General features: G+C 36.9%; 2 protein-coding genes across 2 annotated transcripts; both read left to right on the top strand.

Moving 5' to 3' along the window:
* The first annotated feature begins 16,688 nt into the window (after window positions 1–16,688).
* LOC146729503 (uncharacterized) lies at window positions 16,689–18,203 on the top strand. Its single transcript, XM_085495375.1, has one exon. It carries the CDS (start codon window positions 16,689–16,691, stop codon window positions 18,201–18,203), a length of 1,515 nt encoding a protein of 504 aa, XP_085351501.1.
* Window positions 18,204–20,953: 2,750 nt separating this feature from the next.
* LOC100375007 (uncharacterized) lies at window positions 20,954–60,407 on the top strand. The gene is made up of 5 exons (XM_085495374.1): window positions 20,954–21,085; window positions 38,972–39,090; window positions 39,596–39,759; window positions 58,273–58,455; window positions 60,282–60,407. Exons 1-5 carry the CDS (start codon window positions 21,003–21,005, stop codon window positions 60,405–60,407), a joined length of 675 nt encoding a protein of 224 aa, XP_085351500.1. The 5' UTR covers window positions 20,954–21,002.
* Window positions 60,408–72,089: the final 11,682 nt, after the last annotated feature.

Here is a 72,089-nt window from a genome sequence, read left to right as displayed (position 1 = left end):
AACTCAACATTGTGCTCTATCACTTTGCGAAGTGGTTCACATATCTCTGACAGCTTTGATAAAAATCTAGATAGATAGTTAACACAACCCAACATGCGCTGAACTCCTTTCTTGTCAGTCGGTGTGGGCATATTGACAATGGGGATCAGGTTTCAACCCTTCACTCGTGACAAGTTGTCCCATATATGTAACTTGTTCTCTTCTCAGCCTGAATTTCTTCTTATTCAGCTTCAGATTTACTTCTCGTGCTCGCTCAAGCAATTGTATCAAATTCTTGTCATGGTCTTCTAGTGCTTCATCCATGGTTTCTCCACAATCAAAACACAGAATATCATCTACTATAGCTTCAGTACCTTCAAGTCCTGCAAGAACCTCATTCTGACGCTGTTGATATTCTTCAGGGGCACTGCTAATTCCCTGAGGCAACCTTAGATAGCGATATCTGCCAAATGGTGTCCAAATGTGGTGAGATGTGAGCTCTCTTCGTCCAATTTGACTTGGAAGAACCCATCCTTAGCATCTAACACTGTGAAAATCTTTGCATTTGTTAGTTTGGGTAGCAACTCATCTACTGTTGGCAACTGATATTTTGCTCTCTTTATAGCTTTGTTTAAGTCCCTTGGGTCTAAGCACACCCTCAGCTTGTCAGCTTTCTGCACTGCTACAAGGCTACTGATCCAATCTGTTGATTGTGTGACTTTAGCGATGATACCTTGCCTTTCCATATGATCAATTTTTGCTTTCAGTTTACCCTTTAGCGGAACTGGTACACGTCGTGGTACATGCTGTACTGGTTTGACTGTTGGGTCAATCTCTATACTGTATTCACCCTGTAAGCACCCCAATCCAGTGAAAACATCACTGTAATCGCTTAATATTTTCTCCATTGAAATTGGCTCATAATGCTTACTCTGCACCATATTTATTGATTTGTTTACACCAAGTGATAACCAACCCTTCTCAATGCATGTACTTCCATCTATGATGGGCCATGGTGCATTCTCAAGTATATCAAACTGTATGTTACATTTAGGGCTATTCCCTTGACTGACAGTTAATGTGTATGTACCCAATGGATTTACAATTCTACCATCATAAAGCTTAATTTTACCTTTAGGAGGATCTAATTTTACACTCCCAACTTGCACAATACCTAATAAATCTGAATGTGACATAGCGCTGCAAGTTGCACCTGAATCTAATTGTACAGACATTTTGCAAGGATAATCTGTATGAAATGTCATAGGAATCATAAATGCTGTATTGTTCACTTTGCTATTCACTGTACCTATACGATGAAATGTGAATACAGAATTGTCAGATTCTTCATCTTGACTATCAGGAACTGCTGTGTGATGTACAAATTTCTTACTGGGTTTCTGTTTTCCCCTGCAAGCTGATGCGAAGTGGTTCAATTTGCCACATTTGTTGCAAGTTTTCCCAAACGCTGGACATTTTGTCTTATCTCTCAAATGGCTCAAACTGCAATACCTGCATTTATCAATATTGCCTTGCTTCTTGACATTAGCTGATTTGCTATACATTCGTGATTTGCTCTTTTGTGTTGCATGCACTGTGTTGTCTTGTGTTTCACCCATTGCACCTTTTATTTGTTCTCTGTGCACTTTGGACAATTCATTAGCTCTCATGGCTTCGATACACCTTTTCAAATCTGGGACTGGACGTTCACGTAGTAGTCTGTCTCTTGTATTTGAATCGTGAGTACCCATGACTAGTCTGTCTCTTATCAAACTTTCATTTAGGTTATCAAACTCACACGATTCTGATAGTTGACGTAGCCGCATGACATACTGATCAACTGTTTCATGTTCAGTCTGGTTTGCCTATCCAAATTTCACACGCTCGAACAATAAATGTATTTGTGGCATGAAATGATCCCCTAACTCTTTTAGAATTTATGTTGGATCTTTCTTATCTTCATTGGATAATGTCGTGAGACTATTCATAATTTTGACACAATCCATACCCATAACACTGCATAGTGCACCAGCCTGTATTGGTTTGGACTTATCTCCCAATTCTGTGGCAACAACATAGTATTCCCATGCCGATTTAAAATGCTTCCAATTAGTTGACACATCACCCTTTACGTTCATGGGCTGTGGCGCTGGTATCTGGTATGTCGCCATTGCTATAAATAGATCGACTGCTTGTAAACACGCAAGTTGATCTATCTGTCGGAAAATGATTTACTAACTGGCCTTGCAGTTGACAATAATGTTCAGTATCGTATTACTTGTACTCACTCAGAATTGAGTTTAATCGATGTACATGTGTTCCCGACTATCCGACTTGACTTGGTTTCAAATATGACGACTTGCTGTCAGACTCGTGGTATGGCGCGAATTCTAGAAACCTCTACGGAAGATCTACTTCATTCATCAATCTGTCACGTTCTGGTGCTTCACTGCTCTCAGATCCTGTCAGTGCTGAGATGAATACTTGTCGCTGGCTTCTTGTACTTCTGACACCATGTTATGCCTGATAGGCACAGTAGACTAAGAAATGACTCAGACTCACACAGTGAGTGTTACTTGGAGCATGGAGCTTGGAGAACGCCATGTTTATTACAAGTGCCCTAAAGCATTGTGGGTTACATCAGGTGACCTTTGACATTAACAATGATGTAATCTAAAAGTATCCTACTAACAATAGTCATTAACAAGACAGTGGCTCGCTTGCAGCGTGTGACTCAGTACAAAACCAGTTTAATGTTTATTCAATTTGGTGAACATTTGTGAAGACCTGTAGAAATGTACTCACTCATTTATTAGCAAATATAAGCCAGGGGATGGTTAATATGTTTAAAATTCCTGAATAACAATGAATGAGACACTAAATACCACAAATTCAAACTATTCTGTATCACAAAGGCGGCCATGTTAGTTTTTCAATCGCAATGCATTATGGGGCGTTCACTATGACGAATTCTTGAAATCAGGGCATGTCAAATGTAACAACCAGATTTATCATACTAGTTTCATTTTCAAATGATTTGTACTTTTTAGGACTGTTATGTAAATTAACATATGTTCGTTATCTGACTGTATTTGTAAGCTGGCATACATCAAATTGCCAAATTAACGTTATGTAGGTCAATCCGGGGGTGTCTAGCTCGATAACCTGCTGTTTGCGTTCACAGGCTGTGAGCAGCTATCAATCCTCGGACGTCACTGAAATCTGGTAACACCATAGATTTATTTTTCTGTAATGAGTCTTTTTTCAGCAATGGAGTTGTTTCAGTGTTGAATTTATGAATGATTGGCAGCTTTGGAAGTATTAAACATGAATAAACGTAAATTATTCTTACAACAAAGCTAAAAAATCAGTCTAAAAGCCTTTTGAAAATAGTGTGTGTATTCAACAAAAAATGTTGGTTGGTGGCGCTCCCACCTACATGTAATTAGTGATAATTAATACCAGCACTTTGGTATATGATAACAGTTCTAGTAGATATTTGTTATTAAATTCAGTGATAATGTTAAACACTGAGGTTATTGATAACATTTACCAACAAGCAACCTTGTGATCAATAGAGCTCTGCTGTAATTGACAGTTGCAGAGGAGTGGCAGTTACTAGGTGGATAGGAGAAGTTGAATCTATGACACTTTAGTAATTGTGTCAATTTTTGGGAGGTGTTTTAGTCCCTCCCACCCTCACTGTTCAGTATCACCAATATATAAAGCAATATATAAATCTTGAAATGAACTTGAACTGAACTTGAGCATTTCTTGAAAGCATTGGCCCATCCAGTTCATTTTCCAAGACAATGTGTACTGAGAAAATGTACTGATGCAGTTGTCTACTGGAGTCCATGAGTTATACATAGCCCATTTATAACGTATGATAAGTGAAAAAAATCCCCCAAAAGAATAACAAAAGAATAATATTTTTACCAAATGAACAAACTTGAGACAGGATCAGTTCATGTGTCTACATAATGAATTTCAAAGCAATGTTGCAGGCAGTTTCGGAAAAGAAGCCAGAAATGCGCAAAAATTAGCTAAAAAAACAAATTTAAAAAATGCACTAAAAATAGACACTTTCCTATTGTGCCATAAAAATAACAAGTCTGAGTGTAATCCATGTTCACAACATTCATGCCTAATTTCAAAGGAATCTGACAAGTGGTTGTAGAAAAAATCATTTTTAATCATTAAATGACAAAAATACTCCCAAACAAGCAGTTTCTGCCTGAGATAGCTCTGCTGTAAGCATTGCACAGTTAAATTTGGGAATTGAAGATATCATCAGAAAATGAACAAATCTGAGACCATTTCACATGAGGTACCTATATGTATAATATCAAAGCAATCTGACTTGCTGTTTTTAACAAGAAGTCAAAAATATTCCTTTTTACAAAACATGACAAAAATATTCATTTAAATTAAAGAAATCATCACCAATTGGACAAATTTGATAACTCTCCACCTGTAGTACTTATATGTATAATATCAAAGTAATCGGCCTTGCGGTTTTTAACAAGAAAAAGTAACAAGCAGCAAGTCGGCTGAGATCCACTGTTAGCAATGCACATTTCAATTAACAGAAGATATCATTAGAAAATGAACAATATGTAGACTTGCTGTTTTCAACAAGAATTCAAAAATATCACTTTTCACCAAAAATGACAAAAATAATCATCAAAATTAGAGAATTACAGATATGATCATAAAATGAGCAAATCTGAGAGAGGTCTACACAGGGTACATATACACCAAGTATCAAAGCATTCAGGCTTACAGTTTTCAAGAAGAAGTCAAAAAAGTAAAACATTGACACGGATGACGAACGACGACGGACAATCACTCATATGATAAGCTGAAGAATAAAACACATGAAAAATCCACATTAAAAAAATAAATTAAAATAAAATTCTAAATTCTAGAGCAGGATCATTTGATCTTTCACTTGCAAGGTAAAAAACTTAATCACTAAAATATGAAGTTTCCCAATCAACACTGTAGACGCTAAAAAAACCTAAATATTTCTGAATTTGTTGTCAAACCAAAAGATTATGGTAATAACAACAATCAAAACTTGAAACTGCATTTACATCATGAATGAATAATGTGTTATTAGATTTTGATTTGAGTTCACACAAACTTGCATTGTCAAATTAATTACTTTAAAATTGTGAATACTTCCCAAATAAAATAAAGAGAATAAGCACATCACTCACCTCTACCTTATTATCTTCTCCATTCTGGTTCATTCGTAATAAATTTTCAGGTTTTTCTCCTTCATCCTTTTTCATGACATTGCCACCTCCACCTTCCTCCAAAATGTTATCACCTACAGCTTCTTTTACAACTTCACCAATCAGAACTTCTTCCAAATCCTTACCATCTCCAACTACTTTCAACATTTTACCACCTTCAGCTTCTTTTACAACTTCTCCTTCAACTTCTTTTACAACTTTACCATCTCCAACTCCTTTCATAACGTTTTTTTTCAATTTCTTTCAAGACTTTACCTCCTTTCACAGCTTTCCCACTTCTAAATACTTTTACAACTTTTCCTTCAACTTCTTTCACAACTTCTCCTTCAACGTCTTTTACAGCTTTTTCTTCAATTTCTTTCCCAACTTTTCCGTCAACTTCTCTTAGGATTTTACCACCTCTAACTTCTTTCACAGCTTTACCACTTCTACCTTCTTTCACAGCTTTACCACCTCTAACTTCTTTCACAGCTTTACCACCTCTAACTTCTTTCACAGCTTTACCACTTCTACCTTCTTTTACAGCTTTACCAACTCTAACTTCTTTTAAGACTTTTCTTTCAACTTTTTTTTACAGCTTTACCACCTTCAACTTCTTTCACAATTTCACCAATTTCAACTTCTTTCATAACCTTTCTTTCAACTTTGTTTTCCATTCGCTCATTCAATTTTTTCTCAATCTCTTATTTTATTTTATTTTTCTTCAAGCTCTTTCTCTTTCTTACTTAGCCGTTCTTCTCTCTCTTCTGTAGACTGAAGGATTAAGTAAATGTAGAAAATGTCACTTATTCATAATGAGTGACTCAATATATGAATTAGCTGCAATCCAGTTGAAAAATTATGATGTATGTATAAACTTATTAGTTATCAGTAAACATTGAATAAGTAAGGATATTATCAGTTTCTTACTGGCTACTCGATTAGTACATGTATTGCAAAACCATTTCAGCATATGTTGCTTTAGTACAGGTTATGTCAAAATATTTCAATATTAATAAACATTAAAGATGTTTTTAATAAGTTTTTCTTTATGCCAAATAGATAGATGCAATGTAATTGACATTCGGTATGATCAATGTTCAAAATTATTTTTGAGCCTTTCAACTTTCATATTGTTTACAAATAGATCAAATTTTGACTATATGGTATGTATGAAGTTTTGGTTTACAATCTTACTACAGGGTGCTCACATAGACTGTTTACTATATAAATATAGTATTAATTTTCCTGCATTATGTTTCAAATTAATACATCATCGGAAGGTAATTGATAATAAATAAATTAAGATCTACCTCTATGTCGCAAATAATTCCACTGTCATTTTGTTCATCAGTGACATCAACTGCAGTTGGCTGTCCTGGCATGCCTGAGGATAAATATTTATGAACTTTCATTCAGTTTCATTTAAATCACATCGTCTGAATCACACAGTTTCGCCCCACAAACCTGTGCGTGATCGTGTGAGAAAAAGCTGTAATTCACTGCAGCTAAATTGAGTCATTTGATTGGGCGCGCCAAGAACCTGGCACCACCAATCAGAGTTGATGTAACATAAATGTGAAGATGGGGAGCTAAATCAACACAGATTAAAATAATGGCGACATGTAGGCTTTGCTGATTCACCTGGAGTCTATATTGACATGTTTAAAAAATATCTTATTCCAACTTTGAAAATTGTTTGTGGGCAAGTGAATGAGAACGATTGAGTGTCTAAATATTTGTGCAAACTGTGTATTATAAAACTGACAAAACCGTTGAAACTAATAACATATTGACTTGCCCGATATGGTCTTCGTTGCAACACATTTGAGGGACTGTGTTTGCAACACACATTGCATTTTTTTACCTAAAATCAATCCTTAAAGTCTTACATATCACAACCAAATTTGAAATACAGGAGCATGTGACCAGATGCACAGAACCTAATTCAATGCTACCATGATCTACATTGTAAAGGCTTGCTGGGGCTAATACAAACGTAATAAATAAGAAATTTACAACTCATTAGATTAATCATCTAATGCAACATTAAAATAAATACTGCTGAATTTGATAACCAGCTTTATACTTACCGATTTTAACATTAATGTTGACATCAGCGAGTCAAGTGCAGTTCTTACAGGAGTGCCATTCTTCATACAATTTCTGACATGGACAAATATTTCTAGAGACACTATCATTTTATTGGCTATATTGATAAGGCCTATAAAGTTGGAAAAAAAAATATATAAAATCAGTTGACTGCTTTTCACACATATGCTAGTTGCACACCAGCATACTAGCATTTAAAAAAAAAATCATATAAAATGTAAATAAACATTTTTAAAACATATATATTCAATGGGGTAAATGAGTTGAAAGCTTAGAAAGGGCTACCATGTAATATGACCAAAAGTTGAATAGTTGAAAATTGATTTGTCATCAAGAAATATCATCCACAATAGTAATATGGCATGCACATTAACATCAACGTATATCAGTACCTGGAAAATTTGGTCCAAATCTGTTGTCTTGTTAATGAGATAATCCCAATTTGGCAAGAAAAATATCCAGTTATGTTCATCTATTTACTAATAATATTGGCTCAACACCTTGAACATCAAAAACATAACTGGTATCTTTAAAGCGTGAAAATTGAGTCCCAAGCTAGGCTCATGGGTAGACGCTTGTTTGTGAACAATGACACGCTATGGCCATCTGACACATGCGCAGGTGATGACTCTCCCGTTTTAATTGTATATTGTGCAAGAATTCAACATATTTTGATCAGACACACACCTCTGCCAAATACATTATCTGGTGTTCACACTATTAGATTTTAACAAACATTGCTGAACAAATTATGATGTGCTGCACAGTGCAGCCATGACCTAGTGCATCAGCTGGACAAGTAAATAATCTAAGATGTGTTACCCATAGTACAATGCAATGTTGTAACCAGCCAATGATGAGAATGGGCAAAACATGAACGTGGCTACATATATATTATATAACACACAATCAAGGATTAAAGTTGGCCAGCATGTTTCCAGGATAGCCCATGAACAGCTATTGTCATGTTTTTTGCCACCTTGGTCTTGCACTAGTTCATAGGTGTACAAAGCCAAGAAATAAAATTTTTCTACTGATAAATTTACCTTGATTGATAGGCATGACCATATTCATTGCTCCACACTCTTTACTTGGGCAGTATCTGACCTTCACTGATACTTGCTTGAAATGAAGAAAGGTAATGAGGTACGACATATCATCCAGACTCTTTCCCTTTCTCTGTGTTGGCAACTCTAGCTCGTGCGAACAATTCTCACACACTGCATTTTCTGGCTCAAAAACAACAGGCCAGGTATTTCGAACGTCATTTTCTTTTATTTTGCAGAGAATAGATTTAATGTATTCTTCATCATAAGGTATGGTCTTGTCTAGTAGTAACTTTACAGTTGATTGACAACATATTTCGGATAATGTTGGTGTTGCTGATGTTGCTGTTGATGATGTTGTTGCTGTTGATAATGCTGCTGTTGCTGACGTTGTAGCTGATGTTGATGGCAGTTCTTCTATTAAACATGAATGAAGCATATAGAAATGTATACATCTATATTTAAATGAAGATTTCTTTGTTTTCACTAGTAATTTCCTACAGTCAGAACTAGGACATACAAATCCTTTAGTCAATGATACATGGCAATATCCAAGTGTACAACTAGTGGTTGGAGGACCATATACAATATATGTATTGTCAGATATCTTGACTGCGGCTGGTTTTGTTGACAGTTGACTTAAAACACCATGCATTTCACCTTTGACACTTTCAGAATAGGGCATTTGAGAAATGTCTTCAGCAGTCAGGTAATACTTTTTAACATTACCGGTATCTAAAGTTGCACCAAGAACTTTCTCAATATGGACACAAGTAAATTTTGACAAATCAGATGTGCTAGCAAGATTACGTTTATCTAGACACGAACTGTGCAAACATACACATTCCCCACCACTCTTAATCATGACAATACATCTGTAATCTGGACCAGTCAAAGAGATTTTGACGGAATAAATTTCTTCTGTCACTTGAACAACAGCAGGGGTTCCTATTTTAAGTTTTTTTAAATGTTCCACCAAGGTAATTATCACACTTGGGACAATTTGCTGGCTTGTACCGACAAAAATATGTCTCTGAACATAAACGACAAGACCCCATTCCTCTCTTTATACCAGTCTGCAAATAAACAAAAAAAACATTTGTGTTGATTAGGCAGTAAGGAATGCTCACAACAGTTTGAACTAAACTGTTCTAGCAATTTACATATAGAACTTTCATACTATTTACCGAAACATAATTTTTAACACACATGTATATTACTCCAAGGCAAAATATTATAAAAATGTGATAATTAGTTTTTGAGAGTTTTTGCACCCAGATAGTCACACAGATAAACAAGGTAATACTATTAATGTGAAAGCAATCTAACAAATGGTTCCAGGGAAGACAACAATATAATGCAAGTGCATAAAACATATTAGAATTTACTTCAAATAATTTAGCTACATGTATGTTAAAATGTTCTTTATTCAAACACGATTGATAGTGACGCATGTACTTTAATCGATAATATGTTTTGGCGACTTCATTAAAATCAATGAAATCAATCATACAGAAAACACATTAACATATAGAATTCACAAAAAGTCAATCATAAAAGTTAAATTTCAAGTAGGATACATTCAATATAACTATCTGAAGTCAATACTATTAGCATATGTCAAAATAAAAATTTGCAATATTTTTGGCTTTGAGCTGAACAAACTTGATCGAGGTTCACAAAAAAACATACCGGTACATTTAACAGTAGATCAATTATAACAAGAAAGCCATCAAAGATGGCAGATCACCCCCCCCCCCCCCCGGCAGTGTTGTTTTAAAACCAAGTAGAGCCATAGAATCCAAGTGTATAACTAGTGTGCACTATAATTACTGCCTGAGTTTGAGCGTAATCGTTCAAAGTCTTTTGTAGAAAACAAGTTATTGAAAATGACAACAGTCCCGTTAAATTTTTGTAACAAGGTCTTTTTGCGCTCAGCATGAGACATAGCAAAAAAACATAGATCACACATGAAAGTATAGAACAACTTGAGGTGCATGTTTATGTCATTGAACTGGCTAACAATGTTTAAAAGGTGTGGTATGTTTGTGAAAATTACGAACTCTTCGTAATTTTTTTTGCCAGAATATCAATAGTAATGACATACATGTAAGCATCGTTGTATTGCATCAAGCTTTAACTTTTTTCAACACTGAACCAAAACAATCAAATAATCAATCAAAATGTATTGCTACAAGTGACTGTATCCCTATTTTGAATAAAAATGCCAACAAAACTGACATGCATCAGTAAACAGACAAGTACAATCAACATACCAAGTTTGAATGCAATGAACCAAATCATGCCAAAAAATGTGAAAAGTCATGAACATCTTAACATGTATGATGTAAATATCAAATTTGAATGATAACTGACTAAGCATGTCTAAGATACCACACTAAAACAAAAAAAAAACGGTCACCAGTTGGCTATCTTTGGTAAGATTGTGAAAAGTAATTGTCATGGACAAGTATCCTAACATGTATAATGTATGTACCAAATTTCAATGAAAACTGACAAAACTTTTCTAAAAACAAGATGGCTGCCAGTCGGCCATCTTGAACCAAATCACTTAACTATTGTAGGTGCATGTGTATCACATAAAGTACTAGGGACATGCAAAGAATGAACAGATTCCGTCAAATGGTTTCTGAGATATGACTCTGGAAGGACGGACAGACAGAGACCTAATTATAAGTCCCTGTTTCCGAACTTCGTTCAAACGGGGACTAAAAACAAAAGTGTAGGAATGCTTGTGTGAGTTTGAACACATTCGATCAAATAATTGCGTAGACACAGCATGTAGAAAAAAGCAAAATGATCAGCCATCTTGGACTTAATCTTGTAGATAATTGATATAGTCCAAATGTAGGACTGGTGTGTACAAAATGATGTCTGAGTTGTAGAAAATATTAATTCAGACCAAAAATGACAAAAAATATTTATTTTTAGATTTAGACACAAAATAAACAAATCTGAGAGAGATTCACCTAGGGTACTTACATATCAAAATACATACACACAGACAGAGGGTGCAACCTCAAAGTTTCAAATATAGTTGCATTACTCTTCAAGGTATTTTTTTGAACGAAACAGGGACTAATTAATTTAGCAATAACAACTGTTTACCTGTTTTAGAGACTGTCCAGGCTGCATGGAGGACATGACAGGAATCTTAATTCTCGCTTCAGGGATAGTCGTTACTGTAACTGTCAAAGAATGGGATCAATATTAAACATACAAAAATGAAAAGATAAATAAATATAGGCAAAAGCACATGTCGCTTAACGGGTACAAGATCAGTTTCACATTCTAAATTAATGTAGAGGTATAAATCGCACAATATGAACTATTAATAGAAAATATTACTATATACAAAATATCGCAAGGAGCTTCGGTAATACGTATATTATTTGGAGTTGATCCAATCCGAGAAAAAAATTACATCAAAGAAAACTTAGAAAGAACTCCCGTGTGCTGAGAGTATTGGAGACACATTAAAAATTAATTCAAAATTACTTGAACTTGAGATGTTGATGGAAACGCAGAAAATTAATTATGCAAATAAGGTAATGAACAGATTTAAGTGTAAAACTAATAAGGTCTGCACAATGTACCAAGTTTCATTGAAATGTGATTAGAACCATAAAAATATTAATTATTATGCTAATTAGAGAATTAATATGAACAGATTTTAACCCAAAATTAATCAGGCTGTCTATTGTCTACATTATTTATGTACCAAGTTTTATTCAAATGTGATGATCAATACTTGAGATATACAGTATTAATTAATTATGTTAATTAGGTGATTAAGAAGCATAATTATTTAGCAAAAACTAATATGGTGTATAGTCCTAGGTTCATTGAAATGTGACAGGTACTCTTGAAAAGTTTCGTTGAAATCCAATGAGTGGTTTTTAGACATCAGTGCAACAGCCATAGAACAGCAAAAAATTAGCTAATTACGCAAATTAGGTAATTAATAGACACAATTATTTATCCCAAAATTAATCAGGTCTCTGCATAGTCATAGAATATCTATGTCGCAAGTCTCATTGAAATGTGATGATTAGAACTTGAGATATCAGGTGAAAAGCTGAAAATTAACTAATTATGCTAATATTAAAGGTGATTAATATGCACAAATATTTACCCAAAACTATTTAGGTCTCTGCACAGTCCTCAAGTAACTATGTACCAAGTTTCATTGAAACGTGATCATTATTACTCAAAATATCAAAACTTGAAAATTAATTAATTATGCAAATTAGGTAATTAATATGTACTGATATTACCCTAAAAACTATCAGGTCTGTGCAGTGTCATATGCCATCTATGTACCAAGTTTTATTGAAATGTTATGATTAGTACTTGAGATATCAGTGGAAAAGCCGAAAATTGATTAATCATTATGTAAATTAGGTAATTAATAATATTAACAGATTTTTACCCAAAACTAATCAAATCTGTGCATTAGTTCAGAGCATCCATGTGCCAAGTTTCATTGAAATCCAATGAGTGGTTCTTCAAACATCAGTGGAACAGTCATAGAACAGCTTAAAATCAGTTAATTATCATTCAAATTAGGTAATTAATATTCATAGATTTTTACCCAAAACTAATCAGCTCTGCGCATTATCCCAGAGCATCTGTGTACCAAGTGTCACCAAAATTTTATTAGTGGTTCTTGAGATAACGGTGGAACAAAAAAAGTGACATACATACATACAGACAGACAGACAGACAGACAGGGTAACTGCAAAGACTCCCTTTTGTGCTTCGCACACGGGAGTCAATAATACTGGTACACCCTAAAAAGTATCTATAACCTGAATATGTGAGCAATTGGGTCAAAGTAGCCATTTCTCAATGCGTTATTTGGTTAACTTCATAATTTTGGGGATATCTGTCATGATGAGCAAAGATCAAGCTATCTACATCTCAAATATCTAAGCAATTGGGCCAAAACAGCAAGTTCTTAAGGGGCACAGTCGCTATCTTTTATCTTGGATGGCCAATGAGAAGCCGAGCTTCCTAAGTGCTAGAGTTGCCTCACAAGATATGTTGAATAAATGTTATTTGGGGTGATCTTATTACAGCTCTTTCAGGAAAAGCATCGGCATTGCAACCAATTCAGGTGTTACCACTGTGGCACCAAGAGAGATTTGTTTTGTCTAAGGAGACTTAACTTACATAAACATACTGTACAGTATACAGTTATACAGTATATTGATATATATTATATTGATGTATAGTCAATGGGCATTATGAATACTGGTAGTCGCTGAATGTTGAGGTGTGAAATGGAATGGCTCACATTAAAGGTATGATTAAATGGCATGAGTCAAATGTTGAGGTGTGATATGGCATTATGATTAGTCAAATGCTGGCCTGCAAAATGGAATCGCCCTAATAGGCATGCATTCAATCCCATAAAGAATTTAAATAATCTAAACATTGTTGAGGTATTGGTGTCCTTGTGGTTACTGCAATAGCTTGTGTCAAGTAACCCTTGCCCATGAACCTGTCATAGCACAAATTAATCAGAATTTTTGTTAGTTATGCAAACCAGCTATGGCCTGTCTTGTAGATTATTTTGAAAAAAACATTAATCATATCATAAAGTCCACACACACCAAGACATTATTTATGACATCACAAAACAAAAGATAAGAAACTCTCTACCCCAGGGATGAACCTGTAACTGTGTCATACTAGAATCACAGGACACAATATCCAGTATTTTTTTCAATCCCACTTCCTGTGTAGTGTTTGCCATATATTTACATTACAGAGCAAACTCTTCCCTGCTTTCTTAGTTACAATCTTGTTGTCAAGAGGTTATGTAACACCCAAGGTATCACTGAGACATTGGGCCATTCCAGTTTATATCTGCACCCCCCATGTTGATGAGTTTGTGTGTTTACTTTATACAGGGTATAATTTCTATGGGTGTATAAGTCATACAAAGTTTTATTTCTAAATCACCATTCACCATACAGTAATGGAAATCCAAAACTATAGGTCCTACTTACAGTGTTGATGAGTTCCTTTGTGACACCATACAGAGTAGGATTTCCAAATATAACTCTCATCCACAGTCGACTGTGTCTCATCATATGCTAATTTACCAAGTTCAAAATTTTATATCTGATAATGGAAATCCAAACTAGTCCTGATTCACAGTGTTGATGAGCTCATTTGTCCCATCATTATCTATTTCATACTGGCCCAATACAGTCAGAATTCCAAGTTTCTTTAGTCATACAGTGTTGGAAATCCAACCTCATCAACCGGTATGTGGTGAGATAAGCTAGGCCACATTTAATTTTGCAGCCATAACTGCCTGGATTTCCAGAATTTTTTTTTCCATACTCGTCTGGATTTCTGGATTCTATTTTTCCATTTTTCCATATACAGTTGGAAATCCGGGGTATTTTCCCCATCATACAGTGCTGGAAATCCGACCTCATCAACAGGGGGGTGCAGATTTAAACTGGAATGGCCCATTCTGGTTTCAAGCTATGCGGACATCTCTTGTTGTCAAGGGGTTATGTAATAAAGTCAATCACTTGCCTATGTTATTAGACAGAAGAAATTACAACTCGACCAATGTACCTTCATAATACTATTTATTTATTTATTTATTTTATTTATTTATTTATTTATTAACACACAACATCCCTCGGAGGGGATGAAAAGGGTTACAAATCAGATATTAGTAAAAGAAAAATAACCACATAAAGAGTAAGGGAACAAAAAGGCATAAAAAAAAAAAAAAGATAATAAGTTGAATACAAGGAATGTATTACTGGCTTAGTTTATGTAGGTGCTGCTGTCTTGTATTAAAACAGTTTTTTAAATATTGCGCTAAAGGAATTGACATTTTCTCGTCACTTAGTAATGATATGAATTTATTTTCATTACTAAATTTGTCAAAATTTGGTATACGTTTATTAGCTACAATGTAAAGTTTTGATCTTATTTCATTGTAATGAGGACAATTTGTGACAAAATGTTGTTCATCTTCAACATGGTCATTGTCGCACATATTGCAGACTCTGTCTTTAAAATCCAATCCTGTATGCCGGCCTGTTTCAATTTTCAGACAGTGGTTGCCAAGTCTAAATTTTGTTAAGGATTTGCGAAGTTCACTGTTTTTCATAATTGTTAAGTAGTTTTCTTGTTCTATTTTGGTTTTAAAAAGTTTGTAGGTTCTTAGTTTATTTTTAGAATTTGATTTTTTCCTATTGTCATTATTTATTTCATTTTTCCACTCAGTTGTAAACTCTTCTTTTAATTTCTCATCAATTGTTTTTAATTTTGATAATGAGATAATATTTGTTTCATTTAAAAGATAAGAATGGTTAATATTATTTAATATCAGATCAAGTTTTTTAAACCATTTACTTTTAATAATTTTATTGACATAGTATGCTTCTTGAAGTAGAGTATTTGTGGAATTTGCAATACGATTGGCATATTTTATCATTTGTTTCTTAATAAAAGAGTCAAGAGGTAATTTTCCCAATTCACTATATATTGCCATGATTGGTGTATTTTTTGAGATACCAAGAATGTACCGATAGTATGTAAGCTGAACATCCTCTACAATTGATTTTGTAGAGCTTTCTTCTCCCCAAATGTCACTCCCATACACAATAACTGGTCTGATAAGTTTATCAAATAGTGACAGTAGTATGGACATGTCCAGATTACCAGATCCAATTTTGGTCTTTAATGAGAATAAGGCTTTTTTTCCTTTTCTTTTTAGGTTTTTCATTGCATCTTTAAATTTTAAATCTTTAAACTAAGATATTAACAGATAGTATTAAATCATAGGTGTTGATTAGTGCGGTACAGTCGTGGCGATTTCATGTAAATAATAAACGATTTGTTTTGCATGCTCAGTGGCTTTGGATCACTCATTTATTTTAACACTACAAAAATTAATTGATATCCAGACGATTACGATTTGTAGGCCCCCATAAATATTATGTAGCTATCCATGGTCGCACTATAAACACAGAACTAAAAAAACATGACAGCATAATTTGTTACCGTTTGATGACAGGGGTCACATTAACGACACACATATCATAAAGAATTCTTTGGTTTAGATAAAGATTTATATTTATGTAGTGTATATATCCCACCATTGGGATCATCATATTATCTCAACAGTAATATTTCTGGTGAAGATATATTCGATATCATCACGGATGAAACTCTGCAATTTTCAAATTATGGAAATGTGTGCATTCTGGGTGACTTGAATTCCAGAACAGCAGGACAAAAAGATACTATGCAAGAAGAAAAAGATGCAGCTATACCATACATAGAACTCAATAATGACATTAGACAAACTATGGACAAGGTGAATAATAAATATGGCCAGTATTTATGTAGTCACTGTATAACAACAGATATGATAATTGGCAATGGTAGAATAGTAGGAGATTTATCTGGTAAAGTTACATGTTACCAGTACAATGGTGTAAGCCAGGTAGACTATTTTATTGTTCAAAAGATCTTCTTATCACAGATTAGATATTTTAGAGTTAACCAGTTAAACCACCTATCAGATCATTGTTCAATAACAGTTTCAATTAATGCCAATTATGTTACTAACAAGGACATTGACATCTCATTGTTTCCTTACAAAAAATATATCTGGAACAATTCTTCAAAATCAAGCTTCATTTCGCAACTAAATTCTCAAGAAACTACTAGTAAAATTAAACATTTTCTGGGAACTAACTTTCAACACAAAGACAGTGATAGCTTGGTATTAGAGTTCAATGACATAATTCATTCTGCTGCAGACAAATCTATGAAATTTGTCAAAATTAAGAATTCTAATAAAAATACAAAAAGAAATACTAAGCATAAATGGTTTGACAGTGACTTGGAAACTATCCGAAAGAACCTGAAAAACATTTCAAAGAAAGTTGACAAATTTCCATTTGATGTAACACTGAGAATGGAAAGACAAAAACTGAACAAGCTTTATAGAAAGCAAATCAAATTCAAAAAATGTAAATTCAAACAGAAACTGTTGAACAATTTATTAAGTATGGAGAAATATAATCCGGCACATTTTTGGCAAACCTTTAAACAAATTAAAGAATTTAACAACTGTGATGGTAAACAAAGTTCACCTTCAGTTTCTGCAGCAGAATGGATTAATCATTTCTCTTCCCTCTATAACTTAAAGTCTGAAACTTCTGACAAAGCTACTGAGTTAGAAGTACAGACAGCACTAGAGGAGAGCATCACTAAACTAAGTGGTAACCCTGATCTTGATAAAAAGATTACCATTAAAGAAATTAATGGTGCTATTCACAAACTAAAAACTGGAAAATCATCTGGTCCTGATGCTATAACCAACGAGATGTTCAAATACTCCACGCCATCACTTATACTTTGTATTAACAAACTTTTCAATCAAATCTTATCAAGTGGAAGATTTCCAACTGAGTGGAACACTAGTTATCTAGTACCACTGCATAAAGCTGGGGATATTACAGATGTTAACAACTATAGAGGAATTGCCTTATCAAATTCCATTTCAAAACTTTTTAATATTATTCTTAACAATAGGCTACAATTATATTTGGACAACCAAAACTATATTCAAAATGAGCAATTCGGTTTTCGAAAGAACCACCGTACAACTGACAGTATTTTCATATTAAAATCACTCATTAATAAATATACCAATAAGAGGAATAAAGCATATCTATATGCTTGTTTTGTTGACCTGCGAAAAGCTTTTGACAGTGTTTGGCGGGAAGGCATGTTGTTGTTAAATTACTGAAAGCAGGAGTCGGGGGTAAATTTTTCCACTTGATAAGATCAATGTACTCTACCACAAAATATGCAATCAAAACAACACATGGTTGCACTGATAGATTTCTATCATCAACTGGTGTAAAACAGGGGTGCAATCTAAGCCCACTCCTGTTTAACATTTTTATTAATGATCTTTCTAAAAATATTTATTCAAATCCTGTGAATCTGGAAGGTGTATCAATCAATTCATTACTCTTTGCTGATGATGTTGTGATACTCTCAGATACAAGTGCAGGAATGCAAAATAGTCTTGATAAACTTGAACAGTACTGCAAAAAGTGGAAACTTCAAGTCAATATCAATAAAACAAAATTATTATATTTAATAAATTAGGTAGGCTAATTGAAATGGATTTCTACCTAAATGATAACAAAATCCAAGTTGTTACATCATATAACTATCTTGGTATCATTTTTCAAAGTAATGGTAATTTTAAACTTGCCATTGAAAATCTGGTGATGAAAGCACAACGTGCATTAGGTATTCTTAGGCAAACTATCACTTTACATAACCAAACTCTTTCTATTAGTAATGCTTTACAGCTTTTTAAAAGTACAGTCTTACCGATCTTAATGTATGGCTCAGAAATTTGGGGGGCTTTTACCTTCAAGATTTACAAATCTAAACAGGATGATCAAATTGATACAAAAAGATTTGTTAATAATCTCTTTAATGACGGATCACAATTTGAGCAACTTCACATTAAGTTCTGTAAGAGTGTATTAGGAGTGCACAGACGTTCAAGTAATATTGCTTCTAGAGCTGAACTTGGAAGTTATCCTGTTATTACTGAAATATGTGCACAATTATTTAAATACAAGAAAAGAATTGAAAACAACACCAGCAATTGCAGTCACTTAGTACATTGTGCTTACATCTCAGAAACCAAAATCAAAGGTAATACATAGGCAACATTTGTAAATAAATTACAGGAGATAACTAAAACTGGTGATGCTGATGACAATACTCTGCTTAAGTCAAAATTAAAAGAAATCTATGTTGAAAAAGTTTGGCTACCAACAGTCCAGACAACCCAAAACAATAAAGTACGTACATACACTCAGTTCAAACCTACATATAAATTTGAACCATATTTGAATCAAGTAAAAAATGCACAACATAGAACCAGCTTCACCAAATTTAGGATATCTGCACATACCCTACCAATTGAAAAACTTAGATATCAAGGGATACCTCCAGAGGAAAGAAAGTGCCAACTTTGTAACAATGGGGCTATTGGCAATGAAATCCATGCACTTTTAGACTGTAACCATACTGGAATAACAAATGCTCGTACTGAATTTCTGAATGTAGTTAGCATTTATAATGAAAGTATCCTTAAACTATCAAAACAACAAATGTTTACAAAAATTTTAAGTTCGAGAGATGGGTTCATTGCCAATAGTGCTAGCAAATTTATTGACCACATACTATTTTACTATAAGTAATTTTACTTAGACTTTAGTTATTTAATGTATTTTCTTTGTCTCGTGTGTGTACTTGTGTTTTATTATATTTAATGTCTTTTGACCACAGATAATGTAACAAAATATATTATTTAGTGTCAAATAAAATATACTATACTATACTATACTATCATACAGTACTACACTCTTTGGGACATAGAGAAATGTGCGATACAGAAAAAAACGTGCGATGCGTACAGTAGGAAAATACAGTTGATCTTTGCAAATTACAAAACTCTCGTTGACATCGACAAATACATAATTAACCGGACTGAAAATGACGATCTCGAAACGTCACTGAATCTGATGACTACCTCAACGCGGTCTACGGAGAAAACAGATCAGCGAGGCAAATAGTTACCTAGGACTTTGAAAACTAGAAAACAAAGGTACGACAACTTGTATATCAGCTGCTTCAGTTCAGCAACGATTTGTGTATCGAAACGCAGCTACATGAAGAATGAACGTGCATTCAACGCCACAAGTTTTTTGTTGTCCTATGACCTGACCAATCACATACATTCTTACTGGGTGCAAACGATTGTAACTGTAATGCGCCAATCAACACCGCTCTTATGGCAGTGTTACCCTGGAAAAAACGTTGATATTAAGTGATATATTGAAGATAATATTTGGTAATCGTAGTCCTAAATAACTATTAAAAATAGCTATTAATTGATATTAAGTGGGCGTGTAGTTTGTCAATCAATATTGCTTAGCCAATCAGAATTCATCTTCTGAGCCAGTGCAGATCCATTGACGTGCAGGTCGGCGTCTTCTACACCGTTTGTGCTGGGACAGCGCTTCCGGTGACAACACAACGAGTGCAGATCAACAGGGGCCCGGCATGGGACGAAAAGGTGACCACCGAACTCGGCCAGTGACCGTACTCGGCCAGTATATACGGACGAAAAGCGACGACGCCGACTAGACACAGTCCCTCGACGAAACAATACTGAGACGAAAAGCACTGGGGCGAAATAATACTGGGTAATAAACATGAAATATCACAGCCCCTTAATAATATTACGAAATATATAAAACCGAAAAAGATCTTTAAAATGAATGTGACGACTTTGATGTGACTAATCACAGTCCATTCATAGCCCTGAGTACAGTCCTGTAGGTTGGCCTTCTTCCGCTGATCATTCGGTCCCCTTGCCGTTTATTCGGTGTTATTTGCTTACAGTGTTAGCGGGGTCTATTTGAATTAAGTTAAAAGGTCCGTAACAATTTTTGGCTCATCTAGCTGGTACGGGAAATTACTTCCGGGTCTGGAGAACAATTGTTTGCCGAGTATGTCATTTTCATCGAACCCATCGTTTGTTAGAAAGTTCATTAAATTCACGAGTTACACAGATGGACGAGATAAGCTTTACAGGTAATGTAATATATGTATCACGTGTAGTTAGTGCGTATTATTATATGCACAGATAGTGGGTGACTTTATTTAGTGTGTGATGAGCGCCAAGGTCGGATCATGGAGCTACTGATTTACTATTGTTGGAGCATGGATGTACTAAGAAGTACATCCATGGTTGGAGCTACTGGGTACTGATTTGTCAACATGATATTTATTCTGTCAAATTATCGTTCAGTCCACAAACAAATTGAATAAGTACAATTAATTCACTCATTCATTCACAATTATTCATATTGTCATATTAGTTGTTTTTTACCAATGTCGTCGTCCACGATTCGTGCAGAGTTTGTTGACCCATGGTGGGCCATGGTGGACCCTGGACCTGTGTGATGGCAGAATTTTATTTGGACCGTACCAGAAGAACCACGAGTAATGTTCAATAATAACAACAACAAAACAAAATAACATTCGGGACAAAAAACTTACAGAACTAAAACATATCAAGAATACAGAAAATAAATTTGGCAAAAATGCTGAGAATGAAAAAAATCAATCATGCTAAAATCTTCCGACTTTGGGGCATATATGTACAAGGCTGGAAGGAAACTACATCTATGTTTTTTTTTATTATTATTGCAAATTTTTAACATCATCACATATTTACTACATTTTTTTGTACCTTATACTAAAATATGTTTGGATACTTAGATTACTAACAAAATCTCACGTCCAGTCCGGTTAGAGGTAAAATACACCACGAATATTCCCCTTTGAGATAATTTTTTTGTATGTGTTGGTTCTTGGATATCTAAGCTTCGTTGTCCTGTACTTCGTTTAGTAATTCGAACTTCCCAGTTTGCGTAAAAAGGACAAGTTTTGCGATTTAGACATCGAAAATTTCTTTGCTTCATTATTTGCTGAGGGACGGCCACTCTGGTATGTGCTCTGTAACTTGCAGCACATGAACTTAAAAACTTTAGGTAATCAAACAAAAATGACGTAGTACTAAAGTCCAAAAAGTAGGTTCAAGGTCCGCTTTGGTATGTGCTCTGTAACTTGCAGCAAATGAACCTAAAAACGTTAGGTAATCAAACAAAAATGACGTACTACTAAAGTCCAAAAAGTACGTTCAAGGTCTGCATTTTTTCGTAGCATAAAATTTTCATTCCCCTCAAGCATCAAAATGGTATGTCCCTTACCAAAATTCATTAAACAAAATGTATAATTTTTGTGTGCAAAAAGTATACAAATTCTGAATAAATTTGTATAATTTTTTTGTATACAAGAAGTACCCTATATTTGAAACAGATTTGTAAACAACAAGTATGCAAATACTATGCAAATAATGTACAAAAGATGTACTTTTGTATACAAGAAGTATCACATATTTGGAATGATTTTGTATACAAAAATTGTACAAAGCTCAATTCATAAAAAGGGCATTTATTTAACAAAATGAAATTCTACTTTATTGTGTGTTTCATTTGCCCAAGTGTATGGTCTTAATACACCACAGCATGTATTTGTATTTATCATTTAGAATTCAATTTATCAATTGTTTATGCTTACCTGACTGACTATGGAACATTCATTTACATCCAATGTTGTATCTGTTTGACATATATGTCAGCCAAGGATGTACAACAAACTGATTGTGGTGAGAGTAATACTAATTTATTTTATTGTGTTTTGCTCAACTGAAAATGCCAAAACTTCATATATAATGGGAAATTATATTTTAATTTAGTTAAATTGATTAAGAAAAAGTTCATAAAAATTGGCAATAAGTCATGTTAGGATCCAAAACAGGATAATTTTTAATATATGCAAATTAGGCAAACTATAAACAACTCTCTTGGGTAATGTGTTATACACACTTCTTATAATAACTATTTCAGTAAACTGTAGTAAAAATATAATTTTACTGGTATCCAAAAATATAGTTTAGTATTCCTGTAATTAATCTATTAAAAATGTTTTTATACTCTCTTATGAATTTAATTGAATATTAAATTTCATATTTTTGTACAGTTTATGTATACAGATATTGTATTATTGAGCATAGTTACGTTTATTCAGATTCTAAGTCCAATTTTTGTACATTCTATGTATACATAAATAGTACTAATATTTGTCAAGATCCAAGTCAATAATTTATTAATTTTTATGTTTCGCATGGTAGCTTGCATTGCCGATACGTGTAAATAAGGCAAATTTCTTCTGCAGTTTTCTAGTCTTTGACTAAATTTTCACTTATGTACTTGTTCGTTGAGGAGGAATGGACCATAATGCACACATAGTATCATTTTTTGTTGCATGGGGTTGAGTTAGATGCAAATATGTTCGCGTAGCTGGTCACCGTGATCGTCAGCGGCGCACGTTTGTTTGTACACAGTCGCTGGACAAAATAGAATTTAACGTCGGAATTATCTCGTTATTTATTCAGGGCAACAAACTACATGTAGTGCTTTGATTTGCCGCCACTCTTGTCTGACACCGCCACGGTGATTAGCAAGACCGCCACAGTGCTTTTTTCATTGGGTATCTCGTCACACTGGTTGGCGCGACCGGCACTCAAAATCAGCGACCACCACGGAAGCGCTTCCAGCCAGAACTATTGTCATATTGTTATTATACTTACGTACCGACAGACGCGCATCCTGCCAGTCGTGGATAATAATTTGTAAACAATAGACATAGTCGCACTATGTAAAATTAGAAACTCTTTTTTTGCGAGTAAATACTTTCAGACGATAGACACAGTCTTTAGATTGAAAGCTAAAATTCTTTCAAAATCAATTCAACCCTGATCAGTTTACGCTACTCATGAAAAAATGTGTTTATTGCATGATTGGGTAAAATACATTTGAACTGTTATCATCGTGAATCATGTAAAAACTCTTCGTTCAAGACTTCTTTTACCTTTTAAAAATTGCTAATCACCTCTTTCGAAAACCATCATGCAGTTTTCATCTGAAATTCATACCAACACATCGTGCTACAACATCGTTTGTAATTTTTTTGATCACTATCATTCGGAAAACTTTGGGTTCTACCGGCATTACCATGCTGCTTTCTGATTGGTTAATGGCATTTTTAACCCATCGGGACAAAGGATACATGCCGGTCAACTAATGTGTCATCATCAACTATCATGGCGGGTTTGTGTTTTCACCAAAGTGATCGAGTTATCAAAAATAATTGCTTCCAATAAACTAATTCAAAATTTGTTCTTTTTAGTCTGCAGTATTCGCATTCAAACTCTCCTAAATTATGAAACTTAATATTTTAACTCCAATAAAAAAAAATATTTGCACTGTGACCGAGCTCATTAATATTACTTTGTGAAACAAATACATATATGCCACTTTGTTTTTGAAAATATATTTATTTATTTATTTATTAACACTTACTCACTACCCGGATAGAGTGGCAATTGTTACAGATAATAGTAAAAGTAAAACAGTAATAATACACTAATAAGGAAGTAATAAAAAATAAACTAATCTACAAAAAACAGAATATTAATGGTAAAAAAATAATAATAATTTCAATAATATGTTGTTTATTATGTGGGTGTAAATGTGCTTTGGTCAGTGGTTTAAATTCCTGGGGAGAACACTGTACTTGTATGACAAACAGTATCATTGTCCTGTTACTGTCTAAAATATCAGAAGTTTTTCGCTGGAACAGCTCTGTGATTGACAGTGTCCTTGTATTAGGAATACAGTTGTACAAGGAAGTTTATCCAAACAGACACAACACAGACTCACTCTTCAACATATTTGCAGATCTGATTTCCATACTTACATGTCATTTTTTACCTGTTGTACTTGTTTGTTGCTCTCTGGTGTTCTTCCTGAGACCAGGATGGAGAGTGCTATAAACTTGAAAATGCAATAGAATTCATGATTGCCAATTTATGTCCATGCCAAAAACTGGACAAATTATATGTTGCAACTTTCAAATGACAACAAGTGAAGGCAGTGTCATTCATGACCTGTTTTTTACGGCTTGGAGGCCATTTTTTTCCTTAAAAATCTAAAAAAAAACAAGCTTTTTCTAGCTGTTACCAGCTTTTTCTCAGATATGTGTCATCCAGTTTTGTTGAAAGTTGGTACAGGGACAGGTTATAATTGTTTACAAGTGCACATCGCATTATATGTTTAATAAGTTATAAATTGTCTCAGAAAAGCCAAATGAATATTTTTTTACCCCCCCCCTAAAATTGTAACACATCAATTCTGAACAATTAATAACAGAATTTTAATACAGCTCACAATGAATTAATTCACTCTGACACAAACCCAGTTCAATATATGTTTTTGAATTTTTTCTGAGAGGGTGCTATGACACGACATGTCATGTCTTGTTTAGTGTTCATTTCCGTGTAATTGTGATTCTCAATTTCTATGTGTAAAAGAACACAGTATACAAGGACTGGAAACTGCCAAGTACACAGTGTAGTAAAATCAGTAAGCAAAAGATACTATGGACCCTATGGTATACATGAAAATATATCTACAAAATATTGTTTTTTACAAACCTGTAGCCCCCATGGCCAAATTGACAATCCCCAATATTGCTAAACCACCCGTTGTGAGTTTTAAATCTCATTTATTAAGATTTACACGTTATCATTATAATGAGAAAAAATAAAGATTTCTTTTGTCAAGGTTATATAAATAAATTCTTTAATTAATATTTTATGGGTATTTTTGTGAGTGTACTTGTATATATTAAAATATGCACACCATTAAAATGATAAAACCTCAAACACAACCATAGTACGCATGCAAAGTAAACAAAATTATAGTGATTTTGGATTTGTTGAAAACTTGCCAACATACTATGCCATTTTATCTAATTGGTGGTGCTATGTGTTGTGTCTGAGCATTAATAGTATAAACATATACCGTACTTTGCATGGCCATATTCCTGCCATCAGTTGGGTTACTTAGCAACAGATGGAATTCTGGGACAGGGCTGCCATCTTTGTGAGTTCTGTGAGTTATTACACACAAGTAAACCTTGCTTGTATACCGAACCTGTTGTCTGCGTGTTTATTGGGCCCGACACCACATTTTGGCAACGAGGATGGCTGAATTTTATCTCCCACCACCAACACCTTTCTTAGCTAGTCCAGGTGAGCCAGCGATTACATGGCTGAGGTGGTATTCCGGGTTTAAAACTTATATGACTGCCACCAATCTAGACAGTGATGACGTTGCTGACGGCAGAAAACGTGCAGTACTACTACATTGTTTAGGGATCAAGGGACAGCGAATCTTCCAGTCTCTTGGTGATTGCCCTACGTATAAGGATGTTGTGGATAAACTCAAGTCGCACTTTGGTCCTCGAAAATCCGTTATCCTGGAAAGGCATCGATTTCGTCAGCGCGGACAGCGTCCTGGTGAGTCAATATCGAGTTATGTTGCTACTTTGAACGAACATGCTGCCAAATGTAATTTTGGTACACTCACAGATGAAATGATCAGAGATCAGCTGATTGAGAAAACGCATACTCCACGTATTAGAGAAAGATTACTAATGGAGCCAGACACGTTAACTTTGCATAAAGCCACAACTTTAGCTGAACAAATTGAAAATGCTTTATTTGATTCACATGTGATTGCGTCTGACACGATGTCACTCGAACCAAACCCAGTAAAAGTAAAACTGGAAGAAAAACCCAAAATACAAGGTATCAACAAAAGACAGTACAACAGAAATCGTACTCAAAACTACCGTAATAGAAATCGGGCCACACAAAATAAACTTTCAGGTTGTCGCAACTGTGGTTCCAATAACCATGATACACGTCACTCAGACTGCCCAGCCAACAGACAAGAGTGCAGAAACTGTCATAAAATTGGTCACTTTGCACGAATGTGTAGAAGCTCTGCAACTACAAAGGTTAAACAAGTGGATACACCCAATAAGGACTCAGACATTGAACATGTGTTAATAAATATACTGTTTCCGAAGTTAACGCAATTGACAATAGGTTCAAAACTTGTGCTGTGACAATAAATGGGATTAGACTCAACCTAGTACTAGACCTTGGTGCTAAGGTTTCCATCTTGAATGAGGAATTATACAAACAACACTTCAAAGCTATACCACTGCTACCAACTAGACAAATGTTAACCAGCTACAATGGAGGTAACATTCCGGTTATTGGTGTAGTACGTCTTCCAGTGCAGTATGATGAACAGACTGTGCAGAACTTTAAGTTTTATGTCACAAAAAATGGTAGTAATCTCATGGGAATTGATTTATTCAACCAACTTGGATTTCAGATAAGTAGACATGGTACAATTGTCAACTCAGTGGATGCTGTTGACAACTTTCCTGAATTATTTTCTGGATTTGGGAAAATTACTACTTTTGCGCACCGACCACGGGTTGATCCAAGCATTTCCCCAGTGTCACAGAAACTTCGACGATTACCGCTAACAGTACGCGAGGAAGTTTCAAAGGAATTGAGTCGTCTTGAGAATTTGGACATTATTGAACGCATTGATAATTCTCCGTGGATTTCAAATTTAGTCGTTGCACGAAGAAAGACCGGCGATATTAGACTTTGTGTAGACTTGCGAGATGTAAACAAAGCCATTATACCTGATAAGTATCCCCTACCTGACCTTGGTGAACTCACCTCCGAATTTCATGGATCCAGAGTATTCACGAAATTGGATTTGCGTCGCAGCTACCTACAAGTACCACTTGCGGAAGACAGTCGGAACCTCACAGCATTCATAACACATGAGGGCGTCTTCCAGTATAAGCGCATGCCATATGGACTTTCATCAGCACCAAGCGCCTTCCAAAAGATACTTGCTTCTGTTCTTAGCGACTGTGAGGGAGCTGTACACCTGACGATGTTACAATTCACGGTGCAAACCAAGCAGAACATGACCAGCGTCTTAACACAGTGCTAAACAAACTGAGAAAGTACAATTTAACACTCAATAGAGATAAGTGTGAGTTTTCGAAAGATGAGATTGATTTTGTTGGCTACAGGGTATCCGCGTCTGGTGTGTTACCATTACAGTCCAATACGAAAGCAATTATGGATCTCCCCGAGCCTGCCAATGTCAAGGAATTGCAATCATTTCTTGGTACAACAAACTTCTATTTAAAGTTTGTACCATATTACGCAGACATAGCTGAACCCCTACGTAAACTGTTACGCAAAGATGAGCCATGGGAATGGACTAAGGATCAGCAGTGCGCATTCGACAAACTCAAGAACCAGATTTCGTCACCACCGGTTCTCGCACACTTCAACCCTGATGCTAAAACATATGTTACTACAGATGCTTCGGGATATGCAATCAGAGCAGTTTTGTCGCAAATAGTTAATGATGAAGAGAAGCCAGTTGCATTCACTTCTCGGACATTGTCTCCAACCGAGCGTAAATACTCAACAAGCGAACGTGAAGCTTTAGCGTGTGTGTATGCTTCAGAACATTGGCATATTGTACTCTACGGTAGGAAATACACACTACGCACTGACCATGAAGCGCTCAAATCAATTCTGTCAACAGTAGGCTTCGGTCATAAACCACTACGTATCTATAGATGGACTGATCGTCTTTTGCAGTACAACTTTGATGTCGAGCACATGTAAGGTAGTAAGAACTTTGTCGCAGATATGCTAAGTCGTCTTGTACGCACTACGCACTACGGACAACACAGAAACTGAAAACGACATTCTTGAAATTAACTTAGATGGGTTAGTCACAGCTAGCGAACTCCAAACACAGTCTCGTGATGATCCGCTGCTTCAACGAGTTGCCACATATGTTCAAAATGGTTGGCCAAAAAGTTTGCCACCAAATCTCAAAGTATTCGCCAACCTCCGCGATGAGGTAACAGTATGGAATGAATACTCTATTGCCCGTAGTTCACGTGCAGTTATTCCTGAAGCCCTGCAGGAACGAGTCCTACGAATGACGGACATCCAGGTATAGTTCGTATGAAACAGCGATGTCGTGAAACAGTATGGTGGCCAGGTATGGACTCTCAGATCGAAGATTACGTCCGCAATTGTGAACCTTGCGCTATCAGTGGCAAGTCAGCTAGACCAAAACAACCACCACTTCAACCAACGCCATGGCCGACAGAACCATGGAACTCTATACAAATGGGCATATTTGGTGAGATAGCCATAGCACCACATAGTCAACGTTTCTTAGTTGTAGTACACGACCTACATTCCAAATGGCCTGAAGTGGTAACAACAGGAACGATCACATCTACAGCAGTTATTAAGATTCTTGAAGAACTTTTCACTCGATGGGGATTTCCAGAAGTCATCACTACTGACAACGGACCTCAGTTTACCTCAGACGAGTTTGAAAATTATCTACAATCACATGGTATCAAACATAATCTAACATCATTATATAACCCCCAAAGCAACGGTGGGGGTGGAACGATTCAATAAATGCCTGAAAGAGGGTTTGAAAACGAACTTGTCGGAGGGAAAGACATTCGCAGATTCAGTTCGTACAATACTACAGAACTATAGAGCTACACCACATGCTCTTACTCAAAAGTCACCTTCACAACTTATGCTCAATCGTCAAATGCGTCTACCACTTGATAAACTAAAACCACCCACTACCAGCGTCGGTAATGCACAAACAGACATTCCAGCTATGAAGTCAGAAATAGAACAACGTCAAGCCAGAATCAAGTCTTAAACAGATCAACGACAGCACGCTAGATCCAGCAATCTGAATGTAGGAGACTGGGTGAGAGTTAAACGTCCAAATCGCAGCCATAAGCTCTCCCCTACATTTTCTGAGCCGCATCGCATTGTTAAGAAGCTTGGTAAGTCTTCGTTTAGACTTGACGACGGTACAGCATGGAGTGCCAGAAGATGTGTACGTTCGCATAGACATGATTCATCTGTACTCCCACCTGAACTCCCTAACGAACACTTAATGATAAACCAAGAACATCATCCAGTAGTTACAATTGCTAATAGCTTACCTACACGCGAAAGTCGTCCAGTACGAATAACACGTATGCCAGCATATTTGAGTGACTATGTACTTTCATAAGCATAAGAACTGTATCTATAGAACATTAGTTTGTTAATGCAGTTAAAAGGATTTAAACTGTTGCATGTTTGAGATTTTGAACTCTTATCGAACTTTAATATCGTTCTTTCATTCATCGTATGTTTATACTTAGGATTATGCATCCTTTCCGTGAGGGGGAATTATGTTGTGTCTGAGCATTAATAGTATAAACATATACCGTACTTTGCATGGCCATATTCCCGCCATCAGTTGGGTTACTTAGCAACAGATGGAATTCTGGGACAGGGCTGCCATCTTTGTGAGTTCTGTGAGTTATTACACACAAGTAAACCTTGCTTGTATACCGAACCTGTTGTCTGCGTGTTTATTGGGCCCAACACCACACTATGGGAACAATTATTTTTGTAAAAATCACTGACTGCAAAATAGTGGTATGTCACTAAGCAGTATAACAAGCATGCATGATGCAAAGCCCATTCTATAAATGGTCAAATGTTTCTTGGTCAAAGTAAAAAACTAGGGGGCAATATCATCTGTAGGGTAAAACTACATGTAATTAACCTGTCTCACAATGGGTCATATTTAGGAATTCATAAGGACAGCTCTTAAGATTGGTATTTCGTCCTAGATTAACACCAGTTGTTAATTGCATATAAATAGGGCTTCAGGGAGACACAGCTACTCTTAAGCAATTTATGGAAGAACCCATGAGGCAAAAATTATATTTTGCAGTGCCCCTAATTTATCCTTTTGGCTATGTATAAATGGACCAATCAAAACAAGGGTCTTATCACTTCAGTTAACAACCAATCAGAAGCTTTGGTTCATCAGTAAAATTTCACGATTTTATACTTAGTAGTCTGCTCAGTTTCGCTACTTTTGCTCATCAAGGAGCAGTGATAAGCTTTTTACAAGATCCTCTCTCATCCTCTGCCTAGTTAGGTATATGTTGGTGGCACACGTGTCCCCCCTTTCACAGTTTTTAAATACGACAGTACTTTTTCAGTACTAAGGATTTTTTGTTGTGTTGTATTTTCAGCTACCACTGCAGTAGGACTTAACCCAAAAATGCTTAACAGTATTTTTAAGAATACAGTGTTCATTGTATTTAAAGCATTTGACCTCATTTTAATAAATGAAATATTACACACAAATCTGGCTGGAGAGTTTGTTCTTGTGGGTATGCTGACATAAAACTCTTGATTCTAAACTCTGATGAAAGTATCAGTTATTATAGTACTGCGACAAAGCCCTAGTACTCACTGGGAAAGCTAATCACTATGAAAGACACAGCAAAAGATACTTCGCGATGCTTCTAGTATAATTATTATAATAATATATATAATTTACATTGTATCTATCAAATGATGCCCAATGACACTCACGGTTCACAGGGATACTTGATGAAATGGATGAGTTTTTAATCCTGATTTGAATGTGTGAACATTTGGTACTGTACGAATGTCTTACGGTAGATAATTCCATAGTGAAGGAGATAAATGAGAGAATGTTCGGTCACCATATGATTTAAGTCTGCTTTTTGGTACTTCAGCTGAGCATTGCAGTAGTTATGTAGTCAATGAAACATTAAAACAAATAATTCCCTGATTTTTTTCAGTTTGTAATTGACATATTTATTAGTCCCCGTTCGAACGAAGTCAGAAAACGTGGACTTATAATTCGGTCTCCGTCCGTGCGTCTGTACGTCCGTGCGCCCGTTCGGAGTCATATCTCAGAATCCCTTGGACCGATCCCGTTCATTCTTTGCATGTGCCTAGTACTTTATGTGGGACATATGCACATGTAATGGTTTAGCGATTCGATTCAAAATCTTTTTTATTGAAAATGTTGTATTTTGGACATGCTTTGTCAGTTTTCATTCAAACTTGGTACATCGATTATACATGTTAGGATACATGTCCGTGACAATTTATTTCACAATTGGATTAAAGATGGCTGACTGGCAGCCATCTTGTTTTTTGAAAATGTTGTATTTTGGACATGCTTTGTCAGTTTTCATTCAAATTTAGTACATAGATCATACATGTCTCGATTTTGAATTGTCTTGGTTATAGTATCTATGATCTTAACATATTGATCTGTTTAATGCTCAGAACTATTCATGAGCATGACGTTGGTCTTGAAAAGTCAAATTTTAGAAGAAAAAAAATATATTCCTGATGAATACATGTCCCCGACCGTCTGTGAGTTCCTGAGTCTGTCCGTCCGTCCGCCTGTGTGTCAGTCTGTACAGAGTCATATTTCAGAATCCTATGGGCCGATTCCGTTCATTCTTCTCATGTGCCTGGTACCTTATGTGGGACATATGCACATGCAGTGGTTTAGTGATCCGATTCAAAATGGCCGACTGGCAGCCATCTTGTTTTTTGAAAGTGTTGTATTTTGGACATGCTTTGTCAGTTCTCATTCAAACTCGGTACATAGATTATACATGCTAGGATACATGTCCATGACGATTTATTTCGCAATTGGATCAAAGATGGTCGACTGGCAGGCATCTTGTTTTTGTTTTTTGCGGTATCTTGGATGTGCTCTGTCAGTTTTCTTTCAAATTTGGCACATACATGTACTTTATACATGTTAGGATGCATGTCCATGACAATTTGTTTCAAAATCTGGTCAAGGATAGCCGATTGACAGCCATCTGACTTTTTGGCCTTACTACTATATTTCCACAATTTGTGTACCATTTTCATTCGTATTTGGCACATACATCATACATATCAGTGTGTTTCATAATCAGATCAAAGATGGCCGAATAACGGCTGTTTTTATTTTTGGCCATATTACTACTACATGGGACACATGTTTTGATGTAAATAAACAATCTGTTATATACGCCACTTGGAACTCAAGTTTCAAGGACACGCTCTCGACAATCCCTCTGCTTTAATATGACGAGCACAAAGAGAACTTTCAACAATTTTACGGGGACTGTGTCATTTTCAATGACTTGTTAATTAAGGATTTAAAAATGTAAATATTATCTGTAGTATGATGGTTTATCTTGAAGCCAAACTGATTATCCACTACTTGTTTAGTTTTGTAAGTACTTACTAAGAGTTAATCTAGTATTTACATCATAGTATATAATTTAGAGACACAACTAGAAATGATTAGTATCATCTGGTTTACATGAGGCTACTATTCCAATGTGATAGCAATATGCCTGAATTTAAAACTTATTTGGACATTTTAGTAAGATAATTAATAATTAATCTGTTATTCAATATTTCATTTGAAATCACATCAGCGCCTGAACATAATCAGTCAAAGCATAGCAGAGATATGGCACTAGAACTGCATTCATTAAAACAAAATGGCCACCAGTCAGCCATTTTAAATTGGATCTGAAAAATAAAATGACGTGCATCGAGGTCCCATAATGTCCAACATACGTACCAAGTTTAAACAAAATCCATCCATAAATTCTTGATTTTGATGATTTTTTACCACAAAAAAGGCCACCATTGTAAAACAAATTGATGAGCATATGTATAATATTATGCATGATGTATGTGTGAAGTTTGATTGAGATTGGTTCAGGCATGTCTAAGATACAGGTCCGGACGAACGCACAAAGGTCAAAACATAAGTCCCCGTTTTTGGACTGTGTCTGAACGGGGACTAATAAAACATGATGACAACCTATATATTCATGTATGTATCAGGGTCTAAAAACTAACTCTGCGACGCGATTGTGCGACTCGCCGAATGTCGATTATTGCACTCTGCGACAGGATTGCAGTGTCACTCTGCGAAGAGCACGATTCCTATTGGTTGGTGGGTCGAAAAGCGAGAATCCCAATGGTCGATGTTCACAGCATGCCTTATAAAAAATTAAGTTTTAAATGGTAAAAATGGTACGGTAAAAAAGTGTGTAAACACTAATCATGCTAACCAAACATGCATTTATGACAATTTAACCAAAAGTAAAAACATAACAACAAACCCAAAGTCAATAAGAACAACTTGAAACATTACTGGAATACTTTAGGGAAGATGAATAGGGAAATTAATAATGTAACAAACTTTCATGATCAAATATGTGAGGAACTATATTTAATAAGAAATAATATTTTTAAAAAGGAAATTGATACAAACTCTCCAGTAATTAACACTATAGATATAACAAAAGATGATGTTCTAAAAGCAATACAATCGACCAAATCTGGAAAAGCTTGTGGTCCTGATGAAATCGTCAATGAATTTATTAGGAATGATGGCGATACAATAACCCAGACATTAGCGCTACTTTTTAAGTCCTTTCTAAAAGAAAGCAATTTTCCTGATGGCTGGAAAGAGGGTGTTGTAAAACCAATCCACAAAAAGGGTGATACAAAAGACCTCAACAACTACAGAGGTATCACTCTAAATTCCTGTGTTTCAAAAATTTACAGTAAGGTTATTGAAACAAAGTTAAGAAAATTTGTTGAAGAAAATAACATTCTGGGAGAAATTCAAGGAGGTTTTGGGGAAGATAGGAGATGTGAGGATCATGTGTTTACACTCAAAGGTATAGCGTCCTTCAGGAAATCGAGTAAGAAATCTACTTATGTAGTATTTCTCGATTTCTCAAAAGTGTTTGATAGAGTTTGGAGGGATGGTTTGCGAGTATCCTTGTGGAAAGCAGGAATACAAGGACAATTGTGGAATATTATAGATGACATGTTCAAGAATGTTTTTAATAAGGTTAATTTTAATGATATTGAGACTGAATACTTTGAAACCAGTGAAGGTGTAAAACAAGGATGCATTTTAAAGCCCCCTACTCTTCTCAATTTATATAAATGAATTTGCAAAAATGTTATTTGAATCAAAACTAGGGGTGACGATAGGAACACAAATAATTCCTTTTTTGGTATGCTTGATGTAGCAGCTCAGTTCGCTAGTAAATGGAAACTCAGTTATAACCAATCCAAGTCACAGGAACTAGGAAACTTGACATTAAAAGAAAGTAAAACATACAAATATTTAGGCATAACCATATCAAAAACACTGAATGATCATACACAATTTACTGAAGTTTATAAAAAAGGAATGACAATCTTAGCATATGGCAAATCAATAATTAACCAACACAACAGTTTTAATCGATTTGAGTACGATGATGTGTTATGGCATAGCATAATCATGCCATCAATGAATTATGGGTGTGGAATATGGTTTCAGGATAGCAGAGAGTTTAAAAAGAAATTACAAAGTATTCAGTACCAATTTGGTAAATTTTTATTCAAAGTAAACAGAAATGTGGCAGGACCTGCAGTGTTGGGAGACTTAGGATGGGAAGACTTGAATTACATTCACGATAAAGTGCGGATTCAATATCTGGATAGACTTCAGAAAATGAAAAACATCAGATGGACTAAAATAGCTTTTAAAAAAATGAATACTCAGTATAAAAACAAAGTTAAACTGGCTTGGAATTGGCCTAAATATGTAGAAAACATTCTAGTGACTAATGGCATGGATCATATCTATGGAAATGAAATACCCCAAAATCCAAAATGGATAAGAAGTTTTATCAAAATCGGTAAAGAAAATGAAATAAACATGTTTACACAAAATTTAGAAAAGATGAAATCATTAAAACACTACTGTTGGATTAAAAGAAACATTAAAAAAGAAAGTTACATAATGGATCCTTATGATCATCATGGTATCTCCCTTGTCTTTAAAACTAGGTCAAACTCTTTAGATCTTGAAGGTAACAAAATGGGATGGAAAAATTACAGGGGAAATGGAATTTGTGGAGTCTGCAATCAGGGCAAAGAAGACATTTACCACTTTCTTTATCTTTGTACGTCATCTAATCATATTAGAAAGGAATTTTATTTAGCATTAGAAACCTCACTGAGAAACAATGTTGAATCTTCATCACTAATGAATAGTTTTCTTTCAGGGGGGTGAATTATAGGTTCAATTTCCTTTTCTGTGATACACTATGGAACATAAATGAAAATTATGTGGGAAATACCTCATCAGCTTTAATTAGGAAATATGTAATTGATTTATGGCAATATAGAAAAGAAATGATCAATGTAATTTAAATATATGTATTACTGTTTTCATGCTGCCGATACAAAGGTTGAATAAACATTATTATTATTATTATTATTATTATTATTATTATTATTATACTATGTACCGGCGACATACCGCACTGTTCGGTGATCGGCAAGCACATGGAAGACAAATTGTGGACCAAACAAATAACACATGGTTTACGGTGATTAGACACATCACACCACTGGCTAGAAAAAAATAAATAGTGTAACACGCACGTTGGTTTTGACTGCCTATTTACGGTGTAACGTTATCGCCATCTTGGAGTTTTAAGGCTTCGTCCCGACACGGTTTGCGACGACTATGCTCATTAGCATTGGCGGCAGCTTCAAAGCGAGTGGAACGCGAAGTACTTTTCACGCGTTCTGCAACGAATGTTGTACGTCTGCTTTGACTTTGTTGAGTGCATCAAGGAAAATAATTTGCATGCAGCGAAACAATCATTCACGATGTGCAACGTTTTGCCATGACAGCAGTTGTTTGCAATCGTCTGCCTTCGTTTAGATCATAAACGGACTCCAAATGTGTGGTCTACGATCGATCAGCTGGTATTTTAACCACCAGAAATGAAATACTTTGTAACAGTTATGAAAAGTAAACAAAAACGACGTTGGTTCGTGGTATATATATAACAACCTTTATTGATATCGTACCCCTTCTGGGATCTAGATTAGAATACAATAAGGATATAAGGGACAATAAAATACATGAATGGAATTATTTTTGCATCATAAGTCAGTATTACTGAAAAGTATGGTTTATTTTTTTAAATGAACGCCAAATTTCGGTGATCCATATTGATCTTAATGTAGCAGGAAGGGAATTTTTTTTTCTTGATTTTTCAATAATTGATAAAACGGTTACTTTGTACCTTGATTCATCATCCCAGCTTTTCGAAAATTCGGAAAGACCAGTGCTCAAACGCTAACACTACTACCGTTTCGTTAATATTTGCATAATGTTTATAACATGTATGTGTACACTACCGGTAATACTCTGTTGTTGACGATTCTGATAGAACGGGTGACAAGCTTCCTGTCGCAAACAATGCATATTAATCTAACGTCCATTGTCAGCATTATTATCAGTCAAGACTTCGTCTGAGAAATCGTTTTGTTTTCTAAGTCTATATTCTATTTTAATAACACCCATTCTTACTAACGCAATGACGATGAAAAAAAAGAAAGCAAAGACGCCAATGACAGACGAGGCAAAGACAAATCTGCAACTCGGGGTCATATTTATTACTAATTTAGACTTGCCTGCAGCCTGTTGTGATTCCGATGAAAAATTACAGGACTTTCGCGTTCACCCCTCGTTTACGCAATTTATATTTATTTTCAAGAATTTTTCATCGGAATCGCAACAGATTGCAAGCACGTCTAGGTCATATTATGACCAACCTCGCCAGTGGTTCGAAAGGGACGATTAGGCTGGAATATTCGCATCAACGCGAAAGAGTTTCAACTACTTAACCGATGACGACACCGATACGTGATACCGTTGAGGGCCGGTGATCAGACGAGGAAGGGAGTACAGGAAATCTGTTGCTCGTCGACATCAGCCAAGTAAACATGCAGAGAGCTTGCACCTATCTAATTTTCCGTTGACACTGCCATTTTAGTTTTCTATCTTCTGCAGTAGTTTCAATCCATTCACACAGCTTTACGTTTTTTCTCTCTTAATATTCTTAATGAAACGATATTGGTTGCCTAGAAACAGTTTGACCCGCTACACGCTTTATTTGGGAATTCAAAGTGATGAAAATAGTCATAACAAATTATATTTGCTAATGACAAAAAAGAACGTAACATCGTGTGAAACATGGATGTACTAAGAAACATACTTCACGCTCTACTCGCTTTAAAGTTGCCGCCTATGCTAATGAGCGTAGTTGCGGGCGAGCCTTACAACTTCAAGATGGCGTTAATGTTACCAGTTCCCTGATGTTACACCGTAATAAGGCAGCCAACACCAACGTGCATGTGTTTTGTAACCCCTTTCACCCTCTTCGGGGGATGTTATATATGTTAATAAATCAATGTTAAATACTTGCTGATTACCGAACCGTGCGGCATGTCGTCGGTAAATACTTGTTTACCGTAGTTCGCGAGCAGTCGGCGAAATAACCATATAAAACTGAACATTTCTATAAGGCATGCTGTGTATCCTTAGATCGATCGACCATTGAGATTCGCGCTTTTCGACCGACCAACCAACCAATGGGAATCGTGCTCTTCGCAGAGTGACACTGCGATACTGTGGCAGAGTGCAATAATCGACATTTGGCGAGTCGCACAATCGCGTCGCAGAGTTAGTTTTTAAACCCCCATACATACCTCGTATATTATTACATAATAACTGGGAAAGGATGGGGATGTGCACAATAACATTCTTGTTTAAACCCTGTTATTCTGTAACAATGGGCAGAGCTGAAGTACTGATTGACTAATGATAATATTAAGTTTGAACACTACACAATGTAAATATATTGTTATTGCAAATTTGAAAAGATGAAATGTGTTTTCATTGTGGTTTCTAAAAATTGTTTTTCCCCAAAAAAGATTTACTGTGAAATAAAAGTAAACATACTGTTAATACTGATGATGATATTTTTACTATCGTAATATTAACACTGCTATAACGTGCACATGTAAGCATATGATGACTAGCATACTACCTGGAATGAATACATGTACTATGTGTTTTCATCACCTTAACTCATTATCATACAAATAATCAAACCTATTTATTTTAGAACTGCTCAGTATACATCAAGATGGTTAATATGGTACTGGAATACTACAGGGGTGGTCCCAAAAGAATTACATATCCGCATACAGAACTTAGAAGCTGCATTAACAATGTCCAGAAAATGTGAGCCAAGTTTGTATTCTCTTCATGCTTTAGGTCCAGGGCTAATTCTAGAAAAATTTCCAATCTGTAATGGAAATTACAGGTACAATACTTTCTTACCTCCAAACAAAATTACTGACTGCCTGCCATTTTGTTGACAAAAGTGCCATACTGAATATGGAATTATGAAACACATAATCATAATGCCCAATTTGTGATCAGACATATGAATGAACAAACGATAAAGATGTATATAAGTTGCAGCTATAATTTTCGGTTCTTTACCAGTAGTATATATTGTCTGTAGTGTCATAGATCCATAAAAACGTCAATGAGAGTAAAGTGTATGTCTTCATAGTTGTTGTTGACAATATGAAAAACTGTTTTTATCCAATCTTTTTAAATCTTGGTCAAGTTAGATTTTGGTGTGTTTGTAAAAGTTGCTTATAGTATGAGAAGTAACCATTGCCTATTACCATGTAATTAATTAAATAAATAAATCATGAAATACTTTGTCTATTTACAGTATTCAGAATGGCCAAAACACTTGATTTTCTACAGAAAATAGCAGATGCAATGTATATCACTGATGACATTCTGAAAATATTTCAAATCTTGGGAATGACAGGCAAGGCAGCATGGTTAGTTGCAGACCATGTGATATGGTTTACTAAGATCAAAGTCATTAAAGTAAGTAGTCATGAGGAGTCACTCTCACAAATAATCAGGCAGTACCACATGCAGCCATACATTCAGACATTACCACATGCAGCCATATAGTACCACATGTAACCATACATCCAGAAAGCACCGCACGCAGCCAGATATTTAGAAAGCAACATATGTCACCATACACCCAGAAAGCACCACACGCAGCCAGATATTTAGAAAGCAACATATGTCACCATACATCCAGAAAGCACCACACGCAGCCAGACATTTAGAAAGCAACATATGTAACCATACATCCAGAAAGCACCGCACGCAGCCAGATATTTAGAAAGCAACATATGTCACTATACACCCAGAAAGCACCACACGCAGCCAGACATTTAGAAAGCAATATGTCACCATACATCCAGAAAGCACCGCACGCAGCCAGATATTTAGAAAGCAACATATGTCACCATACATCCAGAAAGCATCGCACGCAGCCAGATATTTAGAAAGCAACATATGTCACCATACACCCAGAAAGCACCACAAGCAGCCAGACATTTAGAAAGCAACATATGTCACCATACATCCAGAAAGCACCGCATGCAGCCAGATATTTAGAAAGCAACATATGTCACCATACATCCAGAAAGCACCACACGCAGCCAGACATTTAGAAAGCAACATATGTAACCATACATCCAGAAAGCACCACACGCAGCCAGAAATTTAGAAAGCAACATATGTAACTATACATCCAGAAAGCACCACACGCAGCCAGACATTTAGAAAGCAACATATGTAACCATACATCCAGAAAGCACCACACACAGCCAGACATTTAGAAAGCAACATATGTAACCATACATCCAGAAAGCACCACACGCAGCCAGAAATTTAGAAAGCAACATATGTAACTATACATCCAGAAAGCACCACACGCAGCCAGAAATTTAGAAAGCAACATATGTAACCATACATCCAGAAAGCACCACACGCAGCCAGACATTTAGAAAGCAACATATGTCACCATACATCCAGAAAGCACAACACGCAGCCAGATATTTAGAAATTACTACATGTAACCATACATTCAGAAAGCACCATACACAGCCAGACATTTAGAAATTACTACATGTAACCATACATCCAGAAAGCACCACACGCAGCCAGACATTTAGAAATTACTACATGTAACCATACATCCAGAAAGCACCACACGCAGCCAGACATTTAGAAAACAACATGTGTCACCATACATCCAGAAAGCACCACACGCAGCCTGACATTTAGAAATTACTACATGTAACCATACATCCAGAAAGCACCACATGCAGCCATACATTTAGAAAGCAACATATGTAACCATACATCCAGAAAGCAACACACGCAGCCAGACATTTAGAAAGTACCACTTGTAACCATACATCCAGAAAGCACCACATTTAAGTCAAACAATTATCATCTGATTATCATCAAACACTATAAGTTTAATTTTCAAATGTACACCTAGTATATGCAATAAAATGTTGTCAGTATTCTACAATCAGTGGTCATGTTTTGTGTTTGTTCCTGCGATGAGTCCATCCTAAAATACCAATGAATCTTTATTAGTTCTTAAAGGCCACCGGCCCATTTCACAATATACATGGAAAAATAAATACATAACAGATACTTTTCTGAGGTCAAAAGTCACCTCATGTTAATACATTCTTGTTTCAAAATATGTAACATTGTTAGGTTTGTAATTATTTGGTCAGATTTATTTGACATAATGGAATATAATTTGTTTCAAATATACTTTTGGGTGAAATGAAGTTTTGATATTTCGATATGTCCGCAGCTTTTCTTTTGAGACAACATTCCCCACCATCCTTGCTTAAATATATCAGATGCTCTGGTCATAAATAGGTGTAAACATGCATCAAAGTCTACTGGTCCCTGCCATAGCCATACCTCTCCAAACCCATGCACAGATAATAGATATTTTACTTTTGTTTCCCAAGATTCCCTATCATTATTATCAAGTGAAATAGCCAAATCATATGCTTGTCTAGTGACTTTATTTTGAGACATTTTTAGTAGTTCAAACCAGTATTTGAGACATTTCTTATATGTTAGGGAGGAGAATTGGAAACCTGCCACATTCTCCCAAAACTACTGCATCAGGTGTTGATGATTTTACCCCCAAAAATGCTTTACAATATTTTAGTTGTACTCTTTCCATCACCTGGTATTTACTATGCCCCCATATTTCAGCATCATAGCTTAAAACTGGCAAAACCATACAATCAAATAATTTAAAATAATCTTGGTGAGGCAAGCTCCCAGTTTTCTTATCATACGAAAAATTGTGTACATTGTACAGCGTTGTTACTGCTTTGTTACTGCTTTGTCCGAAGTGTTTCTACCTGAAATAAGTAAACCCAAATATTTATAGTACTCAACAGTATTTACAGGATTGCCATTTAGAAACCATTTTTCACTCCTTTTTAAGTATTCCCCACGTCCAAAAACTGAAATACCACTGCTGATAATGAGAACCAGTAAAATACTCTCCAAGATTTGTTGCTTAATGCAGTAACAATAAATACAGTTTAATTTGTATCCTGAAATCTTATTCATTATTTCATAAAAGATAAACTGTTCTTTTCTTTGTAGGCTGATTTACTCATGTGGTCCAAAATCTCAGCATGGACCTGGTTTCTTGGAATCCTTGCTCTTGTTCTCAGAGATCTTCGTAAACTTCATAATTTAATTGAACTAGCCAAGGGATTGAAATATGGTGGTGAAAAAAGAGCTAAAGTTGCGCTGGAAAAAGAATTGGAATCTGCTAAAATTGAACTGATTAAAGATGTCTGTGATTTGATGATTCCACTTGGGTCACTGCAATATCTGAATAAGGGTTGGGGTGCCACTGGCGGAACTATCTCATCTTTGATTGGTTTACAACAAACATGGTGTCAAATAAATAAGTAATAATTACTTCAGTTTTGTCTGATATATCAGTCTCAACTGAGAATACATAAATTGGTGTGAAATTATGATGAATTCTGGTATGTAATCTGATTTTCTTGAAATTGCTTGAATAATACTTGAAAGTATTAGTTTTGCATATGAAATAAATACAGCTATCAATCAGTAATATTACAGTAATATTAACAGAATATATTGTCAAGAGTCTTTTAAACATATTAATTGTAAATTCTAGTTTTTTATACAATGATTAATTGATATTAAAATATCATGATAAGAAACAGCCACACATCTGTTTCAGTATTACTTAGTACATATTCCTGTTTGCCATTTGCAATGTCCTGGGATGGCTGTAATCATCATTAGCATCATCAAAATTAAGCTGCAAAGGACTTTTGGCAATGATTCACCTGACCTACATGGAAAATGGGCTGTGCTTGACCATCAGCAGACAGTGTTCCAACCACCTGGTCACATTACATGAAAGATGGGCTGTGCTTGACCATCTACAGACAGTGTTCCAACCACCTGGTCACATTACATGAAAGATGGGCTGTGCTCGACCATCAGCAGACAGTGTTCCAACCACCTGGTCACATTACATGAAAGATGGGCTGTGCTTGACCATCAGCAGACAGTGTTCCAGCCACCTGGTCACATTACATGAAAGATGGGCTGTGCTTAACCATCAGCACACAGTGTTCCAGCCACCTGGTCACATTACATGAAAGATGGGCTGTGCTTAACCATCAGTACACAGTGTTCCAGCCACCTGGTCACATTACATGGACAATGGGCTGTGCTTGACCATCAGCAGACAGTGTTCCAGCCACCTGGTCACATTACATGAAAGATGGGCTGTGCTTGACCATCAGCAGACAGTGTTCCAGCCACCTGGTCACATTACATGAAAGATGGGCTGTGCTTAACCATCAGCACACAGTGTTCCAGCCACCTGGTCACATTACATGAAAGATGGGCTGTGCTTAACCATCAGCACACAGTGTTCCAGCCACCTGGTCACATTACATGGACAATGGGCTGTGCTTGACCATCAGCAGACAGTGTTCCAGCCACCTGGTCACATTACATGAAAGATGGGCTGTGCTTGACCATCAGCAGACAGTGTTCCAGCCACCTGGTCACATTACATGAAAGATGGGCTGTGCTTGACCATCAGCAGACAGTGTTCCAGCCACCTGGTCACATTACATGGACAATGGGCTGTGCTTGACCATCAGCAGACAGTGTTCCAGCCACCTGGTCACATTACATGAAAGATGGGCTGTGCTTGACCATCAGCAGACAGTGTTCCAGCCACCTGGTCACATTACATGAAAGATGGGCTGTGCTTGACCATCAGCAGACAGTGTTCCAGCCACCTGGTCACATTACATGGACAATGGGCTGTGCTTGACCATCAGCACACAGTGTTCCAGCCACCTGGTCACATTACATGAAAGATGGGCTGTGCTTAACCATCAGCACACAGTGTTCCAGCCACCTGGTCACATTACATGGACAATGGGCTGTGCTTGACCATCAGCAGACAGTGTTCCAGCCACCTGGTCACATTACATGAAAGATGGGCTGTGCTTGACCATCAGCACACAGTGTTTCACCCACCTGGTCACATCACATGAAAGATGGACTGTGCTTGACCATCAGCACACAGTGTTCCACCCACCTGGTCACATTGCATGAAAGATGGGGTGTGCCTGACCATCAGCAGACAGTTTTTCACCCACCTGGTCACATTACATGAAAGATGGGCTGTGCTTGACCGTCAACTGACAGTGTTCCACCCACCTGGTCACATTACATGACAGATGGGGTGTGCTTGACCATCAGCAGACAGTGTTTCACCCACCTGGTCATATTACATGAAAGATGGCTGTGCTTGACCATCAGCAGACAGTGTTCCACCCACCTGGTCACATTACATGAAAGATGGGCTGTGCTTGACCATCAGCAGACAGTGTTTCATCCACCTGGACACATTACATGAAAGATGGGCTGTGATTTGACCATCAGCAGACAGTGTTCCACCCACCTGGTCACATTACATAAAATATGGGCTATACTTGACCATCAGCACACAGTGTTCCACCCACCTGGTCACATTACATGAAAGATGGGCTGTGCTTGACCATCAGCACACAGTGTTCCAGCTACCTGGTCACATCACATGAAAGATGGGCTGTGCTTGACCATCAGCACAAAGTGTTCCACCCACCTAGTCATAGATATGCAAGTTGGAGGTCAATATTAATAGCAACTCAAACTTTGAAATGCACACAACTTCTTACAATCACACATTATTTTGTCAGTCTCAGTAGAACCTTGTAAACGTTCACAAGGCTGCATGAATCTCATGATAGGACACTACAAGGGCAATTAGAGAAAAAAGCTAATTAACTCTCGAGATATCAGTGTAATAGATGTACTATAAAACTGCAAAGATTCCCATTGTGTATTTTGCACCCGGCAGTCAAGCTTGCCAAGTGAAAAGTGAAAGTAAACCGTGAGTTTTATTATAAAAACTTGCCAGTCAGTGGGGTTATTTATCCGGATCCAGGTCCGGGCATAAATAAACCTCCAATACACTTAACACATAGCAGTTCTTCCTAAGCTTTCTTTGTACATGTTTTTAATATCGCATTTACCAAATTGTGATATGTTATATTACTTGTATTATGTCACAGAATGTTTTCAAAGTTTTGCCTTGACAGCGACTTTGTGTGTTGGTGCATCTTCTTTACCCCAAGCATATGCTGGCATCTTGTCATGATCTGTAGCAAAATAAAGCACATCATTACTAGTACCGGTAGAAGTTTTGGATTCCAAAGTATACTTTTATCACAATTCACACATGCTTACAGAAACTTGTCCATTACTTGTAGCCAATGACAAACTAAATAAAGTTGGCCCAGAATTAAGCATTTCTCAAGGTCTCCAATACTATGTGACATGTTAGTTGTCATAAACTGTCTTTAAATGAATTGTGCTACAGTAACCAATCTGTTGTATCAAAATAATATGAGGTTATTATGAGGTGTCAGCATCCTTTATTTTGAGTTTTTGTCATATTACGTCAAACCCTGCAAATGGAAGTGTGCATGGATTCATGAGGAGAAATGGTGTGCATTGCTTTGTGATAACTGTCATAAAGGTGATTGACAGGTCATACTTGTTTTCACCTCTGGAAGGACAGTGGAACCTGCCAGGTGTGCTTGTAAATTAAATAACAAAGGGTGTTTACAACATTGGAAGGAGAATTGGAATCTACCACGTGTGCTGTTATTTGAGTGACAAAGGATGTTTATGATCTACTGAGTTGCCTATGTGACACAGCTGCTAGCAAAATTACATTCTGATTGGCTTATGTAGAAACCCAGGTGGTGTCACAGAATCATTCCTATAAATTGGACAGACTCAGGACAGTTGGTGTCTATCATTTCAACTTGGTGTCCGTCACTTCAACTTGCTTTCTTGTGTGTTCTGCTACGACAAGTGATACAGGTTACAACCATCATTCTGTGAGACTTGTACAAACTGCTCTACAATCTCCTGCTTCCAGCTGTGTCATCCAGAATATCAGCGTTCTTCTGCAAGCAAGACTCCTGTATTTCTTCGTTGTTGTGTTGCAGAAGCCATTGGCTGTCGGTCATTATTATCTTTGTGTGGAGTCTGGTCAAACCCTGGTGGCAGCCATGTTTGTTTTTATTATTAGAGAATGCTTACGTGCCTAATCATTCCATATTTGGAATTTGCATTTCCTAATATGGTAGGATGAAAATACTCTGTAAAATCTCTCAAAATTACGGCAGGCTGCAACTTATGGTGACAGATGTATAATAAGATATTTTATTAGCACTAAAAAGGTATTTGTTAAAATGAAAAGCACGAAATCAGGTATTAAGTATTGGAGGTATTATGGGTGACTGGTTTGCAAAAATGCACTTGCAATTAGCACGATTAACACAAAGTCAGAAAATGTTGCCATACACAAAAATGTTAAAAATAAGTCGAAAACAGAAATATTTGTTGTGTACATACCAGGTATGTCAAACAGTTTATGTCTAAACAATGGCTAGCACCATCCACTTTTATTATCACCATTGATGAAGGCAGCTATGATGACAACAAAAACATACTGCTGCTGAAACTTTGAATAAGATAGAACTAATTAGGAAATGTATATCTTCAACCCCTTATGAAAACTGTGTGATAAAAATCAGACAAAATTTTTAATATAAAATTTTAATGCATATGACCAAACTGCTGCAAAGATACACATCTTAATGAGACATTGACGTGAATTATCTAAGTAATAAGCACATTATTGCAAAACAATCAATAAAAAAATCATTACAAGGCGAACACACCCTCAAATGTATTTTGCAGCCCTTGGTCACATGGCTAACACACCCTTGCATGTCTGTTGTAGCCCTTAGTCACATGGCTAACACATCCTCACATGTTCTTTTCAGTCCTTGGTCACATGGCTAACACACCCTCAAATGTCCTTTGTAGTCATTGGTTGCATGACTAACACACTCTCATAGTGCAAAAATACGGCAAAGTAGTGGAAAAGCAAAGTACGGCAAAGTAGTGTCAAAGTACTGCAAAGTAGTGGCAAAGTACGGCAAAAGTGTTGGCAAATTACGGCAAAGTAGTGGCAAAGTAGTGACAAAGTATGGCAAAGTAGTGACAAAGTATGGCAAAGTAGTGGCAAAGCATGACAAAGTAGTGGCAAAGCACGGCAAAGTATTGGAAAAGTACGGCAAAGTAGTGGCAAAATACTGCAAAGTAGTGGCAAAGTACGGCAAAATAGTGGCAAAGTACTGCAAAGTAGTGGCAAAGAACGGAAAAATAGTGGCAAAGAACGGAAAAATAGTGGTAAAGTAGTGGCAAAGCACAGCAAAGTAGTGACAAAGTATTGGAAAAGTACGGCAAAATACGGCAAAGTAGTGGCAAAGTACTATGAAGTAGTGGCAAAATACTGCAAAGTAGTGGCAAAGTACGGCAAAATAGTGGCAAAGTACTGAAAAGTAGTGGCAAAGAACGGAAAAATAGTGGCAAAGAACGGGAAAATAGTGGTAAAGTAGTGGCAAAGCACAGCAAAGTAGTGGCAAAGCACGGCAAAGTATTGGAAAAGTACGGCAAAATACGGCAAAGTAGTGGCAAAGTACTGCGAAGTAGTGGCAAAATACTGCAAAGTAGTGGCAAAGTACGGCAAAATAGTGGCAAAGTACTGCAAAGTAGTGACAAAGAACGGAAAAATAGTGGCAATGTACGGCAAAGTAGTGGCAAAGTAGTGGCAAAATACTGCAAAGTAGTAGCAAAGTAAGGCAAAGTAGTGGCAAGTAGTGGCAAAGTACGGCAAAGTAGTGGAAAATTAGTGGCAAAATACTGCAAAGTAGTGACAAAGTACGGAAAGGTAGAGGCAAAGTACTGCAAAGTAGTGGCAAAGTACGGCAAAGTAGTGGCAAAGTACTGCAAAATAGTGGCAAAGTACGGCGAAGTAGTGGCAAAGTACAGGCAAAGTACGGCAAAGTAGTGGCAACGTACGGCAAAAGTGTGGCAAAGTCCGGCAAAGTATTGGCAAAGTACGGCAAAGAAGCGGAAAAGTACTGCGAAGTAGTGGCAAAGTACTGCAAAGTAGTGGCAAAGTACGGCAAAGTAGTGGCAAAATACTTCAAAGTAGTGGCAAAGTACGGCAAAATAGTGGCGAAGTACGGAAAAATAGAGGCAAAGTAGGGGCAAAATACTGCAAAGGAGTGGCAAAGTATGGTAAGGTAGTGGCAACGTACTGCAAAGTAATGGCAAAGTACGGCGAAGTAGTGGCAAAGTACGGCAAAATAGTGGCAAAGTAGTGGCAAAGTACGGCAAAGAACGGCAAAGTGGTGGCAAAAAGTACTTCAAAGTAGTGGCAAAGTACGGCAAAGTAGTTTCATAGTACGGCAAAGTAGTGGCAAATATTGCAAAGAAGTGGCAAAGTACTGCAAAGTAGCGTCAATGTGGCAAAGTACGGCTAAGTAGTGGCAAAGTACGGCAAAGTAGAGGCAAAGTAGTGGCAAAATACTGCAAAATAGTGACAAAGCACGGCAAAGTATTGGAAAAGTACGGCAAAGTAGTGGCAAAGTACGGCAAAGTAGTGGCAAAATACTGAAAAGTAGTGGCAAAGTGCGGCAAAGTAGTGGCAAAGTACGGCAAAATAGTGGCAAAGTACTGTAAAGTAGTGGCAAAGAACGGAAAAATAGTGGCTAAGTACTGCAAAGTAGTGGCAACGTACTGCAAAGTAATGGCAAAGTATGGCAAAGTAGTGGCAAAGTACGGCAAAGTAGTGGCAAAATACGGCAAAGTGGTGGCAAAAAGTTCTTCAAAGTAGTGGCAAAGTACGGCAAAGTAGTGTCATAGTACGGCAATGTAGTGGCAAATATTGCAAAGTAGTGGCAAAGAAGTGGCAAAGTAATGCAAAGTAGTGGCAAAGTGGCAAAGTACGGCTAAGTAGTGGCAAAGTACGGCAAAGCACGGCAAAATAGTGGCAAAGTACTGCAAAGTAGTGGCAAAGAACGGAAAAATAGTGGCAAAGTAGTGGCAAAGCACGGAAAAGTACGGCAAAGTCGTGGCAAAGTACTGCAAAATAGTAACAAAGTACTGCGAAGTAGTGGCAAAGTACTGCGAAGTAGTGGCAAAGTACGGCAAAGTAGTGGCAAAGTACTGCAAAGTAGTGGCAAAGTACGGCAAAGTAGTGGCAAAATACTGCAAAGTAGTGGCAAAGAACGGAAAAATAGTGCCAATGTACTGCAAAGTAGTGGCAAAGTACGGCAAAATAGTGGCAAAGTACGGCAAAGTAGTGGCAAAGTACGGCAAAATAGTGGCGAAGTATGGCAAAGTAGTGGCAAAGTACGGTAAATGAGTGGCAAAGTACGGCAAAGTAGTGGCAAAGTACTTCAAAGTAGTAGCAAAGCACGGCAAAGTAGTGGCAAAGTAGTGGCTAAGTATGGCAAAGTAGTGGCAAAGTACGGAAAAGTACAGGCAAAGTAGGGGCAAAATACTGCAAAGGAGTGGCAAAGTACGGTAAGGTAGTGGCAACGTACTGCAAAGTAATGGCAAAGTACGGCAAAGTAGTGGCAAAATACTGCAAATTAGTGGCAAAGTGCGGCAAAGTAGTAGCAAAGTACGGCAAAATAGTGACAAAGTACTGTAAAGTAGTGGCAGAGAACGGAAAAATAGTGGCTAAGTACTGCAAAGTAGTGGCAAAGTACGGCAAAGTATTGGCTAAGTATGGCAAAGTAGTGGCAAAGTACGGAAAAGTAGAGGCAAAGTACGGCAAAGTAGGGGCAAAATACTGCAAAGGAGTGGCAAAGTACGGTAAGGTAGTGGCAACGTACTGCAAAGTAATGGCAAAGTAGTTGCAAAGTACTGCAAAGTAGTGGCAAAGTACTGCAAAGTAGTGGCAAAGTACGGCAAAGTAGTGACAAAGTACTGCAAAGTAGAGGCAAAGTACGGCAAAGTAGTGGCAAAATACTGCAAAGTAGTGGCAAAGAACGGAAAAATAGTGCCAATGTACTGCAAAGTAGTGGCAAAGTACGGCAAAGTATTGGCAAAATACGGCAAAGTACGGCAAGGTACGGCAAAGTATGGCAAAGTAGTGGCAAAATACTGCAAAGTAGTGGCAAAGTACGGCAAAGTAGTGGCAAGTAGTGACAAAGTACGGCAAAGTCGTGGCAAAGTAGTGGCAAAATACAGCAAAGTAGTGACAAAGTACGGAAAGGTAGAGGCAAAGTACTGCAAAGTAGTGGCAAAGTACGGCAAAGTAGTGGCAAAGTACTTCAAAGTAGTGGAAAAGCAAAGTACGGCAAAGTAGTGGCAAAGTACGGCAAAGTATTGGCTAAGTATGGCAAAGTAGTGGCAAAGTACGGAAAAGTATGGCAAAGTAGGGGTAAAATACTGCAAAGGAGTGGCAAAGTATGGTAAGGTAGTGGCAACGTACTGCAAAGTAATGGCAACGTAGTGGCAAAGTACTGCAAAGTAGTGGCAAAGTACTGTATAGTAGTGGCAAAGTACTGCAAAATAGTGGCAAAGTACTGCAAAGTAGTGGCAAAGTACGGCAAAGTACTGGCAAAGTACGGCAAAGTGGTGGCAAAAAGTACTTCAAAGTAGTGGCAAAGTAGTGTCATAGTACGGCAAAGTAGTGGCAAATACAGTGGCCCCTCGCTAAGTCGCGCCTCGGTAAGTCGCGATTCGGCTAAGTCGCGGGTACTTGGATGGCTCCCAAAATTTCTCTTGTGTTTTGACAGCAGTTTTGAAGTACAAAGACTAATGTTTCGTGGCATAGTGTTTTTAACTAACCGTTAAAGAGACAACTTAACACCTACTGTCCGTCAATTGCTGAGACGAAATGGGTGACGGCGGCCTTACTCAAGGTGTCAACAGGGGTGTCGAGTAGTGACCGTACATACTTCTTGCCCGGTCCCATTTGGTATACCTCTAAAAAAACTCGCTACAATGAGTTGAATTCATAGAAGTCTGATCTCTATTTCTCAATTGAGCAGCATGTCAAAGCAAAAACTATCCAGCCTGTTCGTACGCCATAAACTCACGGCGATCGACCGTGTCAAGTAGAGGTGAAACCAAGTTATGGGTTGCACGTGATCTAGCCGTGGTTGAGCCCACTATTCGTGGGTGGGTAAAAAATGAAAAGTAAATTTGTTTTCAAAGTTGACCAAGAGGCGGGACTGAACAGAAAAACATGCGAAAGTGTCCGACAATGAAAACACCGATAAAGCTGTTTACGTTTCTTCAAGAACGGTCTGACAGAACTCCACTATCTGGTCCCATCACCCAATGCAAAGCACACAACTCAGATATGACGACTTTGAATTTGAGGCCACTTCAGGGTGGTTCTTGCGATGGCAAAGAGGACACGCTATCGACACACGCAGTCTCAATCCAAGCTCGATCTGTGAACATGGACGCTGTCAGAACTTTTCCCGAAAAACTGAGAGAAATTATCTATGAAGGTGGTTATTTTGACGAACAAGTTTATAATTGCGATGAAACTGGTTTATTTTGGAAGCTGTTACCGTCGAAGTCGCAAGCAACAGCAAGCGACCCACATAATATCGGACACAAACAAAATAATCAACGCAATGTTTACAGCAAACATAATCATGATTTTATTGGAATACTGCCTGACACATATGATGATACATCAATTAGCTAAACCGAGGGTTTATATGCGCTTTTTATATGTTTTTCAATGCACGATCTCCCTCTTTCACGAGGTCCCTCGGTAAGTCGCGGCCCTCGATAAGTCGCGGTTTTTGCTTGGATCCCGACACCCGCGACTTAGCGAGGGGCCACTGTATTGCAAAGTAGTGGCAAAGAAGTGGCAAAGTACTGCAAAGTAGTGGCAATGTGGCAAAGTACGGCTAAGTAGTGGCAAAGTACGGCAAAGCATGGCAAAATAGTGGCAAAGTACTGCAAAGTAGTGGCAAAGAACGGAAAAATAGTGGCAAAGTACTGAAAAGCAGTGGCAAAGTGCTGAAAAGTGTGGCAAAGTACTGAAAAGTTGTGGCAAAGTCGTGCCAAAGTACTGAAAAGTGTGGCAAAGTACTAAAAAGTTGTGGCAAAGTGCTGAAAAGTGTGGCAAAGTACTGAAAAGTTGTTGCAAAGTAGAGGCAAAGCACTGGAATGTGCGGCAAAGTACTGAAAAGTTGTGGCAAAGTCGTGGCAAAGTAATGAAAAGTGTGGCAAAGTTCAGAAAAGTTGTGGCAAAGTGCTGAAAAGTAGTGGCAAAGTACTGAAAAGTGTGGCAAAGTGCTGAAAAGTGGTGGAAAAGTAGTGAAAAGTGTGGCAAAGTACTGAAAAGCAGTAGCAAAGTACTGAAAAGTGTGGCAAAGTACTGAAAAGTTGTGGCAAAGTGCTGAAAAGTAGTGGCAAAGTACTGAAACGTAGTGGCAAAGTGCTAAAAAGTGTAGCAAGTACTGACAAGTTGTGGCAAAATAGTGGCAAAGCACTAAAAGTGTGGCAAGCTACTGAAAAGCAGTGGTAAAGTGCTGAAAAGTGTGGCAAAGTAATGAAAAGTTGTGGCAAAGTAGTTACAAAGCACTGAAAAGTGTGGCAAAGTGCTGAAAAGTAGTGGCAAAGTACTGAAAAATGTGGCAAAGTACTGAAAAGTAGTGGCAAAGTGAAGAAAAGTGTGGCACAGTACTGAAAAGTTGTGGCAGTGTACTGAAAAATGTGGCAAAGTACTGAAAAGTTGTGACAAAGTGCTGAAAAGTAGTGGCAACGTACTGAAAAGTTGTGGCAAAGTGCTGAAAAGTTGTGGCAAAGTACTGAAAAGTAGTGGCAAAGTGCTGAAAAGTGTGGCAAAGTACTGACAAGTTGTGGCAAAGTAGTGGCAAAGCACTGAAAAGTGTGGCAAAGTGCTGAAAAGTGGTGGCAAACTACTGAAAAGCAGTGGCAAATTGCTGAAAAGTGTGGCAAAGTATTGAAAAGTTGTGGCAAAGTCGTGGCAAAGTACTGAAAAGTGCGGCAAAGTGCTGAAAAGTAGTGGCAAAGTACTGAAAAGTAGTGGCAAAGTGAAGAAAAGTTTGGCACAGTACTGAAAAGTTGTGGCAAAGTACTGAAAAATGTGGCAATGTACTGAAAAGTTGTGGCAAAGTGCTGAAAAGTAGTGGCAAAGTACAGAAAAGTTGTGGCAAAGTGCTGAAAAGTAGTGGCAAAGTACTGAAACGTAGTGTCAAAGTGCTGAAAAGTGTGGCAAAGTACTGACAAGTTGTGGCAAAGTAGTGGCAAAGCACTGAAAAGTGTGGCAAAGTACTGAAAAGTTGTGGCAAAGTGCTGAAAAGTAGTGGCAAAGTACTGAAACGTAGTGGCAAAGTGCTAAAAAGTGTAGCAAGTACTGACAAGTTGTGGCAAAGTAGTGGCAAAGCACTGAAAAGTGTGGCAAAGTACTGAAAAGTTGTGGTAAAGTGCTGAAAAGTAGTGGCAAACTACTGAAAAGCAGTGGTAAAGTGCTGAAAAGTGTGGCAAAGTAATGAAAAGTTGTGGCAAAGTAGTTGCAAAGCACTGAAAAGTGTGGCAAAGTGCTGAAAAGTAGTGGCAAAGTACTGAAAAGTAGTGGCAAAGTGTTGAAAAGTGTGGCATAGTACTGACAAGTTGTGGCAAAGTAGTGGCAAAGCACTGAAAAGTGTGGCAAATTACTGACAAGTTGTGGCAAAGTGCTGAAAAGTAGTGGCAAACTATTTTAAAGGAGTGGTAAAGTACAGAAAAGTGTGGCAAAGTACTGAAAAGTTGTGGCAAAGTGCTGAAAAGTAGTGGCAAAGTACTGAAAAATGTGGCAAAGTACTGAAAAGTAGTGGCAAAGTGAAGAAAAGTGTGGCACAGTACTGAAAAGTTGTGGCAGTGTACTGGAAAATGTGGCAAAGTACTGAAAAGTTGTGGCAAAGTGCTGAAAAGTAGTGGCAAAGTACTGAAAAGTTGTGGCAAAGTGCTGAAAAGTAGTGGCAAAGTACTGAAAAGTAGTGGCAAAGTGCTGAAAAGTGTGGCAAAGTACTGACAAGTAGTGGCAAAGTAGTGGCAAAGCACTGAAAAGTGTGGCAAAGTACTGAAAAATTGTGGCAAAGTGCTGAAAAGTAGTGGCAAAGTACTGAAAAATGTGGCAAAGTACTGAAAAGTAGTGGCAAAGTGAAGAAAAGTGTGGCACAGTACTGAAAAGTTGTGGCAGTGTACTGAAAAATGTGGCAAAGTACTGAAAAGTTGTGGCAAAGTGCTGAAAAGTAGTGGCAAAGTACTGAAAAGTTGTGGCAAAGTGCTTAAAAGTAGTGGCAAAGTACTGAAAAGTAGTGGCAAAGTGCTGAAAAGTGTGGCAAAGTACTGACAAGTTGTGGCAAAGTGCTGAAAAGTAGTGGCAAACTATTTTAAAGGAGTGGTAAAGTGCTGAAAAGTGTGGCAAAGTACTGAAAAGTTGTGGCAAAGTAGTGGCAAATTGCTGAAAAGTGTGGCAAAGTACTGAAAAGTGTGGCAAAGTACTGAAAAGTATAGCAAAGTACTGAAAAGTTGTGGCAAAGTGCTGAAAAGTAGTGGCAAAGTACTGAAAAATGTGGCAAAGTACTGAAAAGTTGTGGCAAAGTACTGAAAAGTAGTGGCAAAGTGAAGAAAAGTGTGGCACAGTACTGAAAAGTTGTGGCAAAGTACTGAAAAATGTGGCAAAGTCCTGAAAAGTTGTGGCAAAGTGCTGAAAAGTAGTGGCAAAGTACTGAAAAGCAGTGGCGAAGTGCTCAAAAGTGTGGCAAAGTACTGAAAAGTTGTGGCAAAGTGGTGGCAAAGCACTGAAAATTGTGGCAAAGTACTGAAAAGTTGTGGCAAAGTACAGAAAAGTTGTGGCAATGTGCTGAAAAGTAGTGGCAAAGTACTGAAAAGCAGCGGCAAAGTGCTGAAAAGTGTGGCAAAGTACTGATAAGTTGTGGCAAAGTAGTGGCAAAGCACTGAAAAGTGTGGCAAAGTACTGAAAAGTTGAGGCAAAGTGCTGAAAAGTGGTGGCAAACTACTGAAAAGCAGTGGCAAATTGCTGAAAAGTGTGGCAAAGTACTGAAAAGTTGTGGCAAAGTCGTGGCAAAGTACTGAAAAGTGCGGCAAAGTGCTGAAAAGTAGTGGTAAAGTACTGAAAAGTAGTGGCAAAGTGACGAAAAGTGTGGCACAGTACTGAAAAGTTGTGGCAAAGTACTGAAAAATGTGGCAATGTACTGAAAAGTTGTGGCAAAGTGCTGAAAAGTAGTGGCAAAGTACAGAAAAGTTGTGGCAAAGTGCTGAAAAGTAGTGGCAAAGTACTGAAAAGTGTGGCAAAGTACTGAAAAATTGTGGCAAAGTGCTGAAAAGTAGTGGCAAACTACTGAAAAGCAGTGGCAAAGTGCTCAAAAGTGTGGCAAAGTACTGAAAAGTTGTGGCAAAGTGGTGGCAAAGCACTGAAAAGTGTGGCAAAGTACTGAAAAGTTGTGGCAAAGTGCTGAAAAGTAGTGGCAAAGTACTGAGAAGTGTGTCAAAGTACAGAAAAGTTGTTGCAAAGTAGTGGCGAAGCACTGAAATGTGTGGCAAAGTACTGAAAAGTTGTGGCAAAGTCGTGGCAAAGTACTGAAAAGTGTGGCAAAGTATTAAAAAGTTGTGGCAAAGTGCTGAAAAGTGTGGCAAAGTACTGAAAAGTTGTTGCAAATTAGTGGCAAAGCATTGGAATGTGTTGCAAAGTACTGAAAAGTTGTGGCAAAGTCGTGGCAAAGTAATGAAAAGTGTGGCAAAGTACAGAAAAGTTGTGGCAAAGTGCTGAAAAGTAGTGGCAAAGTACTGAAAAGTGTGGCAAAGTGTTGAAAAGTAGTGGCAAAGTAGTGAAAAGTGTGGCAAAGTACTGAAAAGCAGTAGCAAAGTACTGAAAAGTGTGGCAAAGTACTGAAAAGTTGTGGTAAAGTGCTGAAAAGTAGTGGCAAACTACTGAAAAGCATTGTTAAAGTGTTGAAAAGTGTGGCAATGTAATGAAAAGTTGTGGCAAAGTAGTTGCAAAGCACTGAAAAGTGTGGCAAAGTGCTGAAAAGTAGTGGCAAAGTACTGAAAAGTAGTGGCAAAGTGCTGAAAAGTGTGGCATAGTACTGACAAGTTGTAGCAAAGTCGTGGCAAAGTACTGAAAAGTATGGCAAAGTGCTGAAAAGTTGTGGCAAAGTGCTGAAAAGTAGTGGCAAAGTACTGAAAAATGTGGCAAAGTACTGAAAAGTTGTGGCAAAGTGCTGAAAAGTGTGGCAAAGTACTGAAAAGTTGTTGCAAAGTAGTGGCAAAGCACTGGAATGTGTGGCAAAGTACTGAAAAGTTGTGGCAAAGTCGTGGCAAAGTAATGAAAAGTGTGGCAAAGTACTAAAAAGTTGTGGCAAAGTGCTGAAAAGTGTGGCAAAGTACTGAAAAGTTGTTGCAAAGTAGTGGCGTAGTTTCAAACATCGTCATTCTTTGTCCACTCGCCAGAGAACATCGATTGGCCAGAAACTACCCCCAGATTTCGAAGAGAAGGTTATTTTATTTCACCGATTCGTTATCAGACTCAGAGAACAACACCAATATCCTTTGTCTGATATTTACAACATGGATGAGACCCCTCTCCGTTTTGATATGCCGGGAAACAAAACTCTTGAACACACAGGCGTAAAGACCGTGCACATCAAAACAACTGGAAATGAAAAAAAAGGTTTCACTGTGGTGCTCACAGCTGCTGCCGATGGGACAAAGTTGAAGCCAGTTATCATTTTTAAGGGAAAACGTGACCAGAGCCATTTATCAACAAATGCAGTTCAAGTCAGGGTACACCAGAAAGGCTATATCGACGAACCAGGTAAATACTATTTTATCGTTTTTACCTCCATGATTTGATTTATGGTGTCGTCTGCCTTGGGGCCAGTCAGGGAAATATTTTAATCAAGACGGTTTCAATGTTCACATTTCTATAAACGCACGAAATATATAAAAGGGGTGCCATGAAACCATACATGAATATTCATTATTGTTAACAATTTTGCAACGTCATACATAAAGGTTCAACGCGCATGTGTGTAATGCTTTTCACGATCACATGTTTGCTTTCTTTTGATAGTTTCGTTATTTTTATTTTGTTTACATGTAGGATGTTTAGATTATATCAGGCGAACGTTTCCTCACCGGGAAGACGACAGCAGAAGGTTATTGGTTTGGGATTCCTGCACAGTTCACCTCACGGACAATGTGAAGGCTGCACTCCGGGAGCGGAATATCGATGTGGCTGTAATTCCTGGAGGTCTTACGTCCTTTCTACAGCCTCTCGATATCGGCATAAATAAGCCAATAAAAGAAACCATGCATGATCTATGGGACCTATGGATGAAAGAAGGGGAAGCTGAATTTACCCCAGCTGGCAAAAGAAAGTGTCCATCGAGAGAAATGGTGGTTCAGTGGGTGTCCAAGGCTTGGGAAAAATTGTCTGAAACCACTATTCAGCGATCATTTCTGAAGCCTGGGATATCAAACAATCTCGATGGCACGGAAGATGACCTTCTTTTTGACGACCTCCAGTCCGAGGACGACGACGATGACTACGATACTGAAGCTATTGCGGAAGAAATTGCGAATATATTCGATGACAGTGACGACGAAGACTGAATACCGAGACAATACCCAAACCAAACGGCCCTTTTCAGGGCCACACACATCCTCCAAAAAGAGATATTCCGTATAATAAACATGCATGTCTGTGTCCGTGATCGAGTGGGTGAATGGGGTTTTTTTTTCCTTTTTATTGCAATTCCGTTCGATGGTATTGCATCGACGGTCTTACTCGGAATTTAGACAACTTTTACCGCTGATAATATGACCACGCCCATTTGAGATTTTCCAAAAGTACGTAATAGAAGCCGCACCCCAAACTTGCAGCTCTCACTCCACTGCTTAATTTGCATAATTGTAATAGAAGCCGCGGCTTGTAATAGGACTTTAACGGTAGTCTGACTCATTGCTATGTATTAGTCTGACTCATTGTGTTTACTTACTCAGAACAGAGACACAAGACCACAGTTAGCTGCAGGAGCAAAACGCAAACCTGACCAGAGAATTCAGGATAAAAGCAGAGAAAGAAAAGTGCCAAAGAAAGATGAAAAAGGGAAAACTGAAGGACAGCCCAAAAAAACGCCAGTGGCAGCACAAAGTGAAAAAACACCAAGTGAAAAATCTGATAGGGTAAGAAATACATGTATTTCAATTGTGGTGATAAATATATACATATTACTATTTTGCATTAATTATTCAAATCAGAATTTATGATGATTAACATATTCATATATTCAAAATATTTTATTTTCACTAGTTTATTTTTCGCTATTTTTAAAGGAAGATTCAGTGAAAATAAAATCAAGAGAATATACATTTTAATCTATATTTTACATAAAAAATTGGTGAAAATTCACTAAATATATAAAACACAATGAATATGCACAATAACAAATGTATGGTTTCCATTCAAAAACCTTCACTAAATTTAAATTTGATTTTATTAGTCCCCGTTCGAACGCAGTTTTGACCTCCGTGCTTCCGTCCGTGCAGACCTGCATCTTAGAAATGCCTGGACCAATCACAATTAAACTTCACACATACATCATACATGATATTATACATATGCACATCAATTTGTTTCACTATCTGATTCAAGGTGGCCGAATGGCGACCATTTTTGTTCTAAAAATCATCAAAATCAAGCATTTCTCGGCTGTTTACAGATGGATTTTGTTCAAACTTGGTATATACGTTGGACATTATAGGACCTTGATGCACATCATTTTGTTTTCAGATAAGATTCAAAATGGCCGACTGGTGGCCATTTTGTTTTAATAAATGTGGTTCTAGTGCCATATCTCTGACTTGCTGTGACTGATTATGTTCAAATTTTAAATATTCATTATACATCATGTCATAGATATACAGATATATTGGTTTGACAATCCTATTAAAAATGGCCGTCTGTGCGTGCATCCGTACTGATTCATATTTCAGAATCTTTTGGACCAATTTTGTTCATTCTTTGCATGTGCCTAGTACTTTATGTGGGACATATGCACATGCAGTGGTTTAGCGATTCAATTCAAAATGGTCGACTGGCAGCCATCTTGTTTTTAGCTCCGATGTCGAGCGAAGCTTATCATATGAGTGATTGTGATATTTTGTAAAAAGTGATATTTTCAACTTGTTAAAAACCGCAAGTCCAATTGCTTTGATATTACATATATAGGTACTACATGTGGACCTTTCTCAGATTTGTTCATTTTGTAATGATATCTTTAATTCTCTAATTTTGGTGAATATTTTTGTCATTTTTGGTAAAAAGTGATATTTTCGACTTCTTGTTGAAAACCGTAAGTCCAATTGCTTTGATATTACATATATAGGTACTACATGTGGTTCTAACTCAGATTTGTTCATTTCATGATGATATCTTCAGTTCTCTAAGTTTGATGAATATTTTTGTCATTTTTGGTAAAAAGTGATATTTTCTAATGATATCTTCTGTTCTTTAATTGAAATGTGCATTGCTAACAGTGGAGCTATCTCAGCTGAGAGGCTGCTTGTTTTAATTAATGCTGTTCCAGAGCAATATCTCTCAATACTCATTTGACGATCAGATACAAATGTCAATCATTTAAATGTTAAACAATCATCATAATCATATTCCTGACATGTTTATATTCCAGCTATATTACTATAAACAAAACTATATATCTTAAATTCGATAATTAACGGGGACTGTGCCATGCATGGCTTGTTTAAATGGTGTCTCTCCATCATCTCTGTTCAAAATACCATGATTACATCGGTCAGTAGAGCGGTGAACTCGATGACGAGAGAGATTTGAATACTATTTTTATGAGCAAAAACAAGTCTTGTGGAGCTGTTCCTCACAAGATATCAGCGGCCGTTAGCGTCTAAGACCTGTTTCTGTCCCTCAACAAGATATCAGCGGCCGTTAATGTCTAAGACCTGTTTATTAACTAGATATATTTTTCACTTGACAGCTGTGGTATTGTAAACTGTGTGAGCGAACACTGGAGTCCACTCACGTAAGCAGATTGCTCAATTTAATGCTATATTCTCACTTCATATTGTGGCTTTCTATCCAGGTTAATAACATAGTAACATAGAAAAATGTTGTGGTATTTGCATAATATAAAATTTATATGTAATATATTATTTTCATAATGTCTAATTTACATCTTAGATGCTTGTTAATTACGACTGCATAGTTTCTGTTAATTCTCACTAATTATGGACAAGGTGAAATATACATATTTATATTTATTTACGTATGAGCGATGTAACTATGTTGTCATATTGGAGTTCTATTTATTTACGTATGAGCGATGTAACTATGTTGTCATATTGGAGTTCTATTTATTTACGTATGAGTGATCTAACTATGTTGTCATATTGGAGTTCTATTTATTTATTTACGTATGAGTGATCTAACTATGTTGTCATATTGGAGTTATATTTATTTACGTATGAGTGATGTAACTATGTTGTCATATTGGAGTTATATTTATTTACGTATGAGCGATGTAACTATGTTGTCATATTGGAGTTCTATTTATTTACGTATGAGTGATGTAACTATGTTGTCATATTGGAGTTCTATTTATTTACGTATGAGCGATGTAACTATGTTGTCATATTGGAGTTATATTTATTTACGTATGAGCGATGTAACTATGTTGTCATATTGGAGTTCTATTTATTTACGTATGAGCGATGTAACTACGTTGTCATATTGGAGTTCTATTTATTTACGTATGAGTGATGTAACTATGTTGTCATATTGGAGTTCTATTTATTTACGTATGAGTGATGTAACTATGTTGTCATATTGGAGTTCTTTTTATTTACGTATGAGTGATGTAACTATGTTGTCATATTGGAGTTATATTTATTTACGTATGAGCGATGTAACTATGTTGTCATATTGGAGTTCTATTTATTTACGTATGAGCGATGTAACTATGTTGTCGTATTGGAGTTCTATTTATTTACGTATGAGCGATGTAACTACGTTGTCATATTGGAGTTCTATTTATTTACGTATGAGTGATGTAACTATGTTGTCATATTGGAGTTCTATTTATTTACGTATGAGTGATGTAACTATGTTGTCATATTGGAGTTCTTTTTATTTACGTATGAGTGATGTAACTATGTTGTCATATTGGAGTTATATTTATTTACGTATGAGCGATGTAACTATGTTGTCATATTGGAGTTCTATTTATTTACGTATGAGCGATGTAACTATGTTGTCATATTGGAGTTCTATTTATTTACGTATGAGTGATCTAACTATGTTGTCATATTGGAGTTATATTTATTTACGTATGAGCGATCTAACTATGTTGTCATATTGGAGTTCTATTTATTTACGTATGAGTGATCTAACTATGTTGTCATATTGGAGTTCTATTTATTTACGTATGAGCGATGTAACTATGTTGTCATATTGGAGTTCTATTTATTTACGTATGAGTGATCTAACTATGTTGTCATATTGGAGTTCTATTTATTTACGTATGAGTGATGTAACTATGTTGTCATATTGGAGTTCTTTTTATTTACGTATGAGTGATGTAACTATGTTGTCATATTGGAGTTATATTTATTTACGTATGAGCGATGTAACTATGTTGTCATATTGGAGTTCTATTTATTTACGTATGAGCGATGTAACTATGTTGTCGTATTGGAGTTCTATTTATTTACGTATGAGTGATCTAACTATGTTGTCATATTGGAGTTATATTTATTTATGTATGAGCGATCTAACTATGTTGTCATATTGGAGTTCTATTTATTTACATATGAGTGATCTAACTATGTTGTCATATTGGAGTTTTATTTATTTACGTATGAGCGATGTAACTATGTTGTCATATTGGAGTTCTATTTATTTACGTATGAGTGATGTAACTATGTTGTCATATTGGAGTTCTATTTATTTACATATGAGCGATGTAACTATGTTGTCATATTGGAGTTCTATTTATTTACGTATGAGCGATGTAACTATGTTGTCATATTGGAGTTCTATTTATTTACGTATGAGTGATGTAACTATGTTGTCATATTGAAGTTCTATTTATTTACGTATGAGTGATGTAACTATGTTGTCATATTGGAGTTCTTTTTATTTACGTATGAGTGATGTAACTATGTTGTCATATTGGAGTTATATTTATTTACGTATGAGCGATGTAACTATGTTGTCATATTGGAGTTCTATTTATTTACGTATGAGCGATGTAACTATGTTGTCGTATTGGAGTTCTATTTATTTACGTATGAGTGATCTAACTATGTTGTCATATTGGAGTTATATTTATTTACGTATGAGCGATCTAACTATGTTGTCATATTGGAGTTCTATTTATTTACATATGAGTGATCTAACTATGTTGTCATATTGGAGTTTTATTTATTTACGTATGAGCGATGTAACTATGTTGTCATATTGGAGTTCTATTTATTTACGTATGAGTGATGTAACTATGTTGTCATATTGGAGTTCTATTTATTTACATATGAGCGATGTAACTATGTTGTCATATTGGAGTTCTATTTATTTACGTATGAGCGATGTAACTATGTTGTCATATTGGAGTTCTATTTATTTACGTATGAGTGATGTAACTATGTTGTCATATTGGAGTTCTTTTTATTTACGTATGAGTGATGTAACTATGTTGTCATATTGGAGTTATATTTATTTACGTATGAGCGATGTAACTATGTTGTCATATTGGAGTTCTATTTATTTACGTATGAGTGATCTAACTATGTTGTCATATTGGAGTTATATTTATTTACGTATGAGCGATCTAACTATGTTGTCATATTGGAGTTCTATTTATTTACATATGAGTGATCTAACTATGTTGTCATATTGGAGTTCTATTTATTTACGTATGAGTGATCTAACTATGTTGTCATATTGGAGTTATATTTATTTACGTATGAGTGATCTAACTATGTTGTCATATTGGAGTTATATTTATTTATGTATGAGTGATCTAACTATGTTGTCATATTGGAGTTCTATATATTTACGTATGAGCGATGTAACTACGTTGTCATATTGGAGTTCTATTTATTTACGTATGAGTGATCTAACTATGTTGTCATATTGGAGTTATATTTATTTACGTATGAGTGATGTAACTATGTTGTCATATTGGAGTTATATTTATTTACGTATGAGCGATGTAACTATGTTGTCATATTGGAGTTCTATTTATTTACGTATGAGCGATGTAACTATGTTGTCATATTGGAGTTCTATTTATTTACGTATGAGCAATGTAACTATGTTGTCATATTGGAGTTCTATTTATTTACGTATGAGTGATGTAACTATGTTGTCATATTGGAGTTCTTTTTATTTACGTATGAGTGATGTAACTATGTTGTCATATTGGAGTTATATTTATTTACGTATGAGCGATATAACTATGTTGTCATATTGGAGTTCTATTTATTTACGTATGAGTGATGTAACTATGTTGTCATATTGGAGTTATATTTATTTACGTATGAGTGATCTAACTATGTTGTCATATTGGAGTTCTATTTATTTACGTATGAGTGATCTAACTATGTTGTCATATTGGAGTTATATTTATTTACTTATGAGCGATCTAACTATGTTGTCGTATTGGAGTTCTATTTATTTACGTATGAGTGATCTAACTATGTTGTCATATTGGAGTTCTATTTATTTACGTATGAGCGATGTAACTATGTTGTCATATTGGAGTTCTATTTATTTACGTATGAGTGATGTAACTATGTTGTCATATTGGAGTTCTATTTATTTACGTATGAGTGATGTAACTATGTTGTCATATTGGAGTTCTATTTATTTACGTATGAGTGATCTAACTATGTTGTCATATTGGAGTTATATTTATTTACGTATGAGTGATCTAACTATGTTGTCATATTGGAGTTATATTTATTTATGTATGAGAGATCTAACTATGTTGTCATATTGGAGTTCTATTTATTTACGTATGAGCGATGTAACTACGTTGTCATATTGGAGTTCTATTTATTTACGTATGAGTGATCTAACTATGTTGTCATATTGGAGTTATATTTATTTACGTATGAGTGATGTAACTATGTTGTCATATTGGAGTTATATTTATTTACGTATGAGCGATGTAACTATGTTGTCATATTGGAGTTCTATTTATTTACGTATGAGTGATGTAACTATGTTGTCATATTGGAGTTCTATTTATTTACGTACGAGCGATGTAACTATGTTGTCATATTGGAGTTCTATTTATTTACGTATGAGTGATCTAACTATATTGTCATATTGGAGTTATATTTATTTACGTATGAGCGATGTAACTATGTTGTCATATTGAAGTTCTATTTATTTACGTATGAGCGATGTGGCAAAGTACTGAAAAGTGTGGCAAAGTACTGAAAAGTTGTGGCAAAGTGCTGAAAAGTAGTGGCAATGTACTGAGAAGTGTGTCAAAGTACAGAAAAGTTGTCGCAATGTGCTGAAAAGTAGTGGCAAAGTACTGAAAAGCAGTGGCAAAGTGCTGAAAAGTGTGGCAAAGTACTGACAAGTTGTGGCAAAGTAGTGGCAAAACACTGAAAAGTGTGGCAAAGTACTGAAAAGCAGTGGCAAATTGCTGAAAAGTGTGGCAAAGTACTGAAAAGTTGTGGCAAAGTCGTGGCAAAGTACTGAAAAGTGCGGCAAAGTGCTGAAAAGTAGTGGCAAAGTACTGAAAAGTAGTGGCAAAGTGAAGAAAAATGTGGCACAGTAATGAAAAGTTGTGGCAAAGTACTGAAAAATGTGGCAATGTACTGAAAAGTTGTGGCAAAGTGCTGAAAAGTAGTGGCAAAGTACAGAAAAGTTGTGGCAAAGTGCTGAAAAGTAGTGGCAAAGTACTGAAACGTAGTATCAATGTGCTGAAAAGTGTGGCAAAGTACTGACAAGTTGTGGCAAAGTAGTGGCAAAGCACTGAAAAGTGTGGCAAAGTACTGAAAAGTTGTGGCAAAGTGCTGAAAAGTAGTGGCAAAGTACTGAAACGTAGTGGCAAAGTGCTAAAAAGTGTAGCAAGTACTGACAAGTTGTGGCAAAGTAGTGGCAAAGCACTGAAAAGTGTGGCAAAGTACTGAAAAGTTGTGGTAAAGTGCTGAAAAGTAGTGGCAAACTACTGAAAAGCAGTGGTAAAGTGCTGAAAAGTGTGGCAAAGTAATGAAAAGTTGTGGCAAAGTAGTTGCAAAGCACTGAAAAGTGTGGCAAAGTGCTGAAAAGTAGTGGCAAAGTACTGAAAAGTAGTGGCAAAGTGCTGAAAAGTGTGGCATAGTACTGACAAGTTGTGGCAAAGCACTGAAAAGTGTGGCAAATTACTGACAAGTTGTGGCAAAGTGTTGAAAAGTAGTGGCAAACTATTTTAAAGGAGTGGTAAAGTACAGAAAAGCGTGGCAAAGTACTGAAAAGTTGTGGCAAAGTGCTGAAAAGTAGTGGCAAAGTACTGAAAAATGTGGCAAAGTACTGAAAAGTAGTGGCAAAGTGAAGAAAAGTGTGGCACAGTACTGAAAAGTTGTGGCAGTGTACTGAAAAATGTGGCAAAGTACTGAAAAGTTGTGGCAAAGTGCTGAAAAGTAGTGGCAAAGTACTGAAAAGTTGTGGCAAAGTGCTGAAAAGTAGTGGCAATGTACTGAAAAGTAGTGGCAAAGTGCTGAAAAGTGTGGCAAAGTACTGACAAGTAGTGGCAAAGTAGTGGCAAAGCACTGAAAAGTGTGGCAAAGTACTGAAAAATTGTGGCAAAGTGCTGAAAAGTAGTGGCAAAGTACTGAAAAATGTGGCAAAGTACTGAAAAGTAGTGGCAAAGTGAAAAAAAGTGTGGCACAGTACTGAAAAGTTGTGGCAGTGTACTGAAAAATGTGGCAAAGTACTGAAAAGTTGTGGCAAAGTGCTGAAAAGTAGTGGCAAAGTACTGAAAAGTAGTGGCAAAGTGCTGAAAAGTGTGGCAAAGTACTGACAAGTAGTGGCAAAGTAGTGGCAAAGCACTGAAAATTGTGGCAAAGTACTGAAAAATTGTGGCAAAGTGCTGAAAAGTAGTGGCAAAGTACTGAAAAATGTGGCAAAGCACTGAAAAGTAGTGGCAAAGTGAAGAAAAGTGTGGCACAGTACTGAAAAGTTGTGGCAGTGTACTGAAAAATGTGGCAAAGTACTGAAAAGTTGTGGCAAAGTGCTGAAAAGTAGTGGCAAAGTACTGAAAAGTTGTGGCAAAGTGCTGAAAAGTAGTGGCAAAGTACTGAAAAGTAGTGGCAAAGTGCTGAAAAGTGTGGCAAAGTACTGACAAGTTGTGGCAAAGTAGTGGCAAAGCACTGAAAAGTGTGGCAAAGTACTGAAAAATTGTGGCAAAGTGCTGAAAAGTAGTGGCAAACTATTTTAAAGGAGTGGTAAAGTGCTGAAAAGTGTGGCAAAGTACTGAAAAGTTGTGGCAAAGTAGTGGCAAATTGCTGAAAAGTGTGGCAAAGTACTGAAAAGTGTGGCAAAGTACTGAAAAGTATAGCAAAGTACTGAAAAGTTGTGGCAAAGTGCTGAAAAGTAGTGGCAAAGTACTGAAAAATGTGGCAAAGTACTGAAAAGTTGTGGCAAAGTACTGAAAAGTAGTGGCAAAGCGAAGAAAAGTGTGGCACAGTACTGAAAAGTTGTGGCAAAGTACTGAAAAATGTGGCAAAGTACTGAAAAGTTGTGGCAAAGTGCTGAAAAGTAGTGGCAAAGTACTGAAACTTAGTGGCAAAGTGCTGAAAAGTGTGGCAAAGTACTGACAAGTTGTGGCAAAGTAGTGGCAAAGTGCTGAAAAGTAGTGGCAAAGTACTGAAAAGCAGTGGCAAATTGCTGAAAAGTGTGGCAAAGTACTGAAAAGTTGTGGCAAAGTCGTGGCAAAGTACTGAAAAGTGCGGCAAAGTGCTGAAAAGTAGTGGCAAAGTACTGAAAAGTAGTGGCAAAGTGAAGAAAAATGTGGCACAGTAATGAAAAGTTGTGGCAAAGTACTGAAAAATGTGGCAATGTACTGAAAAGTTGTGGCAAAGTGCTGAAAAGTAGTGGCAAAGTACAGAAAAGTTGTGGCAAAGTGCTGAAAAGTAGTGGCAAAGTACTGAAACGTAGTATCAATGTGCTGAAAAGTGTGGCAAAGTACTGACAAGTTGTGGCAAAGTAGTGGCAAAGCACTGAAAAGTGTGGCAAAGTACTGAAAAGTTGTGGCAAAGTGCTGAAAAGTAGTGGCAAAGTACTGAAACGTAGTGGCAAAGTGCTAAAAAGTGTAGCAAGTACTGACAAGTTGTGGCAAAGTAGTGGCAAAGCACTGAAAAGTGTGGCAAAGTACTGAAAAGTTGTGGTAAAGTGCTGAAAAGTAGTGGCAAACTACTGAAAAGCAGTGGTAAAGTGCTGAAAAGTGTGGCAAAGTAATGAAAAGTTGTGGCAAAGTAGTTGCAAAGCACTGAAAAGTGTGGCAAAGTGCTGAAAAGTAGTGGCAAAGTACTGAAAAGTAGTGGCAAAGTGCTGAAAAGTGTGGCATAGTACTGACAAGTTGTGGCAAAGCACTGAAAAGTGTGGCAAATTACTGACAAGTTGTGGCAAAGTGTTGAAAAGTAGTGGCAAACTATTTTAAAGGAGTGGTAAAGTACAGAAAAGCGTGGCAAAGTACTGAAAAGTTGTGGCAAAGTGCTGAAAAGTAGTGGCAAAGTACTGAAAAATGTGGCAAAGTACTGAAAAGTAGTGGCAAAGTGAAGAAAAGTGTGGCACAGTACTGAAAAGTTGTGGCAGTGTACTGAAAAATGTGGCAAAGTACTGAAAAGTTGTGGCAAAGTGCTGAAAAGTAGTGGCAAAGTACTGAAAAGTTGTGGCAAAGTGCTGAAAAGTAGTGGCAATGTACTGAAAAGTAGTGGCAAAGTGCTGAAAAGTGTGGCAAAGTACTGACAAGTAGTGGCAAAGTAGTGGCAAAGCACTGAAAAGTGTGGCAAAGTACTGAAAAATTGTGGCAAAGTGCTGAAAAGTAGTGGCAAAGTACTGAAAAATGTGGCAAAGTACTGAAAAGTAGTGGCAAAGTGAAAAAAAGTGTGGCACAGTACTGAAAAGTTGTGGCAGTGTACTGAAAAATGTGGCAAAGTACTGAAAAGTTGTGGCAAAGTGCTGAAAAGTAGTGGCAAAGTACTGAAAAGTAGTGGCAAAGTGCTGAAAAGTGTGGCAAAGTACTGACAAGTAGTGGCAAAGTAGTGGCAAAGCACTGAAAATTGTGGCAAAGTACTGAAAAATTGTGGCAAAGTGCTGAAAAGTAGTGGCAAAGTACTGAAAAATGTGGCAAAGCACTGAAAAGTAGTGGCAAAGTGAAGAAAAGTGTGGCACAGTACTGAAAAGTTGTGGCAGTGTACTGAAAAATGTGGCAAAGTACTGAAAAGTTGTGGCAAAGTGCTGAAAAGTAGTGGCAAAGTACTGAAAAGTTGTGGCAAAGTGCTGAAAAGTAGTGGCAAAGTACTGAAAAGTAGTGGCAAAGTGCTGAAAAGTGTGGCAAAGTACTGACAAGTTGTGGCAAAGTAGTGGCAAAGCACTGAAAAGTGTGGCAAAGTACTGAAAAATTGTGGCAAAGTGCTGAAAAGTAGTGGCAAACTATTTTAAAGGAGTGGTAAAGTGCTGAAAAGTGTGGCAAAGTACTGAAAAGTTGTGGCAAAGTAGTGGCAAATTGCTGAAAAGTGTGGCAAAGTACTGAAAAGTGTGGCAAAGTACTGAAAAGTATAGCAAAGTACTGAAAAGTTGTGGCAAAGTGCTGAAAAGTAGTGGCAAAGTACTGAAAAATGTGGCAAAGTACTGAAAAGTTGTGGCAAAGTACTGAAAAGTAGTGGCAAAGCGAAGAAAAGTGTGGCACAGTACTGAAAAGTTGTGGCAAAGTACTGAAAAATGTGGCAAAGTACTGAAAAGTTGTGGCAAAGTGCTGAAAAGTAGTGGCAAAGTACTGAAACTTAGTGGCAAAGTGCTGAAAAGTGTGGCAAAGTACTGACAAGTTGTGGCAAAGTAGTGGCAAAGTGCTGAAAAGTAGTGGCAAACTACTGAAAAGCAGTGGTAAAGTGCTAAAAAGTGTGGCAAAGTAATGAAAAGTTGTGGCAAAGTGCTGAAAAGTAGTGGCAAAGTACTGAAAAGTAGTGGCAAAGTGCTGAAAAGTGTGGCATAGTACTGACAAGTTGTGGCAAAGTAGTGACAAAGCACTGAAAAGTGTGGCAAAGTACTGACAAGTTGTGGCAAAGTGCTGAAAAGTAGTGGCAAACTATTTTAAAGGAGTGATAAAGTGCTGAAAAGTGTGGCAAAGTACTGAAAAGTTGTGGCAAAGTAGTGGCAAATTGCTGAAAAGTGTGGCAAAGTACTGAAAAGTGTGGCAAAGTACTGAAAAGTTGTTGCAAAGTAGTGGCAAAGCACTGAAAAGTGTGGCAAAGTACTGAAAAATTGTGGCAAAGTGCTGAAAAGTAGTGGCAAACTACTGAAAAGCAGTGGCAAAGTGCTCAAAAGTGTGGCAAAGTACTGAAAAGTTGTGGCAAAGTGGTGGCAAAGCACTGAAAAGTGTGGCAAAGTACTGAAAAGTTGTGGCAAAGTGCTGAAAAGTAGTGGCAAAGTACTGAGAAGTGTGTCAAAGTACAGAAAAGTTGTGGCAATGTGCTGAAAAGTAGTGGCAAAGTACTGAAAAGCAGTGGCAAAGTGCTGAAAAGTGTGGCAAAGTACTGACAAGTTGTGGCAAAGTAGTGGCAAAGCACTGAAAAGTGTGGCAAAGTACTGAAAAGTTGAGGCAAAGTGCTGAAAAGTGGTGGCAAACTACTGAAAAGCAGTGGCAAATTGCTGAAAAGTGTGGCAAAGTACTGAAAAGTTGTGGCAAAGTCGTGGCAAAGTACGGAAAAGTGCGGCAAAGTGCTGAAAAGTAGTGGCAAAGTACTGAAAAGTAGTGGCAAAGTGAAGAAAAGTGTGGCACAGTACTGAAAAGTTGTGGCAAAGTACTGAAAAATGTGGCAATGTACTGAAAAGCTGTGGCAAAGTGCTGAAAAGTAGTGGCAAAGTACAGAAAAGTTGTGGCAAAGTGCTGAAAAGTAGTGGCAAAGTACTGAAACGTAGTGTCAAAGTGCTGAAAAGTGGCAAAGTACTGACAAGTTGTGGCAAAGTAGTGGCAAAGCACTGAAAAGTGTGGCAAAGTACTGAAAAGTTGTGGCAAAGTGCTGAAAAGTAGTGGCAAAGTACTGAAACGTAGTGGCAAAGTGCTAAAAAGTGTAGCAAGTACTGACAAGTTGTGGCAAAGTAGTGGCAAAGCACTGAAAAGTGTGGCAAAGTACTGAAAAGTTGTGGTAAAGCGCTGAAAAGTAGTGGCAAACTACTGAAAAGCAGTGGTAAAGTGCTGAAAAGTGTGGCAAAGTAATGAAAAGTTGTGGCAAAGTAGTTGCAAAGCACTGAAAAGTGTGGCAAAGTGCTGAAAAGTAGTGGCAAAGTACTGAAAAGTAGTGGCAAAGTGCTGAAAAGTGTGGCATAGTACTGACAAGTTGTGGCAAAGTAGTGGCAAAGCACTGAAAAGTGTGGCAAATTACTGACAAGTTGTGGCAAAGTGCTGAAAAGTAGTGGCAAACTATTTTAAAGGAGTGGTAAAGTACAGAAAAGTGTGGCAAAGTACTGAAAAGTTGTGGCAAAGTGCTGAAAAGTAGTGGCAAAGTACTGAAAAATGTGGCAAAGTACTGAAAAGTAGTGGCAAAGTGAAGAAAAGTGTGGCACAGTACTGAAAAGTTGTGGCAGTGTACTGAAAAATGTGGCAAAGTACTGAAAAGTTGTGGCAAAGTGCTGAAAAGTAGTGGCAAAGTACTGAAAAGTTGTGGCAAAGTGCTGAAAAGTAGTGGCAAAGTACTGAAAAGTAGTGGCAAAGTGCTGAAAAGTGTGGCAAAGTACTGACAAGTAGTGGCAAAGTAGTGGCAAAGAACTGAAAAGTGTGGCAAAGTACTGAAAAGTTGTGTCAAAGTGCTGAAAAGTAGTGGCAAAGTACTGAAAAGTAGTGGCAAAGTGCTGAAAAGTGTGGCAAAGTACTGACAAGTTGTGGCAAAGTAGTGGCAAAGCACTGAAAAGTGTGGCAAAGTACTGAAAAATTGTGGCAAAGTGCTGAAAAGTAGTGGCAAACTATTTTAAAGGAGTGGTAAAGTGCTGAAAAGTGTGGCAAAGTACTGAAAAGCAGTGGCAAGTGCTCAAAAGTGTGGCAAAGTTCTGTAAAGTTGTGGCAAAGTGCTGAAAAGTAGTGGCAAAGTACTGAAAAGTAGTGTCAAAGTGCTGAAAAGCAGTGGCAAGATGCTCAAAAGTGTGGCAAAGTACTGAAAAGTTGTGGCAAAGTGGTGGCAAAGTACTGAAAAGTGTGGCAAAGTACAGAAAAGCTGTGGCAATGTGCTGAAAAGTAGTGGCAAAGTACTGAAAAGCAGTGGCAAAGTGCTGAAAAGTGTGGCAAAGTACTGAAACGTTGTGGCAAAGTAGTGGCAAAGCACTGAAATGTGTGGCAAAGTACTGAAAAGTTGTGGCAAAGTGCTGGAAAGTGTGGCATAGTACTGACAAGTTGTGGCAAAGTAGTGGCAAAGCACTGAAAAGTATGGCAAAGTGCTGAAAAGTTGTGGTAAAGTGCTGAAAAGTAGTGGCAAACTACTGAAAAGCAGTGGTAAAGTGCTAAAAAGTGTGGCAAAGTAATGAAAAGTTGTGGCAAAGTGCTGAAAAGTAGTGGCAAAGTACTGAAAAGTAGTGGCAA

The sequence above is a fragment of the Saccoglossus kowalevskii genome, chromosome 21 (genome assembly GCF_978046115.1).
Source record: "Saccoglossus kowalevskii chromosome 21, keSacKowa6.1, whole genome shotgun sequence".
NCBI classification, from domain to species: Eukaryota; Metazoa; Hemichordata; class Enteropneusta; family Harrimaniidae; genus Saccoglossus; species Saccoglossus kowalevskii.
The sequence above is the reverse complement of the archived record's forward strand: the minus strand, read 5'-3'. Positions and strand labels throughout refer to the sequence as shown.

Coding starts and splice junctions, on each gene's coding strand:
- LOC100375007 (XM_085495374.1), top strand. CDS start 21,003: ATGTCATTTTCATCGAACCCATCGTTTGTTAGAAAGTTCATTAAATTC. Junction 21,086..38,971: donor GGACGAGATAAGCTTTACAG/GTAATGTAATAT, acceptor TATTTATTTTAG/AACTGCTCAGTATACATCAA. Junction 58,456..60,281: donor CAAGTGAAAAATCTGATAGG/GTAAGAAATACA, acceptor TTCACTTGACAG/CTGTGGTATTGTAAACTGTG.
- LOC146729503 (XM_085495375.1), top strand. CDS start 16,689: ATGCAAGAAGAAAAAGATGCAGCTATACCATACATAGAACTCAATAAT.